The 71,291-nt window shown below is 37.6% G+C and overlaps 4 protein-coding genes and 1 pseudogene across 9 annotated transcripts; 2 read left to right on the top strand and 3 right to left on the bottom strand.

The window, feature by feature from the left end:
* Positions 1 to 39,688: 39,688 nt before the first annotated feature.
* Positions 39,689 to 46,705, bottom strand: LOC149889748 (uncharacterized). Of its 3 annotated transcripts, none has more exons than XR_016451604.1 (9): positions 45,857 to 46,256; positions 45,621 to 45,716; positions 45,362 to 45,521; positions 45,227 to 45,282; positions 44,922 to 45,094; positions 44,663 to 44,822; positions 44,315 to 44,470; positions 40,366 to 40,484; positions 39,689 to 40,023 (listed from the first exon to the last, which is right to left on the bottom strand). XR_016451604.1 is itself a non-coding variant. In XM_090084469.1 (9 exons), the coding sequence occupies exons 2-8, from the start codon at positions 46,068 to 46,070 to the stop codon at positions 44,361 to 44,363; spliced, it is 969 nt and encodes a 322-aa protein (XP_089940595.1). In that variant the 5' UTR covers positions 46,071 to 46,108; positions 46,602 to 46,705; the 3' UTR covers positions 39,692 to 40,023; positions 44,315 to 44,360. The 3 variants fall into 3 exon arrangements, 2 of the variants coding, with proteins under 2 accessions (XP_089940595.1, XP_089940594.1); XM_090084469.1 differs by lacking the exon at positions 40,366 to 40,484 and adding an exon at positions 46,602 to 46,705 and having other exon boundaries at positions 39,692 to 40,023; positions 45,857 to 46,108; XM_090084468.1 differs by lacking the exon at positions 40,366 to 40,484 and adding an exon at positions 46,292 to 46,369 and having other exon boundaries at positions 39,692 to 40,023; positions 45,857 to 46,108.
* LOC149889747 (uncharacterized) lies at positions 46,502 to 49,372 on the bottom strand. Of its 3 annotated transcripts, XM_090084466.1 has the most exons (3): positions 49,141 to 49,372; positions 48,784 to 48,833; positions 46,502 to 48,381 (listed from the first exon to the last, which is right to left on the bottom strand). In XM_090084466.1, the coding sequence occupies exons 2-3, from the start codon at positions 48,825 to 48,827 to the stop codon at positions 46,518 to 46,520; spliced, it is 1,908 nt and encodes a 635-aa protein (XP_089940592.1). In that variant the 5' UTR covers positions 48,828 to 48,833; positions 49,141 to 49,372; the 3' UTR covers positions 46,502 to 46,517. The 3 variants fall into 3 exon arrangements, with proteins under 3 accessions (XP_089940592.1, XP_089940593.1, XP_089940591.1); XM_090084467.1 differs by lacking the exon at positions 48,784 to 48,833; XM_090084465.1 differs by lacking the exons at positions 48,784 to 48,833; positions 49,141 to 49,372 and adding an exon at positions 48,488 to 48,762.
* A 2,786-nt stretch (positions 49,373 to 52,158) lies between these two features.
* Positions 52,159 to 56,429, top strand: LOC149889746 (uncharacterized; annotated as a pseudogene). Its single transcript, XR_016451605.1, has 2 exons — positions 52,159 to 53,941; positions 54,304 to 56,429. The product of XR_016451605.1 is annotated as an uncharacterized LOC149889746 (transcript).
* A 1,049-nt stretch (positions 56,430 to 57,478) lies between these two features.
* LOC149889745 (uncharacterized) lies at positions 57,479 to 59,737 on the top strand. Its single transcript, XM_090084470.1, has 5 exons — positions 57,479 to 57,668; positions 57,934 to 58,160; positions 58,318 to 58,535; positions 59,167 to 59,326; positions 59,565 to 59,737. The coding sequence occupies exons 2-5, from the start codon at positions 57,950 to 57,952 to the stop codon at positions 59,720 to 59,722; spliced, it is 747 nt and encodes a 248-aa protein (XP_089940596.1). The 5' UTR covers positions 57,479 to 57,668; positions 57,934 to 57,949; the 3' UTR covers positions 59,723 to 59,737.
* Positions 59,738 to 63,294: 3,557 nt separating this feature from the next.
* LOC149889744 (uncharacterized) lies at positions 63,295 to 64,098 on the bottom strand. The gene has a single exon (XM_090085173.1). The coding sequence runs from the start codon at positions 64,096 to 64,098 to the stop codon at positions 63,295 to 63,297; it is 804 nt and encodes a 267-aa protein (XP_089941299.1).
* Between the last annotated feature and the right edge of the window lie 7,193 nt (positions 64,099 to 71,291).

Raw genomic sequence — 71,291 nt, 5'->3', positions numbered from 1 at the left:
TTGCATTACATCATGCAACAGCAATTCACAACATGTCATAAACAACATTGCATTTTCTCTTTTAAAACAAATCTAAACAAATAATTGTCTACAACCGTAAAAAAATAGGCCTGCACAAAAAATTCCAGTTGCACGACGAATTTTTTGACAGGATACAACAAAATATGGCCAAGGGATCCAAGAGGAGTCGGTGAAAGCCTCCAATTTGGCCACATTTGGCCCAAATTTCGACGTTTTGTATGGAAACTGAGCCAAAAACGGGGTTTTGTCGCCAAATCCGGTACTTGCCAGCCTCTCTGTTGATTGTCTTTGTCATTTCCGTGCTCAGCCTGATAGGTTACAACAGAAAATGTCCAAAGGCTCCAAGAAATCTCGGTGAAAGGCTCCAATTTGACGAAATAATCACAGAATCGACATTACAAGCAAATTCTAAGCATTTCTGTGCATTTGTCGCAAAATTCGGTACTTACCACTGAATTGCTTGATGCCCTTGGCCATTTTTTTGCTCAGCCTGACAGGATACAACAAAATATGGCCAAGGGATCCAAGAGGAGTCGGTGAAAGCCTCCAATTTGGCCACATTTGGCCCAAATTTCGACGTTTTGTATGGAAACTGAGCCAAAAACGGGGTTTTGTCGCCAAATCCGGTACTTGCCAGCCTCTCTGTTGATTGTCTTTGTCATTTTCGTGCTCAGCCTGATAGGTTACAACAGAAAATGTCCAAAGGCTCCAAGAAATCTCGGTGAAAGGCTCCAATTTGACGAAATAATCACAGAATCGACATTACAAGCAAATTCTAAGCATTTCTGTGCATTTGTCGCAAAATTCGGTACTTACCACTGAATTGCTTGATGCCCTTGGCCATTTTTTTGCTCAGCCTGACAGGATACAACAAAATATGGCCAAGGGATCCAAGAGGAGTCGGTGAAAGCCTCCAATTTGGCCACATTTGGCCCAAATTTCGACGTTTTGTATGGAAACTGAGCCAAAAACGGGGTTTTGTCGCCAAATCCGGTACTTGCCAGCCTCTCTGTTGATTGTCTTTGTCATTTCCGTGCTCAGCCTGATAGGTTACAACAGAAAATGTCCAAAGGCTCCAAGAAATCTCGGTGAAAGGCTCCAATTTGACGAAATAATCACAGAATCGACATTACAAGCAAATTCTAAGCATTTCTGTGCATTTGTCGCAAAATTCGGTACTTACCACTGAATTGCTTGATGCCCTTGGCCATTTTTTTGCTCAGCCTGACAGGATACAACAAAATATGGCCAAGGGATCCAAGAGGAGTCGGTGAAAGCCTCCAATTTGGCCACATTTGGCCCAAATTTCGACGTTTTGTATGGAAACTGAGCCAAAAACGGGGTTTTGTTGCCAAATCCGGTACTTGCCAGCCTCTCTGTTGATTGTCTTTGTCATTTTCGTGCTCAGCCTGATAGGTTACAACAGAAAATGTCCAAAGGCTCCAAGAAATCTCGGTGAAAGGCTCCAATTTGACGAAATAATCACAGAATCGACATTACAAGCAAATTCTAAGCATTTCTGTGCATTTGTCGCAAAATTCGGTACTTACCACTGAATTGCTTGATGCCCTTGGCCATTTTTTTGCTCAGCCTGACAGGATACAACAAAATATGGCCAAGGGATCCAAGAGGAGTCGGTGAAAGCCTCCAATTCGGCCACATTTGGCCCAAATTTCGACGTTTTGTATGGAAACTGAGCCAAAAACGGGGTTTTGTCGCCAAATCCGGTACTTGCCAGCCTCTCTGTTGATTGTCTTTGTCATTTTCGTGCTCAGCCTGATAGGTTACAACAGAAAATGTCCAAAGGCTCCAAGAAATCTCGGTGAAAGGCTCCAATTTGACGAAATAATCACAGAATCGACATTACAAGCAAATTCTAAGCATTTCTGTGCATTTGTCGCAAAATTCGGTACTTACCACTGAATTGCTTGATGCCCTTGGCCATTTTTTTGCTCAGCCTGACAGGATACAACAAAATATGGCCAAGGGATCCAAGAGGAGTCGGTGAAAGCCTCCAATTCGGCCACATTTGGCCCAAATTTCGACGTTTTGTATGGAAACTGAGCCAAAAACGGGGTTTTGTCGCCAAATCCGGTACTTGCCAGCCTCTCTGTTGATTGTCTTTGTCATTTTCGTGCTCAGCCTGATAGGTTACAACAGAAAATGTCCAAAGGCTCCAAGAAATCTCGGTGAAAGGCTCCAATTTGACGAAATAATCACAGAATCGACATTACAAGCAAATTCTAAGCATTTCTGTGCATTTGTCGCAAAATTCGGTACTTACCACTGAATTGCTTGATGCCCTTGGCCATTTTTTTGCTCAGCCTGACAGGATACAACAAAATATGGCCAAGGGATCCAAGAGGAGTCGGTGAAAGCCTCCAATTTGGCCACATTTGGCCCAAATTTCGACGTTTTGTATGGAAACTGAGCCAAAAACGGGGTTTTGTCGCCAAATCCGGTACTTGCCAGCCTCTCTGTTGATTGTCTTTGTCATTTTCGTGCTCAGCCTGATAGGTTACAACAGAAAATGTCCAAAGGCTCCAAGAAATCTCGGTGAAAGGCTCCAATTTGACGAAATAATCACAGAATCGACATTACAAGCAAATTCTAAGCATTTCTGTGCATTTGTCGCAAAATTCGGTACTTACCACTGAATTGCTTGATGCCCTTGGCCATTTTTTTGCTCAGCCTGACAGGATACAACAAAATATGGCCAAGGGATCCAAGAGGAGTCGGTGAAAGCCTCCAATTTGGCCACATTTGGCCCAAATTTCGACGTTTTGTATGGAAACTGAGCCAAAAACGGGGTTTTGTCGCCAAATCCGGTACTTGCCAGCCTCTCTGTTGATTGTCTTTGTCATTTCCGTGCTCAGCCTGATAGGTTACAACAGAAAATGTGCAAAGGCTCCAAGAAATCTCGGTGAAAGGCTCCAATTTGACGAAATAATCACAGAATCGACATTACAAGCAAATTCTAAGCATTTCTGTGCATTTGTCGCAAAATTCGGTACTTACCACTGAATTGCTTGATGCCCTTGGCCATTTTTTTGCTCAGCCTGACAGGATACAACAAAATATGGCCAAGGGATCCAAGAGGAGTCGGTGAAAGCCTCCAATTTGGCCACATTTGGCCCAAATTTCGACGTTTTGTATTGAAACTGAGCCAAAAACGGGGTTTTGTCGCCAAATCCGGTACTTGCCAGCCTCTCTGTTGATTGTCTTTGTCATTTTCGTGCTCAGCCTGATAGGTTACAACAGAAAATGTCCAAAGGCTCCAAGAAATCTCGGTGAAAGGCTCCAATTTGACGAAATAATCACAGAATCGACATTACAAGCAAATTCTAAGCATTTCTGTGCATTTGTCGCAAAATTCGGTACTTACCACTGAATTGCTTGATGCCCTTGGCCATTTTTTTGCTCAGCCTGACAGGATACAACAAAATATGGCCAAGGGATCCAAGAGGAGTCGGTGAAAGCCTCCAATTTGGCCACATTTGGCCCAAATTTCGACGTTTTGTATTGAAACTGAGCCAAAAACGGGGTTTTGTCGCCAAATCCGGTACTTGCCAGCCTCTCTGTTGATTGTCTTTGTCATTTTCGTGCTCAGCCTGATAGGTTACAACAGAAAATGTCCAAAGGCTCCAAGAAATCTCGGTGAAAGGCTCCAATTTGACGAAATAATCACAGAATCGACATTACAAGCAAATTCTAAGCATTTCTGTGCATTTGTCGCAAAATTCGGTACTTACCACTGAATTGCTTGATGCCCTTGGCCATTTTTTTGCTCAGCCTGACAGGATACAACAAAATATGGCCAAGGGATCCAAGAGGAGTCGGTGAAAGCCTCCAATTTGGCCACATTTGGCCCAAATTTCGACGTTTTGTATGGAAACTGAGCCAAAAACGGGGTTTTGTCGCCAAATCCGGTACTTGCCAGCCTCTCTGTTGATTGTCTTTGTCATTTCCGTGCTCAGCCTGATAGGTTACAACAGAAAATGTCCAAAGGCTCCAAGAAATCTCGGTGAAAGGCTCCAATTTGACGAAATAATCACAGAATCGACATTACAAGCAAATTCTAAGCATTTCTGTGCATTTGTCGCAAAATTCGGTACTTACCACTGAATTGCTTGATGCCCTTGGCCATTTTTTTGCTCAGCCTGACAGGATACAACAAAATATGGCCAAGGGATCCAAGAGGAGTCGGTGAAAGCCTCCAATTTGGCCACATTTGGCCCAAATTTCGACGTTTTGTATGGAAACTGAGCCAAAAACGGGGTTTTGTCGCCAAATCCGGTACTTGCCAGCCTCTCTGTTGATTGTCTTTGTCATTTCCGTGCTCAGCCTGATAGGTTACAACAGAAAATGTCCAAAGGCTCCAAGAAATCTCGGTGAAAGGCTCCAATTTGACGAAATAATCACAGAATCGACATTACAAGCAAATTCTAAGCATTTCTGTGCATTTGTCGCAAAATTCGGTACTTACCACTGAATTGCTTGATGCCCTTGGCCATTTTTTTGCTCAGCCTGACAGGATACAACAAAATATGGCCAAGGGATCCAAGAGGAGTCGGTGAAAGCCTCCAATTTGGCCACATTTGGCCCAAATTTCGACGTTTTGTATGGAAACTGAGCCAAAAACGGGGTTTTGTCGCCAAATCCGGTACTTGCCAGCCTCTCTGTTGATTGTCTTTGTCATTTCCGTGCTCAGCCTGATAGGTTACAACAGAAAATGTCCAAAGGCTCCAAGAAATCTCGGTGAAAGGCTCCAATTTGACGAAATAATCACAGAATCGACATTACAAGCAAATTCTAAGCATTTCTGTGCATTTGTCGCAAAATTCGGTACTTACCACTGAATTGCTTGATGCCCTTGGCCATTTTTTTGCTCAGCCTGACAGGATACAACAAAATATGGCCAAGGGATCCAAGAGGAGTCGGTGAAAGCCTCCAATTTGGCCACATTTGGCCCAAATTTCGACGTTTTGTATGGAAACTGAGCCAAAAACGGGGTTTTGTCGCCAAATCCGGTACTTGCCAGCCTCTCTGTTGATTGTCTTTGTCATTTTCGTGCTCAGCCTGATAGGTTACAACAGAAAATGTCCAAAGGCTCCAAGAAATCTCGGTGAAAGGCTCCAATTTGACGAAATAATCACAGAATCGACATTACAAGCAAATTCTAAGCATTTCTGTGCATTTGTCGCAAAATTCGGTACTTACCACTGAATTGCTTGATGCCCTTGGCCATTTTTTTGCTCAGCCTGACAGGATACAACAAAATATGGCCAAGGGATCCAAGAGGAGTCGGTGAAAGCCTCCAATTTGGCCACATTTGGCCCAAATTTCGACGTTTTGTATGGAAACTGAGCCAAAAACGGGGTTTTGTCGCCAAATCCGGTACTTGCCAGCCTCTCTGTTGATTGTCTTTGTCATTTTCGTGCTCAGCCTGATAGGTTACAACAGAAAATGTCCAAAGGCTCCAAGAAATCTCGGTGAAAGGCTCCAATTTGACGAAATAATCACAGAATCGACATTACAAGCAAATTCTAAGCATTTCTGTGCATTTGTCGCAAAATTCGGTACTTACCACTGAATTGCTTGATGCCCTTGGCCATTTTTTTGCTCAGCCTGAAAGGATACAACAAAATATGGCCAAGGGATCCAAGAGGAGTCGGTGAAAGCCTCCAATTCGGCCACATTTGGCCCAAATTTCGACGTTTTGTATGGAAACTGAGCCAAAAACGGGGTTTTGTCGCCAAATCCGGTACTTGCCAGCCTCTCTGTTGATTGTCTTTGTCATTTTCGTGCTCAGCCTGATAGGTTACAACAGAAAATGTCCAAAGGCTCCAAGAAATCTCGGTGAAAGGCTCCAATTTGACGAAATAATCACAGAATCGACATTACAAGCAAATTCTAAGCATTTCTGTGCATTTGTCGCAAAATTCGGTACTTACCACTGAATTGCTTGATGCCCTTGGCCATTTTTTTGCTCAGCCTGACAGGATACAACAAAATATGGCCAAGGGATCCAAGAGGAGTCGGTGAAAGCCTCCAATTCGGCCACATTTGGCCCAAATTTCGACGTTTTGTATAGAAACTGAGCCAAAAACGGGGTTTTGTCGCCAAATCCGGTACTTGCCAGCCTCTCTGTTGATTGTCTTTGTCATTTCCGTGCTCAGCCTGATAGGTTACAACAGAAAATGTCCAAAGGCTCCAAGAAATCTCGGTGAAAGGCTCCAATTTGACGAAATAATCACAGAATCGACATTACAAGCAAATTCTAAGCATTTCTGTGCATTTGTCGCAAAATTCGGTACTTACCACTGAATTGCTTGATGCCCTTGGCCATTTTTTTGCTCAGCCTGACAGGATACAACAAAATATGGCCAAGGGATCCAAGAGGAGTCGGTGAAAGCCTCCAATTTGGCCACATTTGGCCCAAATTTCGACGTTTTGTATGGAAACTGAGCCAAAAACGGGGTTTTGTCGCCAAATCCGGTACTTGCCAGCCTCTCTGTTGATTGTCTTTGTCATTTTCGTGCTCAGCCTGATAGGTTACAACAGAAAATGTCCAAAGGCTCCAAGAAATCTCGGTGAAAGGCTCCAATTTGACGAAATAATCACAGAATCGACATTACAAGCAAATTCTAAGCATTTCTGTGCATTTGTCGCAAAATTCGGTACTTACCACTGAATTGCTTGATGCCCTTGGCCATTTTTTTGCTCAGCCTGACAGGATACAACAAAATATGGCCAAGGGATCCAAGAGGAGTCGGTGAAAGCCTCCAATTTGGCCACATTTGGCCCAAATTTCGACGTTTTGTATGGAAACTGAGCCAAAAACGGGGTTTTGTCGCCAAATCCGGTACTTGCCAGCCTCTCTGTTGATTGTCTTTGTCATTTTCGTGCTCAGCCTGATAGGTTACAACAGAAAATGTCCAAAGGCTCCAAGAAATCTCGGTGAAAGGCTCCAATTTGACGAAATAATCACAGAATCGACATTACAAGCAAATTCTAAGCATTTCTGTGCATTTGTCGCAAAATTCGGTACTTACCACTGAATTGCTTGATGCCCTTGGCCATTTTTTTGCTCAGCCTGACAGGATACAACAAAATATGGCCAAGGGATCCAAGAGGAGTCGGTGAAAGCCTCCAATTCGGCCACATTTTGCCCAAATTTCGACGTTTTGTATGGAAACTGAGCCAAAAACGGGGTTTTGTCGCCAAATCCGGTACTTGCCAGCCTCTCTGTTGATTGTCTTTGTCATTTTCGTGCTCAGCCTGATAGGTTACAACAGAAAATGTCCAAAGGCTCCAAGAAATCTCGGTGAAAGGCTCCAATTTGACGAAATAATCACAGAATCGACATTACAAGCAAATTCTAAGCATTTCTGTGCATTTGTCGCAAAATTCGGTACTTACCACTGAATTGCTTGATGCCCTTGGCCATTTTTTTGCTCAGCCTGACAGGATACAACAAAATATGGCCAAGGGATCCAAGAGGAGTCGGTGAAAGCCTCCAATTTGGCCACATTTGGCCCAAATTTCGACGTTTTGTATGGAAACTGAGCCAAAAACGGGGTTTTGTCGCCAAATCCGGTACTTGCCAGCCTCTCTGTTGATTGTCTTTGTCATTTTCGTGCTCAGCCTGATAGGTTACAACAGAAAATGTCCAAAGGCTCCAAGAAATCTCGGTGAAAGGCTCCAATTTGACGAAATAATCACAGAATCGACATTACAAGCAAATTCTAAGCATTTCTGTGCATTTGTCGCAAAATTCGGTACTTACCACTGAATTGCTTGATGCCCTTGGCCATTTTTTTGCTCAGCCTGACAGGATACAACAAAATATGGCCAAGGGATCCAAGAGGAGTCGGTGAAAGCCTCCAATTCGGCCACATTTGGCCCAAATTTCGACGTTTTGTATGGAAACTGAGCCAAAAACGGGGTTTTGTCGCCAAATCCGGTACTTGCCAGCCTCTCTGTTGATTGTCTTTGTCATTTCCGTGCTCAGCCTGATAGGTTACAACAGAAAATGTCCAAAGGCTCCAAGAAATCTCGGTGAAAGGCTCCAATTTGACGAAATAATCACAGAATCGACATTACAAGCAAATTCTAAGCATTTCTGTGCATTTGTCGCAAAATTCGGTACTTACCACTGAATTGCTTGATGCCCTTGGCCATTTTTTTGCTCAGCCTGACAGGATACAACAAAATATGGCCAAGGGATCCAAGAGGAGTCGGTGAAAGCCTCCAATTTGGCCACATTTGGCCCAAATTTCGACGTTTTGTATGGAAACTGAGCCAAAAACGGGGTTTTGTCGCCAAATCCGGTACTTGCCAGCCTCTCTGTTGATTGTCTTTGTCATTTTCGTGCTCAGCCTGATAGGTTACAACAGAAAATGTCCAAAGGCTCCAAGAAATCTCGGTGAAAGGCTCCAATTTGACGAAATAATCACAGAATCGACATTACAAGCAAATTCTAAGCATTTCTGTGCATTTGTCGCAAAATTCGGTACTTACCACTGAATTGCTTTGATGCCCTTGGCCATTTTTTTGCTCAGCCTGACAGGATACAATAAAATATGGCCAAGGGATCCAAGAGGAGTCGGTGAAAGCCTCCAATTTGGCCACATTTGGCCCAAATTTCGACGTTTTGTATGGAAACTGAGCCAAAAACGGGGTTTTGTCGCCAAATCCGGTACTTGCCAGCCTCTCTGTTGATTGTCTTTGTCATTTTCGTGCTCAGCCTGATAGGTTACAACAGAAAATGTCCAAAGGCTCCAAGAAATCTCGGTGAAAGGCTCCAATTTGACGAAATAATCACAGAATCGACATTACAAGCAAATTCTAAGCATTTCTGTGCATTTGTCGCAAAATTCGGTACTTACCACTGAATTGCTTGATGCCCTTGGCCATTTTTTTGCTCAGCCTGACAGGATACAACAAAATATGGCCAAGGGATCCAAGAGGAGTCGGTGAAAGCCTCCAATTTGGCCACATTTGGCCCAAATTTCGACGTTTTGTATGGAAACTGAGCCAAAAACGGGGTTTTGTCGCCAAATCCGGTACTTGCCAGCCTCTCTGTTGATTGTCTTTGTCATTTTCGTGCTCAGCCTGATAGGTTACAACAGAAAATGTCCAAAGGCTCCAAGAAATCTCGGTGAAAGGCTCCAATTTGACGAAATAATCACAGAATCGACATTACAAGCAAATTCTAAGCATTTCTGTGCATTTGTCGCAAAATTCGGTACTTACCACTGAATTGCTTGATGCCCTTGGCCATTTTTTTGCTCAGCCTGACAGGATACAACAAAATATGGCCAAGGGATCCAAGAGGAGTCGGTGAAAGCCTCCAATTTGGCCACATTTGGCCCAAATTTCGACGTTTTGTATGGAAACTGAGCCAAAAACGGGGTTTTGTCGCCAAATCCGGTACTTGCCAGCCTCTCTGTTGATTGTCTTTGTCATTTTCGTGCTCAGCCTGATAGGTTACAACAGAAAATGTCCAAAGGCTCCAAGAAATCTCGGTGAAAGGCTCCAATTTGACGAAATAATCACAGAATCGACATTACAAGCAAATTCTAAGCATTTCTGTGCATTTGTCGCAAAATTCGGTACTTACCACTGAATTGCTTGATGCCCTTGGCCATTTTTTTGCTCAGCCTGACAGGATACAACAAAATATGGCCAAGGGATCCAAGAGGAGTCGGTGAAAGCCTCCAATTTGGCCACATTTGGCCCAAATTTCGACGTTTTGTATGGAAACTGAGCCAAAAACGGGGTTTTGTCGCCAAATCCGGTACTTGCCAGCCTCTCTGTTGATTGTCTTTGTCATTTCCGTGCTCAGCCTGATAGGTTACAACAGAAAATGTCCAAAGGCTCCAAGAAATCTCGGTGAAAGGCTCCAATTTGACGAAATAATCACAGAATCGACATTACAAGCAAATTCTAAGCATTTCTGTGCATTTGTCGCAAAATTCGGTACTTACCACTGAATTGCTTGATGCCCTTGGCCATTTTTTTGCTCAGCCTGACAGGATACAACAAAATATGGCCAAGGGATCCAAGAGGAGTCGGTGAAAGCCTCCAATTTGGCCACATTTGGCCCAAATTTCGACGTTTTGTATGGAAACTGAGCCAAAAACGGGGTTTTGTCGCCAAATCCGGTACTTGCCAGCCTCTCTGTTGATTGTCTTTGTCATTTTCGTGCTCAGCCTGATAGGTTACAACAGAAAATGTCCAAAGGCTCCAAGAAATCTCGGTGAAAGGCTCCAATTTGACGAAATAATCACAGAATCGACATTACAAGCAAATTCTAAGCATTTCTGTGCATTTGTCGCAAAATTCGGTACTTACCACTGAATTGCTTGATGCCCTTGGCCATTTTTTTGCTCAGCCTGACAGGATACAACAAAATATGGCCAAGGGATCCAAGAGGAGTCGGTGAAAGCCTCCAATTTGGCCACATTTGGCCCAAATTTCGACGTTTTGTATGGAAACTGAGCCAAAAACGGGGTTTTGTCGCCAAATCCGGTACTTGCCAGCCTCTCTGTTGATTGTCTTTGTCATTTCCGTGCTCAGCCTGATAGGTTACAACAGAAAATGTCCAAAGGCTCCAAGAAATCTCGGTGAAAGGCTCCAATTTGACGAAATAATCACAGAATCGACATTACAAGCAAATTCTAAGCATTTCTGTGCATTTGTCGCAAAATTCGGTACTTACCACTGAATTGCTTGATGCCCTTGGCCATTTTTTTGCTCAGCCTGACAGGATACAACAAAATATGGCCAAGGGATCCAAGAGGAGTCGGTGAAAGCCTCCAATTTGGCCACATTTGGCCCAAATTTCGACGTTTTGTATGGAAACTGAGCCAAAAACGGGGTTTTGTCGCCAAATCCGGTACTTGCCAGCCTCTCTGTTGATTGTCTTTGTCATTTCCGTGCTCAGCCTGATAGGTTACAACAGAAAATGTCCAAAGGCTCCAAGAAATCTCGGTGAAAGGCTCCAATTTGACGAAATAATCACAGAATCGACATTACAAGCAAATTCTAAGCATTTCTGTGCATTTGTCGCAAAATTCGGTACTTACCACTGAATTGCTTGATGCCCTTGGCCATTTTTTTGCTCAGCCTGACAGGATACAACAAAATATGGCCAAGGGATCCAAGAGGAGTCGGTGAAAGCCTCCAATTTGGCCACATTTGGCCCAAATTTCGACGTTTTGTATGGAAACTGAGCCAAAAACGGGGTTTTGTCGCCAAATCCGGTACTTGCCAGCCTCTCTGTTGATTGTCTTTGTCATTTCCGTGCTCAGCCTGATAGGTTACAACAGAAAATGTCCAAAGGCTCCAAGAAATCTCGGTGAAAGGCTCCAATTTGACGAAATAATCACAGAATCGACATTACAAGCAAATTCTAAGCATTTCTGTGCATTTGTCGCAAAATTCGGTACTTACCACTGAATTGCTTGATGCCCTTGGCCATTTTTTTGCTCAGCCTGACAGGATACAACAAAATATGGCCAAGGGATCCAAGAGGAGTCGGTGAAAGCCTCCAATTTGGCCACATTTGGCCCAAATTTCGACGTTTTGTATGGAAACTGAGCCAAAAACGGGGTTTTGTCGCCAAATCCGGTACTTGCCAGCCTCTCTGTTGATTGTCTTTGTCATTTTCGTGCTCAGCCTGATAGGTTACAACAGATCTCTCTCAAAGGCTCCAAGAAATCTCGGTGAAAGGCTCCAATTTGACGAAATAATCACAGAATCGACATTACAAGCAAATTCTAAGCATTTCTGTGCATTTGTCGCAAAATTCGGTACTTACCACTGAATTGCTTGATGCCCTTGGCCATTTTTTTGCTCAGCCTGACAGGATACAACAAAATATGGCCAAGGGATCCAAGAGGAGTCGGTGAAAGCCTCCAATTTGGCCACATTTGGCCCAAATTTCGACGTTTTGTATGGAAACTGAGCCAAAAACGGGGTTTTGTCGCCAAATCCGGTACTTGCCAGCCTCTCTGTTGATTGTCTTTGTCATTTCCGTGCTCAGCCTGATAGGTTACAACAGAAAATGTCCAAAGGCTCCAAGAAATCTCGGTGAAAGGCTCCAATTTGACGAAATAATCACAGAATCGACATTACAAGCAAATTCTAAGCATTTCTGTGCATTTGTCGCAAAATTCGGTACTTACCACTGAATTGCTTGATGCCCTCGGCCATTTTTTTGCTCAGCCTGACAGGATACAACAAAATATGGCCAAGGGATCCAAGAGGAGTCGGTGAAAGCCTCCAATTTGGCCACATTTGGCCCAAATTTCGACGTTTTGTATGGAAACTGAGCCAAAAACGGGGTTTTGTCGCCAAATCCGGTACTTGCCAGCCTCTCTGTTGATTGTCTTTGTCATTTCCGTGCTCAGCCTGATAGGTTACAACAGAAAATGTCCAAAGGCTCCAAGAAATCTCGGTGAAAGGCTCCAATTTGACGAAATAATCACAGAATCGACATTACAAGCAAATTCTAAGCATTTCTGTGCATTTGTCGCAAAATTCGGTACTTACCACTGAATTGCTTGATGCCCTTGGCCATTTTTTTGCTCAGCCTGACAGGATACAACAAAATATGGCCAAGGGATCCAAGAGGAGTCGGTGAAAGCCTCCAATTTGGCCACATTTGGCCCAAATTTCGACGTTTTGTATGGAAACTGAGCCAAAAACGGGGTTTTGTCGCCAAATCCGGTACTTGCCAGCCTCTCTGTTGATTGTCTTTGTCATTTCCGTGCTCAGCCTGATAGGTTACAACAGAAAATGTCCAAAGGCTCCAAGAAATCTCGGTGAAAGGCTCCAATTTGACGAAATAATCACAGAATCGACATTACAAGCAAATTCTAAGCATTTCTGTGCATTTGTCGCAAAATTCGGTACTTACCACTGAATTGCTTGATGCCCTTGGCCATTTTTTTGCTCAGCCTGACAGGATACAACAAAATATGGCCAAGGGATCCAAGAGGAGTCGGTGAAAGCCTCCAATTTGGCCACATTTGGCCCAAATTTCGATGTTTTGTATGGAAACTGAGCCAAAAACGGGGTTTTGTCGCCAAATCCGGTACTTGCCAGCCTCTCTGTTGATTGTCTTTGTCATTTTCGTGCTCAGCCTGATAGGTTACAACAGAAAATGTCCAAAGGCTCCAAGAAATCTCGGTGAAAGGCTCCAATTTGACGAAATAATCACAGAATCGACATTACAAGCAAATTCTAAGCATTTCTGTGCATTTGTCGCAAAATTCGGTACTTACCACTGAATTGCTTGATGCCCTTGGCCATTTTTTTGCTCAGCCTGACAGGATACAACAAAATATGGCCAAGGGATCCAAGAGGAGTCGGTGAAAGCCTCCAATTTGGCCACATTTGGCCCAAATTTCGACGTTTTGTATGGAAACTGAGCCAAAAACGGGGTTTTGTCGCCAAATCCGGTACTTGCCAGCCTCTCTGTTGATTGTCTTTGTCATTTCCGTGCTCAGCCTGATAGGTTACAACAGAAAATGTCCAAAGGCTCCAAGAAATCTCGGTGAAAGGCTCCAATTTGACGAAATAATCACAGAATCGACATTACAAGCAAATTCTAAGCATTTCTGTGCATTTGTCGCAAAATTCGGTACTTACCACTGAATTGCTTGATGCCCTTGGCCATTTTTTTGCTCAGCCTGACAGGATACAACAAAATATGGCCAAGGGATCCAAGAGGAGTCGGTGAAAGCCTCCAATTTGGCCACATTTGGCCCAAATTTCGACGTTTTGTATGGAAACTGAGCCAAAAACGGGGTTTTGTCGCCAAATCCGGTACTTGCCAGCCTCTCTGTTGATTGTCTTTGTCATTTTCGTGCTCAGCCTGATAGGTTACAACAGAAAATGTCCAAAGGCTCCAAGAAATCTCGGTGAAAGGCTCCAATTTGACGAAATAATCACAGAATCGACATTACAAGCAAATTCTAAGCATTTCTGTGCATTTGTCGCAAAATTCGGTACTTACCACTGAATTGCTTGATGCCCTTGGCCATTTTTTTGCTCAGCCTGACAGGATACAACAAAATATGGCCAAGGGATCCAAGAGGAGTCGGTGAAAGCCTCCAATTTGGCCACATTTGGCCCAAATTTCGACGTTTTGTATGGAAACTGAGCCAAAAACGGGGTTTTGTCGCCAAATCCGGTACTTGCCAGCCTCTCTGTTGATTGTCTTTGTCATTTCCGTGCTCAGCCTGATAGGTTACAACAGAAAATGTCCAAAGGCTCCAAGAAATCTCGGTGAAAGGCTCCAATTTGACGAAATAATCACAGAATCGACATTACAAGCAAATTCTAAGCATTTCTGTGCATTTGTCGCAAAATTCGGTACTTACCACTGAATTGCTTGATGCCCTCGGCCATTTTTTTGCTCAGCCTGACAGGATACAACAAAATATGGCCAAGGGATCCAAGAGGAGTCGGTGAAAGCCTCCAATTTGGCCACATTTGGCCCAAATTTCGACGTTTTGTATGGAAACTGAGCCAAAAACGGGGTTTTGTCGCCAAATCCGGTACTTGCCAGCCTCTCTGTTGATTGTCTTTGTCATTTCCGTGCTCAGCCTGATAGGTTACAACAGAAAATGTCCAAAGGCTCCAAGAAATCTCGGTGAAAGGCTCCAATTTGACGAAATAATCACAGAATCGACATTACAAGCAAATTCTAAGCATTTCTGTGCATTTGTCGCAAAATTCGGTACTTACCACTGAATTGCTTGATGCCCTTGGCCATTTTTTTGCTCAGCCTGACAGGATACAACAAAATATGGCCAAGGGATCCAAGAGGAGTCGGTGAAAGCCTCCAATTTGGCCACATTTGGCCCAAATTTCGACGTTTTGTATGGAAACTGAGCCAAAAACGGGGTTTTGTCGCCAAATCCGGTACTTGCCAGCCTCTCTGTTGATTGTCTTTGTCATTTCCGTGCTCAGCCTGATAGGTTACAACAGAAAATGTCCAAAGGCTCCAAGAAATCTCGGTGAAAGGCTCCAATTTGACGAAATAATCACAGAATCGACATTACAAGCAAATTCTAAGCATTTCTGTGCATTTGTCGCAAAATTCGGTACTTACCACTGAATTGCTTGATGCCCTTGGCCATTTTTTTGCTCAGCCTGACAGGATACAACAAAATATGGCCAAGGGATCCAAGAGGAGTCGGTGAAAGCCTCCAATTTGGCCACATTTGGCCCAAATTTCGACGTTTTGTATGGAAACTGAGCCAAAAACGGGGTTTTGTCGCCAAATCCGGTACTTGCCAGCCTCTCTGTTGATTGTCTTTGTCATTTCCGTGCTCAGCCTGATAGGTTACAACAGAAAATGTCCAAAGGCTCCAAGAAATCTCGGTGAAAGGCTCCAATTTGACGAAATAATCACAGAATCGACATTACAAGCAAATTCTAAGCATTTCTGTGCATTTGTCGCAAAATTCGGTACTTACCACTGAATTGCTTGATGCCCTTGGCCATTTTTTTGCTCAGCCTGACAGGATACAACAAAATATGGCCAAGGGATCCAAGAGGAGTCGGTGAAAGCCTCCAATTTGGCCACATTTGGCCCAAATTTCGACGTTTTGTATGGAAACTGAGCCAAAAACGGGGTTTTGTCGCCAAATCCGGTACTTGCCAGCCTCTCTGTTGATTGTCTTTGTCATTTCCGTGCTCAGCCTGATAGGTTACAACAGAAAATGTCCAAAGGCTCCAAGAAATCTCGGTGAAAGGCTCCAATTTGACGAAATAATCACAGAATCGACATTACAAGCAAATTCTAAGCATTTCTGTGCATTTGTCGCAAAATTCGGTACTTACCACTGAATTGCTTGATGCCCTTGGCCATTTTTTTTGCTCAGCCTGACAGGATACAACAAAATATGGCCAAGGGATCCAAGAGGAGTCGGTGAAAGCCTCCAATTTGGCAACATTTGGCCCAAATTTCGACGTTTTGTATGGAAACTGAGCCAAAAACGGGGTTTTGTCGCCAAATCCGGTACTTGCCAGCCTCTCTGTTGATTGTCTTTGTCATTTCCGTGCTCAGCCTGATAGGTTACAACAGAAAATGTCCAAAGGCTCCAAGAAATCTCGGTGAAAGGCTCCATTTGACGAAATAATCACAGAATCGACATTACAAGCAAATTCTAAGCATTTCTGTGCATTTGTCGCAAAATTCGGTACTTACCACTGAATTGCTTGATGCCCTTGGCCATTTTTTTGCTCAGCCTGACAGGATACAACAAAATATGGCCAAGGGATCCAAGAGGAGTCGGTGAAAGCCTCCAATTTGGCCACATTTGGCCCAAATTTCGACGTTTTGTATGGAAACTGAGCCAAAAACGGGGTTTTGTCGCCAAATCCGGTACTTGCCAGCCTCTCTGTTGATTGTCTTTGTCATTTCCGTGCTCAGCCTGATAGGTTACAACAGAAAATGTCCAAAGGCTCCAAGAAATCTCGGTGAAAGGCTCCAATTTGACGAAATAATCACAGAATCGACATTACAAGCAAATTCTAAGCATTTCTGTGCATTTGTCGCAAAATTCGGTACTTACCACTGAATTGCTTGATGCCCTTGGCCATTTTTTTGCTCAGCCTGACAGGATACAACAAAATATGGCCAAGGGATCCAAGAGGAGTCGGTGAAAGCCTCCAATTTGGCCACATTTGGCCCAAATTTCGACGTTTTGTATGGAAACTGAGCCAAAAACGGGGTTTTGTCGCCAAATCCGGTACTTGCCAGCCTCTCTGTTGATTGTCTTTGTCATTTCCGTGCTCAGCCTGATAGGTTACAACAGAAAATGTCCAAAGGCTCCAAGAAATCTCGGTGAAAGGCTCCAATTTGACGAAATAATCACAGAATCGACATTACAAGCAAATTCTAAGCATTTCTGTGCATTTGTCGCAAAATTCGGTACTTACCACTGAATTGCTTGATGCCCTTGGCCATTTTTTTGCTCAGCCTGACAGGATACAACAAAATATGGCCAAGGGATCCAAGAGGAGTCGGTGAAAGCCTCCAATTTGGCCACATTTGGCCCAAATTTCGACGTTTTGTATGGAAACTGAGCCAAAAACGGGGTTTTGTCGCCAAATCCGGTACTTGCCAGCCTCTCTGTTGATTGTCTTTGTCATTTCCGTGCTCAGCCTGATAGGTTACAACAGAAAATGTCCAAAGGCTCCAAGAAATCTCGGTGAAAGGCTCCAATTTGACGAAATAATCACAGAATCGACATTACAAGCAAATTCTAAGCATTTCTGTGCATTTGTCGCAAAATTCGGTACTTACCACTGAATTGCTTGATGCCCTTGGCCATTTTTTTGCTCAGCCTGACAGGATACAACAAAATATGGCCAAGGGATCCAAGAGGAGTCGGTGAAAGCCTCCAATTTGGCCACATTTGGCCCAAATTTCGACGTTTTGTATGGAAACTGAGCCAAAAACGGGGTTTTGTCGCCAAATCCGGTACTTGCCAGCCTCTCTGTTGATTGTCTTTGTCATTTCCGTGCTCAGCCTGATAGGTTACAACAGAAAATGTCCAAAGGCTCCAAGAAATCTTGGTGAAAGGCTCCAATTTGACGAAATAATCACAGAATCGACATTACAAGCAAATTCTAAGCATTTCTGTGCATTTGTCGCAAAATTCGGTACTTACCACTGAATTGCTTGATGCCCTTGGCCATTTTTTTGCTCAGCCTGACAGGATACAACAAAATATGGCCAAGGGATCCAAGAGGAGTCGGTGAAAGCCTCCAATTTGGCCATATTTGGCCCAAATTTCGACGTTTTGTATGGAAACTGAGCCAAAAACGGGGTTTTGTCGCCAAATCCGGTACTTGCCAGCCTCTCTGTTGATTGTCTTTGTCATTTCCGTGCTCAGCCTGATAGGTTACAACAGAAAATGTCCAAAGGCTCCAAGAAATCTCGGTGAAAGGCTCCAATTTGACGAAATAATCACAGAATCGACATTACAAGCAAATTCTAAGCATTTCTGTGCATTTGTCGCAAAATTCGGTACTTACCACTGAATTGCTTGATGCCCTTGGCCATTTTTTTGCTCAGCCTGACAGGATACAACAAAATATGGCCAAGGGATCCAAGAGGAGTCGGTGAAAGCCTCCAATTTGGCCACATTTGGCCCAAATTTCGACGTTTTGTATGGAAACTGAGCCAAAAACGGGGTTTTGTCGCCAAATCCGGTACTTGCCAGCCTCTCTGTTGATTGTCTTTGTCATTTCCGTGCTCAGCCTGATAGGTTACAACAGAAAATGTCCAAAGGCTCCAAGAAATCTCGGTGAAAGGCTCCAATTTGACGAAATAATCACAGAATCGACATTACAAGCAAATTCTAAGCATTTCTGTGCATTTGTCGCAAAATTCGGTACTTACCACTGAATTGCTTGATGCCCTTGGCCATTTTTTTGCTCAGCCTGACAGGATACAACAAAATATGGCCAAGGGATCCAAGAGGAGTCGGTGAAAGCCTCCAATTTGGCCACATTTGGCCCAAATTTCGACGTTTTGTATGGAAACTGAGCCAAAAACGGGGTTTTGTCGCCAAATCCGGTACTTGCCAGCCTCTCTGTTGATTGTCTTTGTCATTTCCGTGCTCAGCCTGATAGGTTACAACAGAAAATGTCCAAAGGCTCCAAGAAATCTCGGTGAAAGGCTCCAATTTGACGAAATAATCACAGAATCGACATTACAAGCAAATTCTAAGCATTTCTGTGCATTTGTCGCAAAATTCGGTACTTACCACTGAATTGCTTGATGCCCTTGGCCATTTTTTTGCTCAGCCTGACAGGATACAACAAAATATGGCCAAGGGATCCAAGAGGAGTCGGTGAAAGCCTCCAATTTGGCCACATTTGGCCCAAATTTCGACGTTTTGTATGGAAACTGAGCCAAAAACGGGGTTTTGTCGCCAAATCCGGTACTTGCCAGCCTCTCTGTTGATTGTCTTTGTCATTTCCGTGCTCAGCCTGATAGGTTACAACAGAAAATGTCCAAAGGCTCCAAGAAATCTCGGTGAAAGGCTCCAATTTGACGAAATAATCACAGAATCGACATTACAAGCAAATTCTAAGCATTTCTGTGCATTTGTCGCAAAATTCGGTACTTACCACTGAATTGCTTGATGCCCTTGGCCATTTTTTTGCTCAGCCTGACAGGATACAACAAAATATGGCCAAGGGATCCAAGAGGAGTCGGTGAAAGCCTCCAATTTGGCCACATTTGGCCCAAATTTCGACGTTTTGTATGGAAACTGAGCCAAAAACGGGGTTTTGTCGCCAAATCCGGTACTTGCCAGCCTCTCTGTTGATTGTCTTTGTCATTTCCGTGCTCAGCCTGATAGGTTACAACAGAAAATGTCCAAAGGCTCCAAGAAATCTCGGTGAAAGGCTCCAATTTGACGAAATAATCACAGAATCGACATTACAAGCAAATTCTAAGCATTTCTGTGCATTTGTCGCAAAATTCGGTACTTACCACTGAATTGCTTGATGCCCTTGGCCATTTTTTTGCTCAGCCTGACAGGATACAACAAAATATGGCCAAGGGATCCAAGAGGAGTCGGTGAAAGCCTCCAATTTGGCCACATTTGGCCCAAATTTCGACGTTTTGTATGGAAACTGAGCCAAAAACGGGGTTTTGTCGCCAAATCCGGTACTTGCCAGCCTCTCTGTTGATTGTCTTTGTCATTTCCGTGCTCAGCCTGATAGGTTACAACAGAAAATGTCCAAAGGCTCCAAGAAATCTCGGTGAAAGGCTCCAATTTGACGAAATAATCACAGAATCGACATTACAAGCAAATTCTAAGCATTTCTGTGCATTTGTCGCAAAATTCGGTACTTACCACTGAATTGCTTGATGCCCTTGGCCATTTTTTTGCTCAGCCTGACAGGATACAACAAAATATGGCCAAGGGATCCAAGAGGAGTCGGTGAAAGCCTCCAATTTGGCCACATTTGGCCCAAATTTCGACGTTTTGTATGGAAACTGAGCCAAAAACGGGGTTTTGTCGCCAAATCCGGTACTTGCCAGCCTCTCTGTTGATTGTCTTTGTCATTTCCGTGCTCAGCCTGATAGGTTACAACAGAAAATGTCCAAAGGCTCCAAGAAATCTCGGTGAAAGGCTCCAATTTGACGAAATAATCACAGAATCGACATTACAAGCAAATTCTAAGCATTTCTGTGCATTTGTCGCAAAATTCGGTACTTACCACTGAATTGCTTGATGCCCTTGGCCATTTTTTTGCTCAGCCTGACAGGATACAACAAAATATGGCCAAGGGATCCAAGAGGAGTCGGTGAAAGCCTCCAATTTGGCCACATTTGGCCCAAATTTCGACGTTTTGTATGGAAACTGAGCCAAAAACGGGGTTTTGTCGCCAAATCCGGTACTTGCCAGCCTCTCTGTTGATTGTCTTTGTCATTTTCGTGCTCAGCCTGATAGGTTACAACAGAAAATGTCCAAAGGCTCCAAGAAATCTCGGTGAAAGGCTCCAATTTGACGAAATAATCACAGAATCGACATTACAAGCAAATTCTAAGCATTTCTGTGCATTTGTCGCAAAATTCGGTACTTACCACTGAATTGCTTGATGCCCTTGGCCATTTTTTTGCTCAGCCTGACAGGATACAACAAAATATGGCCAAGGGATCCAAGAGGAGTCGGTGAAAGCCTCCAATTTGGCCACATTTGGCCCAAATTTCGACGTTTTGTATGGAAACTGAGCCAAAAACGGGGTTTTGTCGCCAAATCCGGTACTTGCCAGCCTCTCTGTTGATTGTCTTTGTCATTTTCGTGCTCAGCCTGATAGGTTACAACAGAAAATGTCCAAAGGCTCCAAGAAATCTCGGTGAAAGGCTCCAATTTGACGAAATAATCACAGAATCGACATTACAAGCAAATTCTAAGCATTTCTGTGCATTTGTCGCAAAATTCGGTACTTACCACTGAATTGCTTGATGCCCTTGGCCATTTTTTTGCTCAGCCTGACAGGATACAACAAAATATGGCCAAGGGATCCAAGAGGAGTCGGTGAAAGCCTCCAATTTGGCCACATTTGGCCCAAATTTCGACGTTTTGTATGGAAACTGAGCCAAAAACGGGGTTTTGTCGCCAAATCCGGTACTTGCCAGCCTCTCTGTTGATTGTCTTTGTCATTTTCGTGCTCAGCCTGATAGGTTACAACAGAAAATGTCCAAAGGCTCCAAGAAATCTCGGTGAAAGGCTCCAATTTGACGAAATAATCACAGAATCGACATTACAAGCAAATTCTAAGCATTTCTGTGCATTTGTCGCAAAATTCGGTACTTACCACTGAATTGCTTGATGCCCTTGGCCATTTTTTTGCTCAGCCTGACAGGATACAACAAAATATGGCCAAGGGATCCAAGAGGAGTCGGTGAAAGCCTCCAATTTGGCCACATTTGGCCCAAATTTCGACGTTTTGTATGGAAACTGAGCCAAAAACGGGGTTTTGTCGCCAAATCCGGTACTTGCCAGCCTCTCTGTTGATTGTCTTTGTCATTTTCGTGCTCAGCCTGATAGGTTACAACAGAAAATGTCCAAAGGCTCCAAGAAATCTCGGTGAAAGGCTCCAATTTGACGAAATAATCACAGAATCGACATTACAAGCAAATTCTAAGCATTTCTGTGCATTTGTCGCAAAATTCGGTACTTACCACTGAATTGCTTGATGCCCTTGGCCATTTTTTTGCTCAGCCTGACAGGATACAACAAAATATGGCCAAGGGATCCAAGAGGAGTCGGTGAAAGCCTCCAATTCGGCCACATTTGGCCCAAATTTCGACGTTTTGTATGGAAACTGAGCCAAAAACGGGGTTTTGTCGCCAAATCCGGTACTTGCCAGCCTCTCTGTTGATTGTCTTTGTCATTTTCGTGCTCAGCCTGATAGGTTACAACAGAAAATGTCCAAAGGCTCCAAGAAATCTCGGTGAAAGGCTCCAATTTGACGAAATAATCACAGAATCGACATTACAAGCAAATTCTAAGCATTTCTGTGCATTTGTCGCAAAATTCGGTACTTACCACTGAATTGCTTGATGCCCTTGGCCATTTTTTTGCTCAGCCTGACAGGATACAACAAAATATGGCCAAGGGATCCAAGAGGAGTCGGTGAAAGCCTCCAATTCGGCCACATTTGGCCCAAATTTCGACGTTTTGTATGGAAACTGAGCCAAAAACGGGGTTTTGTCGCCAAATCCGGTACTTGCCAGCCTCTCTGTTGATTGTCTTTGTCATTTTCGTGCTCAGCCTGATAGGTTACAACAGAAAATGTCCAAAGGCTCCAAGAAATCTCGGTGAAAGGCTCCAATTTGACGAAATAATCACAGAATCGACATTACAAGCAAATTCTAAGCATTTCTGTGCATTTGTCGCAAAATTCGGTACTTACCACTGAATTGCTTGATGCCCTTGGCCATTTTTTTGCTCAGCCTGACAGGATACAACAAAATATGGCCAAGGGATCCAAGAGGAGTCGGTGAAAGCCTCCAATTTGGCCACATTTGGCCCAAATTTCGACGTTTTGTATGGAAACTGAGCCAAAAACGGGGTTTTGTCGCCAAATCCGGTACTTGCCAGCCTCTCTGTTGATTGTCTTTGTCATTTCCGTGCTCAGCCTGATAGGTTACAACAGAAAATGTCCAAAGGCTCCAAGAAATCTCGGTGAAAGGCTCCAATTTGACGAAATAATCACAGAATCGACATTACAAGCAAATTCTAAGCATTTCTGTGCATTTGTCGCAAAATTCGGTACTTACCACTGAATTGCTTGATGCCCTTGGCCATTTTTTTGCTCAGCCTGACAGGATACAACAAAATATGGCCAAGGGATCCAAGAGGAGTCGGTGAAAGCCTCCAATTTGGCCACATTTGGCCCAAATTTCGACGTTTTGTATGGAAACTGAGCCAAAAACGGGGTTTTGTCGCCAAATCCGGTACTTGCCAGCCTCTCTGTTGATTGTCTTTGTCATTTTCGTGCTCAGCCTGATAGGTTACAACAGAAAATGTCCAAAGGCTCCAAGAAATCTCGGTGAAAGGCTCCAATTTGACGAAATAATCACAGAATCGACATTACAAGCAAATTCTAAGCATTTCTGTGCATTTGTCGCAAAATTCGGTACTTACCACTGAATTGCTTGATGCCCTTGGCCATTTTTTTGCTCAGCCTGACAGGATACAACAAAATATGGCCAAGGGATCCAAGAGGAGTCGGTGAAAGCCTCCAATTTGGCCACATTTGGCCCAAATTTCGACGTTTTGTATGGAAACTGAGCCAAAAACGGGGTTTTGTCGCCAAATCCGGTACTTGCCAGCCTCTCTGTTGATTGTCTTTGTCATTTTCGTGCTCAGCCTGATAGGTTACAACAGAAAATGTCCAAAGGCTCCAAGAAATCTCGGTGAAAGGCTCCAATTTGACGAAATAATCACAGAATCGACATTACAAGCAAATTCTAAGCATTTCTGTGCATTTGTCGCAAAATTCGGTACTTACCACTGAATTGCTTGATGCCCTTGGCCATTTTTTTGCTCAGCCTGACAGGATACAACAAAATATGGCCAAGGGATCCAAGAGGAGTCGGTGAAAGCCTCCAATTCGGCCACATTTGGCCCAAATTTCGACGTTTTGTATGGAAACTGAGCCAAAAACGGGGTTTTGTCGCCAAATCCGGTACTTGCCAGCCTCTCTGTTGATTGTCTTTGTCATTTTCGTGCTCAGCCTGATAGGTTACAACAGAAAATGTCCAAAGGCTCCAAGAAATCTCGGTGAAAGGCTCCAATTTGACGAAATAATCACAGAATCGACATTACAAGCAAATTCTAAGCATTTCTGTGCATTTGTCGCAAAATTCGGTACTTACCACTGAATTGCTTGATGCCCTTGGCCATTTTTTTGCTCAGCCTGACAGGATACAACAAAATATGGCCAAGGGATCCAAGAGGAGTCGGTGAAAGCCTCCAATTTGGCCACATTTGGCCCAAATTTCGACGTTTTGTATGGAAACTGAGCCAAAAACGGGGTTTTGTCGCCAAATCCGGTACTTGCCAGCCTCTCTGTTGATTGTCTTTGTCATTTTCGTGCTCAGCCTGATAGGTTACAACAGAAAATGTCCAAAGGCTCCAAGAAATCTCGGTGAAAGGCTCCAATTTGACGAAATAATCACAGAATCGACATTACAAGCAAATTCTAAGCATTTCTGTGCATTTGTCGCAAAATTCGGTACTTACCACTGAATTGCTTGATGCCCTTGGCCATTTTTTTGCTCAGCCTGACAGGATACAACAAAATATGGCCAAGGGATCCAAGAGGAGTCGGTGAAAGCCTCCAATTTGGCCACATTTGGCCCAAATTTCGACGTTTTGTATGGAAACTGAGCCAAAAACGGGGTTTTGTCGCCAAATCCGGTACTTGCCAGCCTCTCTGTTGATTGTCTTTGTCATTTTCGTGCTCAGCCTGATAGGTTACAACAGAAAATGTCCAAAGGCTCCAAGAAATCTCGGTGAAAGGCTCCAATTTGACGAAATAATCACAGAATCGACATTACAAGCAAATTCTAAGCATTTCTGTGCATTTGTCGCAAAATTCGGTACTTACCACTGAATTGCTTGATGCCCTTGGCCATTTTTTTGCTCAGCCTGACAGGATACAACAAAATATGGCCAAGGGATCCAAGAGGAGTCGGTGAAAGCCTCCAATTTGGCCACATTTGGCCCAAATTTCGACGTTTTGTATGGAAACTGAGCCAAAAACGGGGTTTTGTCGCCAAATCCGGTACTTGCCAGCCTCTCTGTTGATTGTCTTTGTCATTTTCGTGCTCAGCCTGATAGGTTACAACAGAAAATGTCCAAAGGCTCCAAGAAATCTCGGTGAAAGGCTCCAATTTGACGAAATAATCACAGAATCGACATTACAAGCAAATTCTAAGCATTTCTGTGCATTTGTCGCAAAATTCGGTACTTACCACTGAATTGCTTGATGCCCTTGGCCATTTTTTTGCTCAGCCTGACAGGATACAACAAAATATGGCCAAGGGATCCAAGAGGAGTCGGTGAAAGCCTCCAATTTGGCCACATTTGGCCCAAATTTCGACGTTTTGTATGGAAACTGAGCCAAAAACGGGGTTTTGTCGCCAAATCCGGTACTTGCCAGCCTCTCTGTTGATTGTCTTTGTCATTTTCGTGCTCAGCCTGATAGGTTACAACAGAAAATGTCCAAAGGCTCCAAGAAATCTCGGTGAAAGGCTCCAATTTGACGAAATAATCACAGAATCGACATTACAAGCAAATTCTAAGCATTTCTGTGCATTTGTCGCAAAATTCGGTACTTACCACTGAATTGCTTGATGCCCTTGGCCATTTTTTTGCTCAGCCTGACAGGATACAACAAAATATGGCCAAGGGATCCAAGAGGAGTCGGTGAAAGCCTCCAATTTGGCCACATTTGGCCCAAATTTCGACGTTTTGTATGGAAACTGAGCCAAAAACGGGGTTTTGTCGCCAAATCCGGTACTTGCCAGCCTCTCTGTTGATTGTCTTTGTCATTTCCGTGCTCAGCCTGATAGGTTACAACAGAAAATGTCCAAAGGCTCCAAGAAATCTCGGTGAAAGGCTCCAATTTGACGAAATAATCACAGAATCGACATTACAAGCAAATTCTAAGCATTTCTGTGCATTTGTCGCAAAATTCGGTACTTACCACTGAATTGCTTGATGCCCTTGGCCATTTTTTTGCTCAGCCTGACAGGATACAACAAAATATGGCCAAGGGATCCAAGAGGAGTCGGTGAAAGCCTCCAATTTGGCCACATTTGGCCCAAATTTCGACGTTTTGTATGGAAACTGAGCCAAAAACGGGGTTTTGTCGCCAAATCCGGTACTTGCCAGCCTCTCTGTTGATTGTCTTTGTCATTTTCCGTGCTCAGCCTGATAGGTTACAACAGAAAATGTCCAAAGGCTCCAAGAAATCTCGGTGAAAGGCTCCAATTTGACGAAATAATCACAGAATCGACATTACAAGCAAATTCTAAGCATTTCTGTGCATTTGTCGCAAAATTCGGTACTTACCACTGAATTGCTTGATGCCCTTGGCCATTTTTTTGCTCAGCCTGACAGGATACAACAAAATATGGCCAAGGGATCCAAGAGGAGTCGGTGAAAGCCTCCAATTTGGCCACATTTGGCCCAAATTTCGACGTTTTGTATGGAAACTGAGCCAAAAACGGGGTTTTGTCGCCAAATCCGGTACTTGCCAGCCTCTCTGTTGATTGTCTTTGTCATTTCGTGCTCAGCCTGATAGGTTACAACAGAAAATGTCCAAAGGCTCCAAGAAATCTCGGTGAAAGGCTCCAATTTGACGAAATAATCACAGAATCGACATTACAAGCAAATTCTAAGCATTTCTGTGCATTTGTCGCAAAATTCGGTACTTACCACTGAATTGCTTGATGCCCTTGGCCATTTTTTTGCTCAGCCTGACAGGATACAACAAAATATGGCCAAGGGATCCAAGAGGAGTCGGTGAAAGCCTCCAATTTGGCCACATTTGGCCCAAATTTCGACGTTTTGTATGGAAACTGAGCCAAAAACGGGGTTTTGTCGCCAAATCCGGTACTTGCCAGCCTCTCTGTTGATTGTCTTTGTCATTTCCGTGCTCAGCCTGATAGGTTACAACAGAAAATGTCCAAAGGCTCCAAGAAATCTCGGTGAAAGGCTCCAATTTGACGAAATAATCACAGAATCGACATTACAAGCAAATTCTAAGCATTTCTGTGCATTTGTCGCAAAATTCGGTACTTACCACTGAATTGCTTGATGCCCTTGGCCATTTTTTTGCTCAGCCTGACAGGATACAACAAAATATGGCCAAGGGATCCAAGAGGAGTCGGTGAAAGCCTCCAATTTGGCCACATTTGGCCCAAATTTCGACGTTTTGTATGGAAACTGAGCCAAAAACGGGGTTTTGTCGCCAAATCCGGTACTTGCCAGCCTCTCTGTTGATTGTCTTTGTCATTTCCGTGCTCAGCCTGATAGGTTACAACAGAAAATGTCCAAAGGCTCCAAGAAATCTCGGTGAAAGGCTCCAATTTGACGAAATAATCACAGAATCGACATTACAAGCAAATTCTAAGCATTTCTGTGCATTTGTCGCAAAATTCGGTACTTACCACTGAATTGCTTGATGCCCTTGGCCATTTTTTTGCTCAGCCTGACAGGATACAACAAAATATGGCCAAGGGATCCAAGAGGAGTCGGTGAAAGCCTCCAATTTGGCCACATTTGGCCCAAATTTCGACGTTTTGTATGGAAACTGAGCCAAAAACGGGGTTTTGTCGCCAAATCCGGTACTTGCCAGCCTCTCTGTTGATTGTCTTTGTCATTTCCGTGCTCAGCCTGATAGGTTACAACAGAAAATGTCCAAAGGCTCCAAGAAATCTCGGTGAAAGGCTCCAATTTGACGAAATAATCACAGAATCGACATTACAAGCAAATTCTAAGCATTTCTGTGCATTTGTCGCAAAATTCGGTACTTACCACTGAATTGCTTGATGCCCTTGGCCATTTTTTTGCTCAGCCTGACAGGATACAACAAAATATGGCCAAGGGATCCAAGAGGAGTCGGTGAAAGCCTCCAATTTGGCCACATTTGGCCCAAATTTCGACGTTTTGTATGGAAACTGAGCCAAAAACGGGGTTTTGTCGCCAAATCCGGTACTTGCCAGCCTCTCTGTTGATTGTCTTTGTCATTTCCGTGCTCAGCCTGATAGGTTACAACAGAAAATGTCCAAAGGCTCCAAGAAATCTCGGTGAAAGGCTCCAATTTGACGAAATAATCACAGAATCGACATTACAAGCAAATTCTAAGCATTTCTGTGCATTTGTCGCAAAATTCGGTACTTACCACTGAATTGCTTGATGCCCTTGGCCATTTTTTTGCTCAGCCTGACAGGATACAACAAAATATGGCCAAGGGATCCAAGAGGAGTCGGTGAAAGCCTCCAATTTGGCCACATTTGGCCCAAATTTCGACGTTTTGTATGGAAACTGAGCCAAAAACGGGGTTTTGTCGCCAAATCCGGTACTTGCCAGCCTCTCTGTTGATTGTCTTTGTCATTTTCGTGCTCAGCCTGATAGGTTACAACAGAAAATGTCCAAAGGCTCCAAGAAATCTCGGTGAAAGGCTCCAATTTGACGAAATAATCACAGAATCGACATTACAAGCAAATTCTAAGCATTTCTGTGCATTTGTCGCAAAATTCGGTACTTACCACTGAATTGCTTGATGCCCTTGGCCATTTTTTTGCTCAGCCTGACAGGATACAACAAAATATGGCCAAGGGATCCAAGAGGAGTCGGTGAAAGCCTCCAATTTGGCCACATTTGGCCCAAATTTCGACGTTTTGTATGGAAACTGAGCCAAAAACGGGGTTTTGTCGCCAAATCCGGTACTTGCCAGCCTCTCTGTTGATTGTCTTTGTCATTTTCGTGCTCAGCCTGATAGGTTACAACAGAAAATGTCCAAAGGCTCCAAGAAATCTCGGTGAAAGGCTCCAATTTGACGAAATAATCACAGAATCGACATTACAAGCAAATTCTAAGCATTTCTGTGCATTTGTCGCAAAATTCGGTACTTACCACTGAATTGCTTGATGCCCTTGGCCATTTTTTTGCTCAGCCTGACAGGATACAACAAAATATGGCCAAGGGATCCAAGAGGAGTCGGTGAAAGCCTCCAATTTGGCCACATTTGGCCCAAATTTCGACGTTTTGTATGGAAACTGAGCCAAAAACGGGGTTTTGTCGCCAAATCCGGTACTTGCCAGCCTCTCTGTTGATTGTCTTTGTCATTTCCGTGCTCAGCCTGATAGGTTACAACAGAAAATGTCCAAAGGCTCCAAGAAATCTCGGTGAAAGGCTCCAATTTGACGAAATAATCACAGAATCGACATTACAAGCAAATTCTAAGCATTTCTGTGCATTTGTCGCAAAATTCGGTACTTACCACTGAATTGCTTGATGCCCTTGGCCATTTTTTTGCTCAGCCTGACAGGATACAACAAAATATGGCCAAGGGATCCAAGAGGAGTCGGTGAAAGCCTCCAATTTGGCCACATTTGGCCCAAATTTCGACGTTTTGTATGGAAACTGAGCCAAAAACGGGGTTTTGTCGCCAAATCCGGTACTTGCCAGCCTCTCTGTTGATTGTCTTTGTCATTTTCGTGCTCAGCCTGATAGGTTACAACAGAAAATGTCCAAAGGCTCCAAGAAATCTCGGTGAAAGGCTCCAATTTGACGAAATAATCACAGAATCGACATTACAAGCAAATTCTAAGCATTTCTGTGCATTTGTCGCAAAATTCGGTACTTACCACTGAATTGCTTGATGCCCTTGGCCATTTTTTTGCTCAGCCTGACAGGATACAACAAAATATGGCCAAGGGATCCAAGAGGAGTCGGTGAAAGCCTCCAATTTGGCCACATTTGGCCCAAATTTCGACGTTTTGTATGGAAACTGAGCCAAAAACGGGGTTTTGTCGCCAAATCCGGTACTTGCCAGCCTCTCTGTTGATTGTCTTTGTCATTTTCGTGCTCAGCCTGATAGGTTACAACAGAAAATGTCCAAAGGCTCCAAGAAATCTCGGTGAAAGGCTCCAATTTGACGAAATAATCACAGAATCGACATTACAAGCAAATTCTAAGCATTTCTGTGCATTTGTCGCAAAATTCGGTACTTACCACTGAATTGCTTGATGCCCTTGGCCATTTTTTTGCTCAGCCTGACAGGATACAACAAAATATGGCCAAGGGATCCAAGAGGAGTCGGTGAAAGCCTCCAATTTGGCCACATTTGGCCCAAATTTCGACGTTTTGTATGGAAACTGAGCCAAAAACGGGGTTTTGTCGCCAAATCCGGTACTTGCCAGCCTCTCTGTTGATTGTCTTTGTCATTTTCGTGCTCAGCCTGATAGGTTACAACAGAAAATGTCCAAAGGCTCCAAGAAATCTCGGTGAAAGGCTCCAATTTGACGAAATAATCACAGAATCGACATTACAAGCAAATTCTAAGCATTTCTGTGCATTTGTCGCAAAATTCGGTACTTACCACTGAATTGCTTGATGCCCTTGGCCATTTTTTTGCTCAGCCTGACAGGATACAACAAAATATGGCCAAGGGATCCAAGAGGAGTCGGTGAAAGCCTCCAATTTGGCCACATTTGGCCCAAATTTCGACGTTTTGTATGGAAACTGAGCCAAAAACGGGGTTTTGTCGCCAAATCCGGTACTTGCCAGCCTCTCTGTTGATTGTCTTTGTCATTTCCGTGCTCAGCCTGATAGGTTACAACAGAAAATGTCCAAAGGCTCCAAGAAATCTCGGTGAAAGGCTCCAATTTGACGAAATAATCACAGAATCGACATTACAAGCAAATTCTAAGCATTTCTGTGCATTTGTCGCAAAATTCGGTACTTACCACTGAATTGCTTGATGCCCTTGGCCATTTTTTTGCTCAGCCTGACAGGATACAACAAAATATGGCCAAGGGATCCAAGAGGAGTCGGTGAAAGCCTCCAATTTGGCCACATTTGGCCCAAATTTCGACGTTTTGTATGGAAACTGAGCCAAAAACGGGGTTTTGTCGCCAAATCCGGTACTTGCCAGCCTCTCTGTTGATTGTCTTTGTCATTTCCGTGCTCAGCCTGATAGGTTACAACAGAAAATGTCCAAAGGCTCCAAGAAATCTCGGTGAAAGGCTCCAATTTGACGAAATAATCACAGAATCGACATTACAAGCAAATTCTAAGCATTTCTGTGCATTTGTCGCAAAATTCGGTACTTACCACTGAATTGCTTGATGCCCTTGGCCATTTTTTTGCTCAGCCTGACAGGATACAACAAAATATGGCCAAGGGATCCAAGAGGAGTCGGTGAAAGCCTCCAATTTGGCCACATTTGGCCCAAATTTCGACGTTTTGTATGGAAACTGAGCCAAAAACGGGGTTTTGTCGCCAAATCCGGTACTTGCCAGCCTCTCTGTTGATTGTCTTTGTCATTTCGTGCTCAGCCTGATAGGTTACAACAGAAAATGTCCAAAGGCTCCAAGAAATCTCGGTGAAAGGCTCCAATTTGACGAAATAATCACAGAATCGACATTACAAGCAAATTCTAAGCATTTCTGTGCATTTGTCGCAAAATTCGGTACTTACCACTGAATTGCTTGATGCCCTTGGCCATTTTTTTGCTCAGCCTGACAGGATACAACAAAATATGGCCAAGGGATCCAAGAGGAGTCGGTGAAAGCCTCCAATTTGGCCACATTTGGCCCAAATTTCGACGTTTTGTATGGAAACTGAGCCAAAAACGGGGTTTTGTCGCCAAATCCGGTACTTGCCAGCCTCTCTGTTGATTGTCTTTGTCATTTCCGTGCTCAGCCTGATAGGTTACAACAGAAAATGTCCAAAGGCTCCAAGAAATCTCGGTGAAAGGCTCCAATTTGACGAAATAATCACAGAATCGACATTACAAGCAAATTCTAAGCATTTCTGTGCATTTGTCGCAAAATTCGGTACTTACCACTGAATTGCTTGATGCCCTTGGCCATTTTTTTGCTCAGCCTGACAGGATACAACAAAATATGGCCAAGGGATCCAAGAGGAGTCGGTGAAAGCCTCCAATTTGGCCACATTTGGCCCAAATTTCGACGTTTTGTATGGAAACTGAGCCAAAAACGGGGTTTTGTCGCCAAATCCGGTACTTGCCAGCCTCTCTGTTGATTGTCTTTGTCATTTCCGTGCTCAGCCTGATAGGTTACAACAGAAAATGTCCAAAGGCTCCAAGAAATCTCGGTGAAAGGCTCCAATTTGACGAAATAATCACAGAATCGACATTACAAGCAAATTCTAAGCATTTCTGTGCATTTGTCGCAAAATTCGGTACTTACCACTGAATTGCTTGATGCCCTTGGCCATTTTTTTGCTCAGCCTGACAGGATACAACAAAATATGGCCAAGGGATCCAAGAGGAGTCGGTGAAAGCCTCCAATTTGGCCACATTTGGCCCAAATTTCGACGTTTTGTATGGAAACTGAGCCAAAAACGGGGTTTTGTCGCCAAATCCGGTACTTGCCAGCCTCTCTGTTGATTGTCTTTGTCATTTTCGTGCTCAGCCTGATAGGTTACAACAGAAAATGTCCAAAGGCTCCAAGAAATCTCGGTGAAAGGCTCCAATTTGACGAAATAATCACAGAATCGACATTACAAGCAAATTCTAAGCATTTCTGTGCATTTGTCGCAAAATTCGGTACTTACCACTGAATTGCTTGATGCCCTTGGCCATTTTTTTGCTCAGCCTGACAGGATACAACAAAATATGGCCAAGGGATCCAAGAGGAGTCGGTGAAAGCATCCAATTTGGCCACATTTGGCCCAAATTTCGACGTTTTGTATGGAAACTGAGCCAAAAACGGGGTTTTGTCGCCAAATCCGGTACTTGCCAGCCTCTCTGTTGATTGTCTTTGTCATTTTCGTGCTCAGCCTGATAGGTTACAACAGAAAATGTCCAAAGGCTCCAAGAAATCTCGGTGAAAGGCTCCAATTTGACGAAATAATCACAGAATCGACATTACAAGCAAATTCTAAGCATTTCTGTGCATTTGTCGCAAAATTCGGTACTTACCACTGAATTGCTTGATGCCCTTGGCCATTTTTGTGCTCAGCCTGACAGGATACAACAAAATATGGCCAAGGGATCCAAGAGGAGTCGGTGAAAGCCTCCAATTTGGCCACATTTGGCCCAAATTTCGACGTTTTGTATGGAAACTGAGCCAAAAACGGGGTTTTGTCGCCAAATCCGGTACTTGCCAGCCTCTCTGTTGATTGTCTTTGTCATTTCCGTGCTCAGCCTGATAGGTTACAACAGAAAATGTCCAAAGGCTCCAAGAAATCTCGGTGAAAGGCTCCAATTTGACGAAATAATCACAGAATCGACATTACAAGCAAATTCTAAGCATTTCTGTGCATTTGTCGCAAAATTCGGTACTTACCACTGAATTGCTTGATGCCCTTGGCCATTTTTTTGCTCAGCCTGACAGGATACAATAAAATATGGCCAAGGGATCCAAGAGGAGTCGGTGAAAGCCTCCAATTTGGCCACATTTGGCCCAAATTTCGACGTTTTGTATGGAAACTGAGCCAAAAACGGGGTTTTGTCGCCAAATCCGGTACTTGCCAGCCTCTCTGTTGATTGTCTTTGTCATTTTCGTGCTCAGCCTGATAGGTTACAACAGAAAATGTCCAAAGGCTCCAAGAAATCTCGGTGAAAGGCTCCAATTTGACGAAATAATCACAGAATCGACATTACAAGCAAATTCTAAGCATTTCTGTGCATTTGTCGCAAAATTCGGTACTTACCACTGAATTGCTTGATGCCCTTGGCCATTTTTTTGCTCAGCCTGACAGGATACAACAAAATATGGCCAAGGGATCCAAGAGGAGTCGGTGAAAGCCTCCAATTTGGCCACATTTGGCCCAAATTTCGACGTTTTGTATGGAAACTGAGCCAAAAACGGGGTTTTGTCGCCAAATCCGGTACTTGCCAGCCTCTCTGTTGATTGTCTTTGTCATTTTCGTGCTCAGCCTGATAGGTTACAACAGAAAATGTCCAAAGGCTCCAAGAAATCTCGGTGAAAGGCTCCAATTTGACGAAATAATCACAGAATCGACATTACCAGCAAATTCTAAGCATTTCTGTGCATTTGTCGCAAAATTCGGTACTTACCACTGAATTGCTTGATGCCCTTGGCCATTTTTTTGCTCAGCCTGACAGGATACAACAAAATATGGCCAAGGGATCCAAGAGGAGTCGGTGAAAGCCTCCAATTTGGCCACATTTGGCCCAAATTTCGACGTTTTGTATGGAAACTGAGCCAAAAACGGGGTTTTGTCGCCAAATCCGGTACTTGCCAGCCTCTCTGTTGATTGTCTTTGTCATTTCCGTGCTCAGCCTGATAGGTTACAACAGAAAATGTCCAAAGGCTCCAAGAAATCTCGGTGAAAGGCTCCAATTTGACGAAATAATCACAGAATCGACATTACAAGCAAATTCTAAGCATTTCTGTGCATTTGTCGCAAAATTCGGTACTTACCACTGAATTGCTTGATGCCCTTGGCCATTTTTTTGCTCAGCCTGACAGGATACAACAAAATATGGCCAAGGGATCCAAGAGGAGTCGGTGAAAGCCTCCAATTTGGCCACATTTGGCCCAAATTTCGACGTTTTGTATGGAAACTGAGCCAAAAACGGGGTTTTGTCGCCAAATCCGGTACTTGCCAGCCTCTCTGTTGATTGTCTTTGTCATTTCCGTGCTCAGCCTGATAGGTTACAACAGAAAATGTCCAAAGGCTCCAAGAAATCTCGGTGAAAGGCTCCAATTTGACGAAATAATCACAGAATCGACATTACAAGCAAATTCTAAGCATTTCTGTGCATTTGTCGCAAAATTCGGTACTTACCACTGAATTGCTTGATGCCCTTGGCCATTTTTTTGCTCAGCCTGACAGGATACAACAAAATATGGCCAAGGGATCCAAGAGGAGTCGGTGAAAGCCTCCAATTTGGCCACATTTGGCCCAAATTTCGACGTTTTGTATGGAAACTGAGCCAAAAACGGGGTTTTGTCGCCAAATCCGGTACTTGCCAGCCTCTCTGTTGATTGTCTTTGTCATTTTCGTGCTCAGCCTGATAGGTTACAACAGAAAATGTCCAAAGGCTCCAAGAAATCTCGGTGAAAGGCTCCAATTTGACGAAATAATCACAGAATCGACATTACAAGCAAATTCTAAGCATTTCTGTGCATTTGTCGCAAAATTCGGTACTTACCACTGAATTGCTTGATGCCCTTGGCCATTTTTTTGCTCAGCCTGACAGGATACAACAAAATATGGCCAAGGGATCCAAGAGGAGTCGGTGAAAGCCTCCAATTTGGCCACATTTGGCCCAAATTTCGACGTTTTGTATGGAAACTGAGCCAAAAACGGGGTTTTGTCGCCAAATCCGGTACTTGCCAGCCTCTCTGTTGATTGTCTTTGTCATTTTCGTGCTCAGCCTGATAGGTTACAACAGAAAATGTCCAAAGGCTCCAAGAAATCTCGGTGAAAGGCTCCAATTTGACGAAATAATCACAGAATCGACATTACAAGCAAATTCTAAGCATTTCTGTGCATTTGTCGCAAAATTCGGTACTTACCACTGAATTGCTTGATGCCCTTGGCCATTTTTTTGCTCAGCCTGACAGGATACAACAAAATATGGCCAAGGGATCCAAGAGGAGTCGGTGAAAGCCTCCAATTTGGCCACATTTGGCCCAAATTTCGACGTTTTGTATGGAAACTGAGCCAAAAACGGGGTTTTGTCGCCAAATCCGGTACTTGCCAGCCTCTCTGTTGATTGTCTTTGTCATTTCCGTGCTCAGCCTGATAGGTTACAACAGAAAATGTCCAAAGGCTCCAAGAAATCTCGGTGAAAGGCTCCAATTTGACGAAATAATCACAGAATCGACATTACAAGCAAATTCTAAGCATTTCTGTGCATTTGTCGCAAAATTCGGTACTTACCACTGAATTGCTTAATGCCCTTGGCCATTTTTTTGCTCAGCCTGACAGGATACAACAAAATATGGCCAAGGGATCCAAGAGGAGTCGGTGAAAGCCTCCAATTCGGCCACATTTGGCCCAAATTTCGACGTTTTGTATGGAAACTGAGCCAAAAACGGGGTTTTGTCGCCAAATCCGGTACTTGCCAGCCTCTCTGTTGATTGTCTTTGTCATTTCCGTGCTCAGCCTGATAGGTTACAACAGAAAATGTCCAAAGGCTCCAAGAAATCTCGGTGAAAGGCTCCAATTTGACGAAATAATCACAGAATCGACATTACAAGCAAATTCTAAGCATTTCTGTGCATTTGTCGCAAAATTCGGTACTTACCACTGAATTGCTTGATGCCCTTGGCCATTTTTTTGCTCAGCCTGACAGGATACAACAAAATATGGCCAAGGGATCCAAGAGGAGTCGGTGAAAGCCTCCAATTTGGCCACATTTGGCCCAAATTTCGACGTTTTGTATGGAAACTGAGCCAAAAACGGGGTTTTGTCGCCAAATCCGGTACTTGCCAGCCTCTCTGTTGATTGTCTTTGTCATTTCCGTGCTCAGCCTGATAGGTTACAACAGAAAATGTCCAAAGGCTCCAAGAAATCTCGGTGAAAGGCTCCAATTTGACGAAATAATCACAGAATCGACATTACAAGCAAATTCTAAGCATTTCTGTGCATTTGTCGCAAAATTCGGTACTTACCACTGAATTGCTTGATGCCCTTGGCCATTTTTTTGCTCAGCCTGACAGGATACAACAAAATATGGCCAAGGGATCCAAGAGGAGTCGGTGAAAGCCTCCAATTTGGCCACATTTGGCCCAAATTTCGACGTTTTGTATGGAAACTGAGCCAAAAACGGGGTTTTGTCGCCAAATCCGGTACTTGCCAGCCTCTCTGTTGATTGTCTTTGTCATTTCCGTGCTCAGCCTGATAGGTTACAACAGAAAATGTCCAAAGGCTCCAAGAAATCTCGCTGAAAGGCTCCAATTTGACGAAATAATCACAGAATCGACATTACAAGCAAATTCTAAGCATTTCTGTGCATTTGTCGCAAAATTCGGTACTTACCACTGAATTGCTTGATGCCCTTGGCCATTTTTTTGCTCAGCCTGACAGGATACAACAAAATATGGCCAAGGGATCCAAGAGGAGTCGGTGAAAGCCTCCAATTTGGCCACATTTGGCCCAAATTTCGACGTTTTGTATGGAAACTGAGCCAAAAACGGGGTTTTGTCGCCAAATCCGGTACTTGCCAGCCTCTCTGTTGATTGTCTTTGTCATTTTCGTGCTCAGCCTGATAGGTTACAACAGAAAATGTCCAAAGGCTCCAAGAAATCTCGGTGAAAGGCTCCAATTTGACGAAATAATCACAGAATCGACATTACAAGCAAATTCTAAGCATTTCTGTGCATTTGTCGCAAAATTCGGTACTTACCACTGAATTGCTTGATGCCCTTGGCCATTTTTTTGCTCAGCCTGACAGGATACAACAAAATATGGCCAAGGGATCCAAGAGGAGTCGGTGAAAGCCTCCAATTTGGCCACATTTGGCCCAAATTTCGACGTTTTGTATGGAAACTGAGCCAAAAACGGGGTTTTGTCGCCAAATCCGGTACTTGCCAGCCTCTCTGTTGATTGTCTTTGTCATTTCCGTGCTCAGCCTGATAGGTTACAACAGAAAATGTCCAAAGGCTCCAAGAAATCTCGGTGAAAGGCTCCAATTTGACGAAATAATCACAGAATCGACATTACAAGCAAATTCTAAGCATTTCTGTGCATTTGTCGCAAAATTCGGTACTTACCACTGAATTGCTTGATGCCCTTGGCCATTTTTTTGCTCAGCCTGACAGGATACAACAAAATATGGCCAAGGGATCCAAGAGGAGTCGGTGAAAGCCTCCAATTTGGCCACATTTGGCCCAAATTTCGACGTTTTGTATGGAAACTGAGCCAAAAACGGGGTTTTGTCGCCAAATCCGGTACTTGCCAGCCTCTCTGTTGATTGTCTTTGTCATTTCCGTGCTCAGCCTGATAGGTTACAACAGAAAATGTCCAAAGGCTCCAAGAAATCTCGGTGAAAGGCTCCAATTTGACGAAATAATCACAGAATCGACATTACAAGCAAATTCTAAGCATTTCTGTGCATTTGTCGCAAAATTCGGTACTTACCACTGAATTGCTTGATGCCCTTGGCCATTTTTTTGCTCAGCCTGACAGGATACAACAAAATATGGCCAAGGGATCCAAGAGGAGTCGGTGAAAGCCTCCAATTTGGCCACATTTGGCCCAAATTTCGACGTTTTGTATGGAAACTGAGCCAAAAACGGGGTTTTGTCGCCAAATCCGGTACTTGCCAGCCTCTCTGTTGATTGTCTTTGTCATTTCCGTGCTCAGCCTGATAGGTTACAACAGAAAATGTCCAAAGGCTCCAAGAAATCTCGGTGAAAGGCTCCAATTTGACGAAATAATCACAGAATCGACATTACAAGCAAATTCTAAGCATTTCTGTGCATTTGTCGCAAAATTCGGTACTTACCACTGAATTGCTTGATGCCCTTGGCCATTTTTTTGCTCAGCCTGACAGGATACAACAAAATATGGCCAAGGGATCCAAGAGGAGTCGGTGAAAGCCTCCAATTTGGCCACATTTGGCCCAAATTTCGACGTTTTGTATGGAATAGAGCCAAAAACGGGGTTTTGTCGCCAAATCCGGTACTTGCCAGCCTCTCTGTTGATTGTCTTTGTCATTTCCGTGCTCAGCCTGATAGGTTACAACAGAAAATGTCCAAAGGCTCCAAGAAATCTCGGTGAAAGGCTCCAATTTGACGAAATAATCACAGAATCGACATTACAAGCAAATTCTAAGCATTTCTGTGCATTTGTCGCAAAATTCGGTACTTACCACTGAATTGCTTGATGCCCTTGGCCATTTTTTTGCTCAGCCTGACAGGATACAACAAAATATGGCCAAGGGATCCAAGAGGAGTCGGTGAAAGCCTCCAATTTGGCCACATTTGGCCCAAATTTCGACGTTTTGTATGGAAACTGAGCCGAAAACGGGGTTTTGTCGCCAAATCCGGTACTTGCCAGCCTCTCTGTTGATTGTCTTTGTCATTTTCGTGCTCAGCCTGATAGGTTACAACAGAAAATGTCCAAAGGCTCCAAGAAATCTCGGTGAAAGGCTCCAATTTGACGAAATAATCACAGAATCGACATTACAAGCAAATTCTAAGCATTTCTGTGCATTTGTCGCAAAATTCGGTACTTACCACTGAATTGCTTGATGCCCTTGGCCATTTTTTTGCTCAGCCTGACAGGATACAACAAAATATGGCCAAGGGATCCAAGAGGAGTCGGTGAAAGCCTCCAATTTGGCCACATTTGGCCCAAATTTCGACGTTTTGTATGGAAACTGAGCCAAAAACGGGGTTTTGTCGCCAAATCCGGTACTTGCCAGCCTCTCTCCCAGCCGGCACAAAGACGTTTAAAAGATGTTTTTTATAGGCATATTTTTGGTTTTGAAATCGTCTCCGTAGACGTCTAAAACGTGACACGATAAGACGCTTACGGAAAGTTTTCTTAAAGAGGTCTTGATATTGCGTCTTTTAGAGCTCTTTTTCTTAGCTTGCCTGTAACCTTTTTCTTCATGATCTCTTTTCATAACTATTATTAACTCAATATTACGGAAAGGAATTTTATAATAAATTTTATAATTAAATGTCCTTCAATAATATCAAGTTAATAATAGTTAATGCATAGGAATATTTCATAAAATACATTCTTTGTAAATGTTATCATCTATTTGGAAAATAATAGTAAAACGCATATTTATTCATGTCATACATATTTATTTTTCAAATGCAAATAGTTTACAACCGTAATACATACTAAAATTCAAAGAGAAATGTGTTATTTTAACTATTCATTATTAGTAGAAAAATAGGACTAACACGGAACTTTATTTGTTCTTATATCAGTTAGATTATAGAGTTTCTTAAATAAAACTTTTAAATGGAAATGCAAAAGCACAAATATCAAGCATACTTATTTAAAACATTAACAAGAAATATTACTTCTATCCTACAAATACAGTGGCTGAAAAATATAAGTACGAATTGTTAAAATTTTAGGAGTTTCTACTTGTTCGAACCACATTCGTATTAAACTCCTCAAAGTAATGCGTTCAAATACAGTTCATAACATCTTTTTGGATTGATAAATTCTTTAGCTTAACTAATGCTCGAACGTGCAATAACGACTCTTTTAATAACGGAAACTTTTACAGCATCTGCAAAAATACGTAAACATTTTTAGTAAGTAAGAACAATTTAAACCTATAATAAAAAAAAAACTAAACAACTATATTTAAAGATAGTTAATAGTTACAAGATTGAATAATAAAAAGCATTTTTAAACACAATAAAAACACCCAACAACAACAACACTAATACAAAGAATTTAAAAAGTTTAACAAAAGCAATAAACAATAAAAGTAATAATCAATTACAAAAATGATAAGGGATAAAAGGAATTTTTTATTATAACAACATTAACTTAAAAGTGTAACAAAGATAATAAACAGCAACAATAGTTAAAGTTGTTGCAAAATATAATAGAAATCTTAACTAACCTCATCAACAACAACAGCAACAGCAACAACAACAACCACAACACCAACAACCATAACAACAACAACAACAACAACAACCACAGCAATAACAACAACAACAACTACAATAAAAACCCTGCCTGAAAAAAAAAAAAAAAACATAAAAGAAAATAAATAAATAAATGAAGTTTTAAAAACTGAAACAGATTATGAAAATAATACAGAAGAAAAACTAAAAATTATAGAGAAAAATTTAAAGCTTGATGAAATTATTAACAATAATAAAAGATAAATGGTAAAAAAAAAAAGTTAAAACAATAATAATGATAACAAAAAAATGTAAGAATGTTGTGGATCTCGTGTCCATAGAATGAAAATAAATGTATCTTTCCAGCCTTACATGAAGGCAGAGATGGAGGAGAGGGATTAATCTGGATGAGAGGGATTATTGATTTGATTTAGGAGTTGAGACTAGCATCTAGGTGATTGAAAAAAAAAAAAAAAAAAAAAAAAAAGCATAGCACTTGCCTATGTGAATAAAGGAACAGAAATTTTAAAAAAATGACACTTTAAAAACTTAAACAGATGATGAAAATAATATAGAAGAACAACTAAAAAAAAAAAATTTAAGCTTGATAAAAACATTAGCAATGAGAAGTGATAAGTAATAAAAGATAGAAAACAAAAAAACAAAAAAACTTTAAGATAAAACAATAATTAAGATAATAAAAAAGTGTCAGAATGTTGTGGATCTTGCTCCATAGGAGAAAAATAAATGTATCATTCTGGCCTCATTTTTGGCAAGGAGGCAGGGGAGGAGGAGAGAGGATAATCTGGATGAAAGGGATTGTTGATTTGAATGAGGAGTTGAAAACAGCGCTTTGTTGCTACAAAAATAAAAAAATTGCAGCAGCTCTATGTATTAACAAAATAACGGAACAATCAAGTGTAGCTTATAAATATAAATCAAAACTATACAAATATAATTAAACTAACAAACAACAGCAACTATAAATAATAGCAAGAGCTTTAAAATGTGATAAAAGTAATAAACAATAATAATTATCACAAAAAAGCATCACAAAAATGATAAACAATGACAATAATAAACAGCAAGAAAGGTTTTTACAATAAAAAAAAAATCTCAAATATTAGCAATATAAAGTAGTCAAAATTTATTTTTAAATTCAATAAGAGTTATTAAAGAGTAAATACAATAAGCAATAAATATTAAAAAAACATAGAAATATAATAAAAAGAACAACAACAATAATTAATAAAGAAGTAGTTAAAAAAAACTTTAAAACTTAACAATAATGATTAAAAACAAAAACATTGATACAAAGATTTTAAAATTATATCAAAAGCAATAAAAAATGAAGTTAACAAGCAATAGCAATAATAAGTAAGAAAAAGAACTTAAAAATATAAACTAGTTAATTTTAAAATGTGATAAAAATACCAAACAATAACAATTATAAACAAAACTTAACTTCTTTGAGAGTACAGATAATAAATAACAACAACAACTACACAAGAAAATAAAATTGCAACAAAAGCAATAAACAATTAAAACAATAAACAATAGCAAATGAAGTGCTGCCAGCAAAAACTCCTTAAGTCCATTAAAAAAACAAAAACAAAAAACAAAAAACAGAGATAACTATGTCACTTCAATAATGAACTAATAAACTTTCATGTGTACCAGCTATTTTGAACAAAAAAAATATCTGAGCTGCATAAAAAATAGAATCAATTTCAATAAGGGATTTTACAAGTGACAAATAGATCTAATATTTTTGCCGAATACAAACAAGCTATCATGGCATCCAAAAGAAGAAAAAGAGTTGAAGAAAACTGGTGCAGAAATACAAATAAAAAGATAAAAAAAAAATGTGAAGAAAATCTGTTCTACAATTATAATGATTAACAGTTATTATAATGGAAACTCTTAATTGGTAAAAGGAACAATACTACTGTATTAATAAGTTTAAACAAAGGATCAACACTTGTGATAATTGTAGCATGCTATTGATTAATCTTTCATTATTAATCTTTAGTGTTTGTAATGCCTATACATTTGTTTTGTTGAAGTTGTAACTACCATTAGCAGTCATTATAACTATATGATATTTCATGGTATTATTGTTTATTTTATTAAATTACAAACTATTTCATCCCTTACTTGAAATATGTTTAATAAAATAAATATGTAAAATAAAAAAGATTAACATTTTAGCATAGAAATACTATTTACTGTTTAATTTACTTATAGATACATTATAAATGACTTTAACTTAAGTAAATAAGTAAAATATAATAGTTCATAGATATATAATAAAATTTCAATTTAGGAATTCAGTTTGTTCATCTATTTTTAAGGACATATTTTCAATTAAAAAAATATTGAATGTATGTTTACATGTAATGATTATAAAACTAAAGTAATATTTTAAGTTACCTCAAAGAAATCATTAATTAATAATGTTTCAGTTTAGTCTAGTCTAGCTTTTTAAATTTAGTCTCTAAGTTGTAATAAAGTTGCATTTTAAATTCTTTTTAATGTATAAGTTAATAGCAAATTTGTTATAAATTAATGATAACTTTATCAAATTTATATTTAGATTACTCTTTTTAATGCTAACTTTTGAAAGGAGGTATACTTCTAGCAAAAAACTTCACACTCCAACATGATATGCATATCTGAAAAGCACAGGTTTTCTATGATGAAACAAAAAAATATGAGTTGGACAAACAAGTCTTGTATTATGTACGAATTATCAAAAAGTAACAGCAGTCTTGTATTATGTACGAATTATCAAAAAGTAACTAACTACAAGTAAGCAACTAATGTTAGTGGAGTATATTACAAAAGACACATGGGTACACAATTTTGGTATCATTAACCTTGTTTCTTAAAAAACAACCTTCTATTATAATGTAGAAAATGCTGCAGATAAAGGACCCAATGAAGTAATAACATTTTTAGATGATTATATTAAAGAAAACAAGAATGATAGAAACGAGAAGATAACTCTGTTTGCCTAGAAGTGCTACAGTCAAAACAAAATATATCTTTTGTATTGTTTGGTTAACCTTTGTACAATGGAGCTTTTCAAAGAATAATAATTAATTACCCTATTTCATAACACTTATTAACTGATGCTTTGCAAGAATTGAAAAAAGAAGAAAAAATTGGAGAAATAAGCAAACCATATGAATGGGTTAATATAATGAAATCTTGTAACAAAAAGAATCCATGCAAAGTTATCCTTGTTTTGTTCTTTAAAAATAAACTGTGAGATATTTTCTTTTTTCTTTTTAATTCAACATTTTGAAAGTTTTAATACTTAAAATATAGAAATGATATTTTGGTGCTTATCCTTTCTTTTTTTTGAACAAAAGAATATTTGAAAAAACATATTTGTTTAATAATTTATTTTTTAAAATAAACAATCAATACTATTGGTTCTTGCAACGAAATTCTGCATATTAAAAAATGCATGATGGATTTTATAGTTATTAAATTCATCAACCATTTATTTTATATATTTAAACAATAAAATTTAAGTTATTTTCTCTTTTTATATCTTTTTTACTATCTTTAGAAAAACAAAACAGACTTGTGAATTTCTTGACAAGAAAGTTTAAAAAATAAACAAAGCAGTGAACTTATTTTAGTTTATTACAAGTAATCTTAAAATGGTTACATCTCAAAATGAAAATAGTGTGACTAATGCAGTTTGTGCAGGCAGCATTTCAATTATAAATACAAAAAAGAGTTTAAAATAAACAGTAAAAATGATAAACAATTAAAAAAAAATCCAATAATAAAAAAAACAAAATTAAAAACAATTTTAAAAGAACAACTAATTCAGTTCATTATTTCTTTGGTAAAAACATTACAAACTATGCATGGCATTAGCTACCATTTCAGTTGTTTCTTAGTCTTAAATAAAAGTATAATTACCAATTACAATTCTCCCAACATCAGACCGTTGATCGGAGTAAACCTTTTATTGGTTTTTTGTACCATCTTTTCGACCTGGCGCATTCTTTAGCTTAACCATTACACGTTCTCTCATACTGGACTCTTTCATAGCAGGAAATGTTATTTTCACAGCATCTTTAAGTAAATTAGATAAACAATTAAAGAAAGCAAAATATCTAAACTAGTTTCAGTTCCTCTTAACTTCTGTAAAGAATTTACCCACAAAATACTGCATTAGCTAATTTTCTAGATGTTTCTCACAAACACACACACACACACACACACACACACACACACACACACACACACACACAAAAGCATATTTACCAATTACAACTCTCCATAACCCAGACTTTTCTAATGCTAACTTTCCGCCACTCCCTTTCATGTTCATTTTACATTGCAGTTTCACAGAAAACATTCTGTCAATGATTTTTGAAGTTGCATCTTTGACATCTACACCCCCAATTTGAGAGAGCTGTTCTACCTGTATACAAAGACCAACTGCAAATTAGGAACTATCTTTAAAAAAAAAAGTAGATTTTCTGTCCAATAATTGTTAAAAAAACAACAGTGGTGAAATTACCAAATTTTTTCTGTAGTTTTCATCCTTCAGTTGCTCTTCTACTGTCTCAAACTCTTCTATGCTCAAAAGAGCTGAGATTTGTTTGGTGTCATTATGGACAGCTCTCCTTTCGCGTAGCTCATTCATGAATACTGCAATCTCTCCCAAATTGTTAAGAACAGCTTTTTGAAACTCTGTTAGAATAAATTGAAAAATATTGAGTAGAAGTCACCTGAACAGAACATGTTCCAAACAATTCTTTATTGCAACTCTCAAGCTCAATCATATTTAAAATAAACCGCTTTAGTCAAAACAATTTTCCTTACGTGCAGTTTCAAGAGGAAAACCTTGGGAGGAGCTGCATGCAACAGGTTGAGGTGTCCTTAACATGAAATAAAATATCACATCACTGCATTGTTTAATCATGCAGAGTTCAATGTGATAAAACTCAGTTAAATTACCTGTTAGTCACAGGGGATCTAGACCGAGAGCGTGTTGCTTCTCTGAAACTTTGCGATGATTGACTGACTTTTGAGGACGAAGGGACAAAAGAAGATGGTGGAGTTGGAAATGCTGTTAATTTGGTTTTGTGAGGAGCAGAAGCTGGTATCAATGGAATGTCTGAAAAAAACAAACAAAAAAACCATGTATTTGTATTAAATGACATGCATTTGATGTAAACCTATTATAAAAAATCCAACAAAGGGTGCAGTTTCTAACCTGATGTTTCATTTGAGGTCAATGTATTGTCAACAACAAAACCATGCTCATCTTCTGAAGCAGACAAGTCTGATAGTTTACACACTTCAATGTCATCTTTAACAAAAGTAGACATTTACTTTTTAAAAAAAAAAACAAAAACAAAAAAAAATAACAAACACATAGCTGATTTAAAATCTTACTCACACAAATACAATAAAAGTAATAGCAACTTGAAAAAATGAAAAAAGACCTACCATCCTCACATTTCATTTTTATAAGTCTAAACTGCTTCCAGTGTGAACTTGGTGAAAGATTGTATCTCTCAGCCCGTAATACATCTACACCACTTGGCCAATAAACAACCTTTTTTTCTGTATCAATCCATTTTCTTAAAACTACTCCTATTTCTGTTTTGCTCTTCTCTTGCCATACTGCACAAGCCCACTTTTTCATTGGTACTGGTTCCATCTTTCGTCAAACCTTTTTACTAAGTATTGTTAATCAATCTAAAGAAAACAATTTTAAGATGAGAACAGCTCCAAACAAAGGACAATATTAAATTGATTATTATGATCACAAGTAATGCAACTGTTAATGTAATTCAGAAATACTATAAATCTATTCTAAAACATTTTTGAAATACTAAAATGATCAATAAACTGTTGTTATGAAAAACATTTCAATGTGACCTAATTCTTAAATTCCCATATTGAAGAAGAATAAAAATTGAGCAAGTTGAAATTGGTTAAGGATGTTGCATTGTGCTAAAATAAGCAAATTGATTTTGAAAAACTTTAATTCTGCAGTTAAAAACTAAATAAAAAAAAAAAAAAACTAAACTAATAAAAAACAAAGAAAACTAAACAAATAAAAAACAAACAAAGTAACAACAACAACTAATGCACAAAAAAAAAATTATTTTTGCTCTGATTCATGCAAAAGAGGAAAATATACAAAACCATTATTGAAAGGCAATACTGAAACCTTCTTTACTCTTACAAGTTCAGTCTTGAGAACCAGAACCCTTTTGGATGTAAATGCCACTTCGTCAAACTTCTCAACAAAACCAATGTCAAAGACTTTAGAATCCACTGGGCTGGTATAAAAGCTTTTAGTATATTTCACCTTTAAACGATTGCACAAGTAGTTATCATCTGCAAGATTTTCAACAATCACAAAAAAATAGTTCTGATGTAGAAAACAAGAATCTCGAAAACTTACAGACAGGTTTGTACGCTTTGAAGTTTTAAATACAGTTCTGACATTTTGCAATTCAAACTGACGCTTTGCAACTTGTGATATTGGGTTGTTGCAGTTTCGAACTTGTTTCTTCAATGTTTGCAGAAAATTTTCAAAAGGGAAAGCGGACATTTCATTGAGTGAACAGTCTTGATTTTCAACATCGTCTGAGAGATGAACCAAACTGTGAATGTTATAAACCACAAAGGTTTCACCATAAAAAGTTGCAGCGTTTTCTACAAAACAGTTAAGCAAGTCCCTAGCATAAGATAAGTAATGACGCCTGAACTCACTATTAGAACTCAACAAAATAGAAATAGAAACATGCAGCAAAAGAAAATGTTGATACATGTCGCTTTGAAGCACAGCTTTCAACACCAGAGGACCAGTATAAAGTAAAAACTGCCTGAATTCTATGGCTTTCCATCTGTCTAGCTCAGACAATGAACGTGGTTGGCGAGAAAAGTCAGAAGGTAACTTGCCATTTAAAGATAACAGTCTGTTAGAAACATCGCTTATTAAAAAGTTTGACAGCCTGCATACTCTTGGACCCTGAACTAAAAAAGTCAAAATTCTTTTTGTTGCTCCTAGACAAACTAAATGCATGTAATCTAAAACAAAGTCATTGATCAAAGATGCACCTAAACTTGAGAGAGGGGATACACCAACTTGATGACCATTTAAATACAACAGCTGATCAAAACAAGCATTAGACCTTAACAGATATGAACTTTGGGGCTTGAACACCACGCGATGAGCAACATACTCACCAACAATCTCACAACGCTCACAAGCGTGCTTTGAGGTGTGTACAACAACTTGTTTCAAAAATGCTCTAGCTGGAGCATCACAGATAAAAACACCAAGACCAAACTTTAAGTTTGTTTTGTTGAAGGTTATACCAGCTACACAGAGGTGCTTGACTTCTAGAACAAAGTCCTTCAAAAAATCATCTACAGGATGGGGCTTAGATTTCCCACAGTATAGTGCAACAATGAAAACATTAGAGTGAAACATGCCCAAAATAGGCCACATTTGTACAAGCGATGATTTAAACAAAGGCAAACCGTCTATGCTGACATTTAACTTAATCTCAGTAACATCAATCACATCCATTTCTTTTAAACGTTGAATCAAACCTTCCTGAATTCCAAAGTAAGTATAGGAGCCACCGCAGATTTCTTGAGTACAGATTCGTCTGGGAGTCTTTAACAACGTTCTAGCATCCTTTTGTAAATGCTCATAACCATGTCTATTGAGAACTGAAAGCAGATCATTGAAGGACTCACGAGATACATTGTGCTTAACTGCCCACCTAGCTAATTCGATGTTTAGAGGTGATGTCTTCGATCGATCAGCACTGCTAACATCGCTAACAATTTCGCTGCAAGCTAAAACGTCATCAACGTGAAGATCATGTTTGTCTGGTACTGCAACATCACCACTAGAAGGTTCAGTCGAAGTTAGCATCTTGGTAATCTCGGACTGGATTCTCCTATACTTTTTACTGTATACTCTTGCTCTTTCGTTCATTTCAGCGCTATAAACATAACGATGATAGTAAAAGTAAAAAAACAACAACAAACAAACAAACTTGTATCAAAATCTTGTATACATTGCGTCCGCAAGACAAACTTTAAACTTACAAAAAAGCCGGGGAGGAAGAGATGGTAAAAGCTCTAGACCTGCAGAAGGCATTCTTATTCGTTATATTTAAAAACTCTCTTTCATTAAATACGCAACACAACATTACCGAATCATTTTCATAAAATAAACACGAACATCATGAGAAAATTGATAAACCGTAAATAACATAAATTTTGCAAAGAGATGCCAGCATGTCTAATAACAATTTTGTCCCCCGGTCATTCAAGCTAGCTAAAGCAACTCTGTAAAACAGCCAAACAAAAACTTACTCAAAAAAGCAAAACAAAAAACTTACACAGTTTCCTCCTGATACTTGCAGATTTTGAAACTTTTTTTCATTCAAGACTAAAAAAAAACAACAACTATATAAGAAACCGGGGAGGGAGAAGGCAAAAGCTCAAGATCTGCAGGAAGCATTCTTATTTATCAACTTTAAAAATTCTATCTTATTAAATAGTAACACAACATTTCCAAATCGCCTTCATAAAACAAACACAAACACCGTGAGAAAATCGATAAAACGTAAAAAAATAAAATTTTGCAAAGTAAAACTAGCACGTCAAAGAAAATTATTGTCCCCCGGTTATTCAACCTAGCTAAAGTAACTCTGTAAAACAGCCAAACAACTCGAAAAATCAAAACAAAAACTTACTCAGTTTACTCCTGGCATTTGCAGATTTTGAAACTTGTATCACAGAAGCCCTTTTTATGTCTATTTTCAAAACCTATTAACGTAGGTGTATTTCCCATCATTGGCTCATTAGGACAAACCTCTTGTGGGAGGATAGACATTTGTGGCAGAGGCGAACTTCCAAGCTCATTGTTTGCCTTAACCAATAACACACCAGGAAACGGCCCACGTGAATGTACCAATTTCATTCTATAGACGCTGGATCCGCACAAACCTAGCAATTTTCGACATTCACGTGACCAAAGGGGAGGGGGTTTTATCTTGCAAAAATTTTACTATCTCTCTCTCTCTTTCTTTACCCCTCTCGCTCCCCCTCACCCCTCTTACTACAGGCCTATTCGTCGTGCAACTGGAATTTTTTGTGCAGGCCTATTTTTTTACGGTTGTAGACAATTATTTGTTTAGATTTGTTTTAAAAGAGAAAATGCAATGTTGTTTATGACATGTTGTGAATTGCTGTTGCATGATGTAATGCAAACGAACTTGGATAATTTTAGCGTGGAGTTTTAGAATTCGTTTAAAGCAAGTGATATACATATATTTTTAATTTCAGATGAAGTTTTTATATCGTGCCAAAAAAACTGTTGTGTGTATGCCTGTCACAATAATTATCAAAATGAACAAAATAGATGTATCGAGTGAAGCTAGTAAAGTGTATCAGTGCATCATATTTTAAATTACAATGTTGAGCGTGAAAAACGGATAAAAGCCATTCCAATCTCTAATTCAGTTGTTAACAATAGCACTGTTATCTGTGAGTTACACTGGCCTCCAAAATTTGAAACAGTTACAGTATGTGGAGGAAAAAATCGACCAAAAAAAGCTCCATTTCCTTGGCTGGGAGTACCCTTATCTCAGATTCCAACTGCTGGTCCAACTCAAAGAACTAACATAATATCTTTAAGTGGCATTAGAAATACATAATATGATGAGTGTATGAAAATCTTCACTTTGAGACATTTCATAATGGAGTTAAGCGTAATGTTTCTATTTTAACAATCAATCTAATGATAACTGTTGAAACCTGGTCAAAGTTTGATAAGATACTTGACTTTTATGTTCCTTGAAAATGGACAATAAAAAAAAAAAGAGGTAATTTTGCAACATATTTTGGTTATTGGACAAAAAATAATTGGAGATAAAATTTAAAATTCAGACATAGTTATGTGCTTATTTGGCATATTTTTCATCATCAAGAGATATAAGGCCGAGATCCACAAGATTCTGACATTTTCTTAGTATCTTCATTATTGTTATATCTTAAAGTTCTTTTTATTTTTGTTATTTGTTACTTACTATTTCTAATATTTTTATCAAGTTTTAAATTTTCTGTTTTTGATATTTTTACTTGTTCTTCTGTATTATTTTCATCATCTGTTTCAGTATTTAAAATTTCATTTATTATTAGATTTTTTTTTTTTTTTTTCCTTCTTCAAATATACAGTTACTATGCTTTTTTTTGTTGTTACAGGGCTTTTGTTGCTGTTGTTCTTAGTTAAGGTTTCTATTTCACTTTGATATATTTTTAATTATTGTTGTTGTTTATTATCTTTGTTATACTTTTAAATTAACATGGTTATAATATCAATTTTCTTTATCCTTTTTATCTTATCATTTTTGTAACTGTAAATTTGTAAATTATTTTTGTAATTGTAAAAATAATCACTTACCATTTTTGTAATTGATTATTACTTTTATGGTTATTGCTTTTGTTAAACTTTTAAAATTGTTTGTGTTTTAGAATGCTTTTTTATTATTCAATGTTGTAATTATTGATTATCTTTAAATATAGTTGTTTTTGCTTTGTTTTGTTTGTTTCTTTTTGTTTTTGTTTGGATTAGGGTGGATTAAATTTCCATCAGCTAATTCTTGCCAATTTCTTTGTTCTAACTTTTCAAATAGTTAAAGATCATGTTTGCAGAAAAACTTTAAGTAATTATGATGAAATCAGACTATTATTTAATGGATATGGTTGAACATAATTGTATAATACTGTGCAATATTTTTTAAAAAAATTTATGTACCACTGTTGCAACATCATCTGGCAAAGAATCTGCATTAAATGATCTAGTTGTAAATATATTTTATAGTTTAAAAAAAGTTTCATTTCGTTGTGTTGTTGTTTTCTGATTTTTTTCTTATTTTGAAATAAAATTTAAATGGAATTATTTGTTTGGTTTAGTAACATTTTCTCATCATTATAAGAAAATAACAATTATGTGTTTCAGACTGTAAAGCAGGTGAAATGATAATTATAGGTAATATAACTAACAGGTGAAATTATAATTTTGTAAACATACGATGCTTTGAATTAAAAAATATTTCAGTGAGTTTTATTTATGTTGTTCATTAATTTAGGTTAATATTTTTGTTTATCTCATATAAAAAAAATTACTACTGCTCATCCTTATCCCCTTCCTCTCCCTCCCCTCCCCCTGCCCCTCCTTTCCTCTTTGCTATATAAAAGATCCCAAAGGCTAAGTTTACTTCAAATTTATAGACGCTAAATCAAAAACATTCTCACGAGTGAATATACAAGATTAATTTCACTTTCAATCGCCCCTAAGAACTTTTGCGCTGTGATTAAGTTGTATTCTTTGGTTCCAACTAATTATTCTCTATTTATAATACAAAATCAACAGCAATGATATCCATTTCATTATTACATAAAGAGTTGTTTGCTAAACCTACCTAATGCTTATGCAAACGAAAAATATCGTAGGTTAAAAAAATATAAAACTAATGAGAAGATAAAACAGAAAAGATATACAAAATAAATGAACTTATAAATAAAGAAAAAAAACCAAGCCCAAGTATAGCATCATTTAAAGCAATTAAGCTCATATCATTCTCAGAGCCAAAAACAAGATATCATAAAAACGTATACAAAACGCAAATTAAAAACCAGTCTTCACGGAGACCAAATGGAGACCTCTATAAGAAGTCTAAAATGCGCTTGTGCCGGCAGGGCACCGACTCCTCTTGGATCCCTTGGCCATATTTTGTTGTATCCTGTCAGGCTGAGCAAAAAAATGGCCAAGGGCATCAAGCAATTCAGTGGTAAGTACCGAATTTTGCGACAAATGCACAGAAATGCTTAGAATTTGCTTGTAATGTCGATTCTGTGATTATTTCGTCAAATTGGAGCCTTTCACCGAGATTTCTTGGAGCCTTTGGACATTTTCTGTTGTAACCTATCAGGCTGAGCACGGAAATGACAAAGACAATCAACAGAGAGGCTGGCAAGTACCGGATTTGGCGACAAAACCCCGTTTTTGGCTCAGTTTCCATACAAAACGTCGAAATTTGGGCCAAATGTGGCCAAATTGGAGGCTTTCACCGACTCCTCTTGGATCCCTTGGCCATATTTTGTTGTATCCTGTCAGGCTGAGCAAAAAAATGGCCAAGGGCATCAAGCAATTCAGTGGTAAGTACCGAATTTTGCGACAAATGCACAGAAATGCTTAGAATTTGCTTGTAATGTCGATTCTGTGATTATTTCGTCAAATTGGAGCCTTTCACCGAGATTTCTTGGAGCCTTTGGACATTTTCTGTTGTAACCTATCAGGCTGAGCACGAAAATGACAAAGACAATCAACAGAGAGGCTGGCAAGTACCTAATTTGGCGACAAAACCCCGTTTTTGGCTCAGTTTCCATACAAAACGTCGAAATTTGGGCCAAATGTGGCCAAATTGGAGGCTTTCACCGACTCCTCTTGGATCCCTTGGCCATATTTTGTTGTATCCTGTCAGGCTGAGCAAAAAAATGGCCAAGGGCATCAAGCAATTCAGTGGTAAGTACCGAATTTTGCGACAAATGCACAGAAATGCTTAGAATTTGCTTGTAATGTCGATTCTGTGATTATTTCGTCAAATTGGAGCCTTTCACCGAGATTTCTTGGAGCCTTTGGACATTTTCTGTTGTAACCTATCAGGCTGAGCACGAAAATGACAAAGACAATCAACAGAGAGGCTGGCAAGTACCGGATTTGGCGACAAAACCCCGTTTTTGGCTCAATTTCCATACAAAACGTCGAAATTTGGGCCAAATGTGGCCAAATCGGAGGCTTTCACCAACTCCTCTTGGATCCCTTGGCCTTATTTTGTTGTATCCTGTTAGGCTGAGCAAAAAAATGGCCAAGGGCATCAAGCAATTCAGTGGTAAGTACGGAATTTTGCGACAAATGCACAGAAATGGTTAGAATTTGCTTGTATTGTTGATTCTGTGATTACTTCGTCAAATTGGATACTTCCCAGCAAACCACGACACTCGGGTCCCGCGCCGTAAATGTCTTGGCTGGTGTGGGTTGCCCAGCCTGGGTTCAGTGAGGTTTTTATTTGGGTTTTAATGCGGGTCCCGTGTTGATATCCCAAACCATAATGTATTATTTTGCAAATAAACAACAACTTCATTTCATTTTTCTGAAACAATTATGAGCGACTGAAAGCAATTTTAAATGTTGTGAATTAGTTTGTGTACTTTTATATAGATTTATTTATAGGAAGTTTTTTATAATACTTTCTAGTTTTGTATAAATTATGTACTCACTATAATAATCATAGTATACGAATTAAATTCTTTTTAGAATCTGTCAGATAATCTGATAAAAGATGTTTACAATTTGTAATCGAACTTTCTTGTTTCACCAAATATATCTGATTATAATCTGTTGTATGTGTCATCAGATAACCATAATCATCTAATGAAACATGCAACAGATTATCTGATGCAACACAAATGAATAATGTTTGATCAATTCAGGTATGAAACAGAAATGTATATATATATATATATATATATATATATATATATATATATATATATATATATATATATATATATATATATAAATATTAGTTAAGACATGTCATTAATGTCTCAATTAGTGTAATTTGTCAAACATTTGGAATATGTTGACCTTATTGTAAGCCCTTACATAATAAATTCTTTAGAAGTGTTAGTTTCTGTATTTTTATATTTTTAATGGGAATGTTATTATTTTATAGGTTTTTTTGTTTTTATTGTTTTTCCAAAAAAACTTTTTTGTCTATATTTAGATATTAATTCCGATTTTTTATTTAATAAACATTCTTGGATTTGCTTGTATCAATATTTTCTTTCAGGCATAGTATACATCTTTTGGAAATATCATTATATGCAGGTGCTGTTTTAAGAATACACCAGTTCAATATAAAATCATTAATTTCTTAATCTTTCAATTCCTGTATGTATTTTGATAGCATAGTATGTTTTAAATACTTTTGTTTTTAAAAAAAATGTGGGGTGTTCTTTTGTTTTTTATTTATGCTATATTTTTTTAAACAGCAGTTCTAATCAGAAAATATTAAGTTAAGTTAAACTTCGAAATGGCAACATCTAATGATGATTTCAAGTTGTGTTCAGATAGAACAAAACAAAGAAGAATTAATTCAAAGGTTTCAATAATACTTACAGAGCTATGTATGAAAAATGAGAATTTTGCTAGTATTTCCATGTTAGATAGAACTGTGGATGATATAAGTTTTAGTAAATCAAGAAAAAAATTTGATCAGAATGCAAATGTTCATGAAAAGCAAAATGAATCTATAACTATTTTTGATAGGTTATATTCTCAAAGCGAGTGGAGAATATTATTACTTTGGGGTGCAGTATTGGTTGCTTAATATTTTAAAATTAAATCAGCCTGATTCTATAGTTGACCTTTTGCATATTCATATTAATATTGATGGTATACCACTGTTTAATAGCAATTCAGTTTCTCTTTGGCCAATTCTTGGTTCACTGAAAGAGTGTCCATTAAGTGGACCTTTTCCCATTGCAATTTACAGTAGTACGAAAAAACCTACACCTCTTGATGAATATCTGAATGATTTTGTTTCAGAAATGAAGAGTTTAAAGCAACATGGTTTTCTATTTAATGGTAAAACTTACATAGTGAAGATTGATGCTGTAATATATGATGCACCAGCAAGGGCTTTTATTAAATGTATTAGGCCTCACTCTGCTTATAACTCATGTGAGAGATGCATGCAGCGTGGCAAATGGTGTAACAAATTAACACTGCCCAATTTAGAAGCACCACCAATTACAGACCTAACCTTTACTGAGCGTCATTATTCTGACCATCATGTAGGTTCTTCACCATTGGAGCAGTTAGGTTGTGGTATGGTTACAGAATTTCCTTTGGAATATATGCATCTTGTGTGTTTAGGTGTGATGCGCAGGCTTTTATTTCAATGGATTCATGGACCATGTGGGGATTGTAAGCTATCTCAGTTACAATTATCTATGATATCTAACAACTTAGCAATTATACGTAAACACATCCCCAGAGAGTTTTCAAGAAAACCACGATCTCTTTTAGAATATAAAAAATGGAAAGCTACTGAATTAAGACAATTTTTATTGTACACTGGGCCTGTTGTCTTAAAAACTATTTTAAAAGACACAATATATTCAAACTTCCTTGATTTGTCTGTTGCCATATGGATATTGCTGAGCCCAAATTTATTGTCAAAAAATATTGCCTATGCTGAACAACTCTTAAAATACTTTGTGTTTTCATTTTCTAAGTTGTATGGTGAAAATCAACTTGTATATAATATTCACTCTTTAATACATTTGCCCAGTGATGCTAAACATTATGGTGTTCTTGATAATGTATCTGCGTTTCAATATGAAAGTTACCTTGGGAGATTAAAAAAATTAGTTCATAAGCCTCAAAATCCAACTGGTCAAATAGTACGCTGAATTATTTAAGGGCACTGCAACATCAATGACAACACTTCCAATAAGAAAGAGCCAATATTGAAGAGAATTCATTTAGATGGTCCTATACCTGTTGATTATCGTTCTTATTTTCAGTTCAAACATTACCATGGACCTAGGTATTTTATCTCCACATCCATTGGAGACAATTGCTTTCAGATTGAAAGTAAGTTAGGAATTGTAAAGAATATTTTGCACAATTCTACCTTTGCTGAACCCAATAATGCTTAAGTTGTGTTTGAAGAATTTGAAGATGCTGAACTATTTTTTTCAGATCCAGTTAGTTCAATTTCACTTTTAATATATTTTGTGACCAAGCTTACTGGAATTAGACGAACCTTTCCTGTTGCTAGTTTCCTGACAAAGTATCTTTTACTTCCATTTAAACAAGAATTTGTTGCTTTACCACAGTTGCATTTATCTTAACTTTTAAAATATTTTTTTAAGTCAATTTAAAATTTCTATTGTCTAAAAAAGAAAATAATTTATTACTTATATAACTTTAATATTACACTTTCTTTTGGTGGTGCTTTGAGTGATTTTTTTTGTTTAGAATTTGTGAATGTACAAGTTGTTACTCCATAGATAAATAAATATTAAAAAAATTTTACTTTGATAAGTTTAGTTGCAATATTAATTTGTAATATTTTTATTTGATTATAAAAAATTTAAAGAATGGTGAGTATTATGACTACATGACTATTAATATTGATTACTAAATTTTAGCTGATGCAGTTTTGATTTTACTACACTAAAATGTATGCAATTGTTGAATATGTTGAGACTAAAGAGATTGATTTTTTTGCCAATGAAGTGGATGGTTGATGGAAATAAACAGAATGTTAAAAGTTTAATTAAAGATAAAACTGCATTAAATTTTTACTATCCACCAGTAAAAGCAGCAAGTAAAGTGTCAAATGCCAAAAAAATATGCAGTAACCCTGAAGAACACTGGCTTTTATACAAAGTGCGAATTCTTGGAATTGCAAGTTACTACTATTGTTGTTTTTAGAGATCCTTCTCTGAAATCCTGTCTTTCTCTCTTAATAAGATTTTTAGAGCTCCTTAAGGGGACTCTGAATTAGTCATTAATAAAATGGTTTTGCAATGGTAGAAAGGAGAGCACTCTTTTCTCCCATTTCTAAAACATATAGAGCACTCATGTATGCAAAGAAAAAATAATTGTTTAGAGCATAGCACTTAGCTATTGATGTGTAAAATATTTCACAGACATTGCATGTAATCAATGAAATGTACACAAAATATAATTTGTTCTAGACACTCTTAAAAGCGCAAATGAAAAAAAAAAACAGGCTGAAGACACATCTAATGTTGACTATGACACAGATGATTATAATAACTGTAGAAATTTGGAAACACAAAAAATTAGGTTAGAGAATTCCAGTATAATTTGTTTCACTCATGTTCAGAGTTAAAATAAATGTAAATATATATTAATTTTTTAAATTTAATTTTAACTGTAGAAAAATTGTTTTCTGATTTACAGATCATTTTAGGATTTTTCATTCAAATTATTTTTAGCTTGCTGTCTATTGTTTCAATAATAAAATCAATTAATAAAATTTTTTAGTTTAATTTATAATATTTAAAAATAATAGTTGTCTCTTTTGTTTAGAAAAAGAAAACATTCTTTTGACTATGAAAATGATGTTGCTGATGATGAAATTGAAGACTCTTATCAAGAAAACAGATTGTTTATGTAAAAAAATTTAATCTATAAAGTTCTAAATTGTTTATCTAAGATCATGAGACACCAAAAAATTATAAATAAATAAAATAGTATTAATAGAATGGTTTTTGTTATTTTTATCACTTCATATTTTCAGATATGAAGGTTTTTTAATAGATGGCAGGTGTGGTTCTTGGTTCTTTAATAGATGGATTGCCGTAGTAATAGTTTTAAATGTGAATATAGTTGGTAAATCTAGTACATTTATACCTATTTTGTTATCTTGTTGTTTCAGAAATACAAGCATCTCTATGGTTACAAAACCAACACCACCTCAACACTTAAGGGCACTACAATCAAGCTCACGCTCATCTTTGTCTCAAAATGTGCCTGTATTAAAACACCTACCACAATCCAGTACCTCTGATCACCAGCCTAATGTAATACAACCTGATATGTTACCCAGTCATTCAAAAAATATAATGGAAACATCAGCTCAGGTGTTAAATTCAATAAACTCAAGTAAGCTTGTTTTTTAAAGTTGCTGAGTTCCATGATTATTAATTTTAAAAAAAAAATTGAAGTAATTCAAATTATTGAAATAGTGAGATTATAACGTTTTTGACTGTATTGTATAGTAAATTGTAGAGTAAAAACCAAATTTTTAAATATGATTTAGCTGTTCTTATGCAGAAGTTATTAACAACTCTTGAAGAAATAAAAGAAACTCAAAAGACTCATTCTGTAATGCTACAATCTATTATGAGACAAATAAATACACCTCAGTTGGAAAATGATAATGAGTTGCCAAATGACATTCACTTTCCCCTTTCTAATATCAAAGATATTAATGATTTGGAGGAGCATCTAAAAGATCAATCAATAAAGAGAACACTGGTGAGTATTTTATTTTCCATGTTTAACAATATTATTTTTCATAACTTCATGGTTTATTTTATGTTTTATGAAATAAATAAGTGATGTGTAAACTAAATGTTTTATAATTATACCCTAACCCATGTCCTGGTCATGATGTTAAACTGATCCTATATTGGCCCAGGTGAGGTTCTTTAGCTGTGGTAAGGTACTTAGTTAATTTTGCTGTGGTAAGGTATCAAAGTTTTCCATCTCCTAGGAGATGGAAAGCTTTGAGGTTAAACCCCCAATTTTAATGAGGAGTTTGTAAATCTAGGCTGGAGGGCCACTCTAGTTATGGGGGCCACTCATTTTTTATTAACAGTCTCTCAACTCTTAATTTTGACACCCAAGCCTTGTCACAAAATTGCTGCATGGAGAAACAAAATGAGTGTGGTTCTTCCTGAGGTGGAGAGTGGTGGGATTGAACCGCAAATCTTGTATTTACAAGGTGGATGCTCTACCACTACTCCACCTATACTTAAAAGCCTAATCATATGTGTTACCTCAAAGTCTTTGAAAAATGTTACATTAGCAAATGTAATTGGCTGTAAAAGAGTTCATACATAATTCAATCATTTACTAATTTAATTCAACTTGATACTTTTTTCAGACTTGTATTGTATCCAATATTGGTGGAAGCTCATTAAATGATGCCATTAAAAGAATGATGAAATTCATTGTCTCTAATAACCTTGGAAGACTGTGTAATCTTTCTGGGCAATCTGGAAAAGTTTGTTTTTCCAAACTGGAAATATTTGAAGTAGTCTGTGGTATGTTATGCTATTCATATAATAATCTTGAGACATGTAATTTAAAAAATGTTTTTTCTGTGAGTTTTGTCTTGTGAAATTTTTTTAATAAAGTTTGTGTATGAATACACAAACTTTATTTAAAAAATTTCATATCAGCAACTGCGGTATGGAAATTTTCAGCACTTAATCTAAATGGTCAAATCAAAACGTGTGTGTGTGTGTGTATATATATGTAATTCTTCTTTTGTGCGTTTAGGTGCAGTTAAAAGAAATGCATTAACGACTAATGCAGCCCAAAAGGAGATCGAAGGTAAATTGCGCAGGTGGTTCGCTAACGCCCGAGACAGGGGCCAAGACAGCCGAAAAAAAAAAGTATCTGTAACATCTCCAAATTCTTTATTATCAGAAATATAGTTAGAATTCAATATATATTCGACTATTAATTAAAGTATAAAGTATGCGAGGTTTACTAAGTTTCAAATACATTTGAGGATTGCCATGCGGTGATACTCATGCGTGTGGTCATACAGGTCGTAGATTGGTCCCAAGATGCACAAGTTAAGCTTAACAAACGGTCTCTGTGGGTCACATCCCAAGAAGTTCCCATGCGGGCCCCTTTCAAAAATAATCCCTTGCGGTTCCCGTGCGGGCCCCCTGGACAAAACCTTGTGGGTCCCGACTGGGATTCCAGTGCGGGACCCATACTTTAACTAGCGTGGGACCCGTGCGGGTCCCGACTTGTTTGGCTGGCTGGGTTACACCAAGATTTCTTGGAGCCTTTGGACATTTTCTGTTAAAACCTATCAGGCTGAGCACGAAAATGGCAAAGACAATCAACAGAGAGGCTGGCAAGTACCGGATTTGGCGACAAAACCCCGTTTTTGGCTCAATATCCATACAAAACGTCGAAATTTGGGCCAAATGTGGCCAAATTGGAGGCTTTCACCGACTCCTCTTGGATCCCTTGTCCATATTTTGTTGTATCCTGTCAGGCTGAGCACGAAAATGACAAAGACAATCAACAGAGAGGCTGGCAAGTAGCGGATTTGGCGACAAAACCCTGTTTTTGGACCAATTTCCATATAAAACGTCGAAATTTGGGCCAAATGTGGCCATATTCGAGGCTTTCATCAACTCCTCTTGGATCCCTTGTCCATATTTTGTTGTATCCTGTCAGGCTGAGCAAAAAAATGGCCAAGGGCATCAAGCAATTCAGTGATAAGTACCGAATTTTGCGACAAATGAACAGAAATGCTTAGAATTTGCTTGTAATGTCAATTCTGTGATTATTTCGTCAAATTGGAGCCTTTCACCGAGATTTCTTGGAGCCTTTGCACATTTTCTATTGTAACCTATCAGGCTGAGCACGAAAATGACAAAGGCAATCAACAGAGAGGCTGGCAAGTAGCGGATTTGGCGACAAAACCCTGTTTTTGGACCAATTTCCATATAAAACGTCGAAATTTGGGCCAAATGTGGCCATATTCGAGGCTTTCATCAACTCCTCTTGGATCCCTTGTCCATATTTTGTTGTATCCTGTCAGGCTGAGCAAAAAAATGGCCAAGGGCATCAAGCAATTCAGTGATAAGTACCGAATTTTGCGACAAATGAACAGAAATGCTTAGAATTTGCTTGTAATGTCAATTCTGTGATTATTTCGTCAAATTGGAGCCTTTCACCGAGATTTCTTGGAGCCTTTGCACATTTTCTATTGTAACCTATCAGGCTGAGCACGAAAATGACAAAGGCAATCAACAGAGAGGCTGGCAAGTACCGGATTTGGCGACAAAACCCCGTTTTTATCTCAATTTCCATACAAAACGTCGAAATTTGGGCAAAATGTGGCCAAATTCGAGGTTTTCACCTACTCCTCTTGGATCCCTTGGCCATATTTTGTTGTATCCTGTCAGGCTGAGCAAAAAAATGGCCAAGGGCATCAAGCAATTCATTAGTAAGTACTGAATTTTGCGATAAATGCTCAGAAATGCTTAGAATTTGCTTGTAATGTCAATTCTGTGATTATTTCGTCAAATTGGAGCCTTTCACCGAGTTTTCTTGGAGCCTTTGGATGTTTTCTGTTGTAACCTATCAGGCTGAGCACGAAAATGACAAAGACAATCAACAGAGAGTCTGGCAAGTATCGGATTTGGCGACAGCCTGATAGGATACAACAAAAAATGAGCAAGGGATCCAAGAGGAGTTGGTGAAAGTCTCGAATTTGGCCACATTTGTCCCAAATTTTGACGTTTTGTATGGAAATTGACCAAAAAACGGACTTTTGTCGCAGATTCCGGTACTTGCCAGCTTCTCTGTTGATTGTCTTTGTCATTTTTATGCTCAGCCTGATAGGGTACAACAGAAAATGTCCTGAGGCTCCAAGAAATCTCGGTGAAAAGGTCCAATTTGACGAAATAATCACAGTATTGACATTACAAGCAAATTGCAAGCGTTTCTGTGCATTTGTCGCCACTTTCGGTACTTATCACTGAATTGCTTGATGCCCATTGCCATTTTTTTGCTCAGCCTGATAGGATGCATCAAAAAATGAGCAAGGGATTCAAGAGGAGTTGGTGAAAGTTTCGAATATGGCCACATTTGGCCCAAATTTTGACGTTTTGTATGGAACTTGATCTAAAGATCCGATTTTTTTACTATCTCTTTTCATAGCCTTTAGCATTTTGTCGTTAGTGATTTTTTTAAAATTCTTTTGTTGTTGTTTTGAAGAGTGTTGTCATTTTGCTCATGTTTTTTTTAAGGTGGTTTGTTTGTTTCGTACTTTAAGAATTATTTTATTTTATATCTACTTTCTTTATATATCCTTGCTGTCTCAATTTTTTAATATATGTTTTTTATTGATTTAGTTTTGTTTTTGAAAACGTTTTAGTTGACGTGTAGATCGTAAGAACAATTCAAATGTATAAAAAAAAAAAAAAAGGCAGCAACAACTATGTTTAAAGATAATCAATAATTACAACATTGAATAAAAAAACGTATTCTAAAACACAATAAAAACAATAAATAACAACAACACTAATACAAAGAATTTAAAAAGTTTAACAAAAGCATTAAATAATAAAAGTAATAATCAATTACAAAAATGATAAGTGATAAAAGGAATCTAATAATATAACCTCATTAACCTAAGACTAACAAATAAACAATAACAATAATTAAAAATATTGCAAAATATAATATAAATCTTAACTAACATTAACAGCAGCAACAACAACAAGGAAACCCTGCCTGAAAAACAGAATAGATAGACAACATAGAGACATAGAAAACATAACAAAAAAAAAAACACAAAAAAAACTTAGAGCCCAGCCAGGCCCTTTCAGAGACTGAGTGTGGCCCGGGCCATTTACAAATTTTGAGACCCTTACCATAAAATAACTGCCATTGCATAATAAATAAAAAAACAGCAAATTAGTAATAATTTTTATTTTAAAAATGCTTTTCTTGCTTTTGCTTTTGCAAATACACTAACAACTGTTGAAAAATTGAGTTTTCTTGCAATATCACAGTTAATATTCAACATTGCAAGTCCATTCAAGCGTTCTTGTCCCATGGTTGAACGGTGATAGTTCTTTACTTGTTTCAACACATTGAAAGACCTTTCTCCTGAAGCCACTGAGACAGGCAAACTGATAAAAATTCGCAAAGCAATTGATATGTTAGGAAAAACACCAGACAGTCCAAGTTCTAATATTTCTTGAAACAATTCTTTTGGTTTGCAATCTGATGTAAAGTTTGTGGAGTAAATTTGTTTCAGAAAGATTATCTCATCAGAAATATCAGACAGTATTTCCTTGTGGTACTTTTTTTGAAAGTTTGTTGTGGCACTGAGTAGTTCTTCATTGCTCATCTTGTTGAAGTGCCAAAGAAATCCAAAAATACTACAAATTTGTTGTTGTGACTCAAATCGACGTTTAAGACCTGCTAGAATAGAGCCGATTATTACATAAAATACATTGATTTTATAGTGCTATTCTGAATCAAATTGTGTTTTCAACTTTCGAGTGGTAGAAAATTCTGATGAAATGTCAATATTCATTGCAATTAATTTTGACTTATTCAGAACAGCATCCCATTTTTCACGAATCTGTTGAATGCTGTCCATGAGATTTTTAATGTTTTCCATTTCAACATCTAGAGTTGCATTTCTTGCCTCAATTATAAGATTGGTTTGGTGAATCATTGTGAGGAGCTTCATCCATAAAGATGACATTACAATGCATTCAAATTTTGACAAATACTTTTGAATGGACTGAAGTTCTGACTGAGCTGATACTGTGAGATTGAGAGATTGCAGCTCTTTTAAAGCTGTTCTCAGTGAATTCAAGTGACGGGCAACTGGTTTTACTGCTTCAATCCTTGCTGACCATCGGGTCTTGGAAATACCATGTAGTGAAGCAGGTACATGTTGCTTGAGATTTTCCCACCTTTGTGGACTACTGCTGAAGAAATTGTACATTTGCTGCACAATTCCAAAGTAAAGAATTGCTTCTTTGCATGATTCAGCACAGTCAACACCAACAAGGTTTAAAGTGTGATTTCCACAGCTGGCAAACATACAGTTTGGGTTTTCTTCTAGCAAAACTGCTTGCATACCTTTGTATTTTCCAGCCATGTTTGGACCATTGTCGTATGCCTGACCAGTACACAGTTTAAAATCTATGTTCAACAAAGTTAGAACGTGAAGAATCCTTGCTGCAATTTCTTTTCCAGTTTTTTTTTGAGTAATCGTCAAAATAGAGAAACCGTTCTTCAATGGAAAATTTAGATCCATCAATTTTTATATAACGGATAATGAAAGTTGTTTGCTCCTTGTGAGAGCATTCTGGTGTTGCATCAACAACAATTGAAAAATATTTGGTGTTTTGAATCTCTTCAATAATTTTGGTTTGAACAAAAGATCCACAGAGTTCAATAAATTCATTTTGAATCCGGGTGGACAGATAATGAACTTGTAAGCGCTTTTTGTTCAGTTGAGATTCATGGACCTTTTTCACATGCTCTGATAAAATTGGATCATATTTGCTGAGGAGCTCAATTATTCCGAGAAAGTTTCCATTGTCAGGGTCATAAATGTGTTGACTGGAACCAAGTAAAGCAAGCCCACGTTCAGAAAGAAAAAGAATGACGTTCAAAAGGCGCTCAAGAAGTTTTGTCCAATTACTGGTTTCAGTTGACTATCTGTTATTAGTAAATTATCAATAGAACTTTTTCTGATGGCTGCTCTACTGGCTGATTTCCATTTGACATTTCATGTGCTGGTATTCGGTCTTTCAACTTTCTCCAACCCCTGATGATATTCCAACCTAACTGTTCTGAAAAGGTGGATACTTTGGAATCACTTTTGTTCAAAAGAAAGCAGGGTGCACAATTGAATGACTGTTGCACATCACTCCAGCAAAGCCAATCTCTTGTGCATATCACACCATTGGGAAGAATTTTTGATCTCAGACGAGTAGGAAAGGCGTGATTATAAGAATCTCGTGGAATATTGTTTGGAATTAAAAAGTTTGTTTGGAAACTTTCTTGCATTTGAGTAATATTTCGTTTGTCAACAGTGCAAATGTCAGACACAATCAATTTTGATATATTAGAACAATCTGATTCACATTTTTGGTCCAAAGTTTCTGAATATGAAATTTCAGAATCAGAGATGCAATTATCATTTGAGATGGCTTGCAAATTTGTTTCCCTCTGCTGACTGTTGCTTTGGTGAATCAATGAATTTTCACAATTTGATTCCAAGCTTTCTAAATTTGTAATTCCAGATTCAGAGACACAAGTTGTATTTGAGATGTCTTGCACATTTGTATCTATCTGGGGATTTTTGTTTTGTTGTAACATTGATTTTTCAGAAGATGTAGTTCGGGATATTTCAATATCTGATTTACCGTGTGTTGGGTTGGCTTGATTTTCCAGTGGTCTTAGAAATGATGTTATTGACTTTAGGCTCTTTGTTTCTTCTTCAATTTTTTGTCTTTTTCGCCTTTTGGATGCACCACTTTCAAATTTTCTCTTCATGTTTAAATTTAGCAATGACATTAGTTTTATAAGTTTTCGATCTTGCTGCAAACAACAATTATTAATGACTGAATTAAAATAAATATCAGAACAAACTTAATACAACACAAATAATTTAATTAAAATAATAATTATGTGTATTAATAATCAACTAATTAAGTATATTAAAATATTGTCTCAACATTGATTAAAATTTTATGTAATTGCTCATGTTATCACAATTTAATAAAAATATATTAAATTTCCGAAAAAATTTGGAGGCCCCTATTTAGGTCGAGGCCTAGGCCAAATGGCCCGTGTGGCCCACCTCTGATAGGGCCTGAGCCCAGCTATAATGTCTTGTTTCAATAAATGAACTAGCTCTCGGTTGCGTTGGCATCCGCAAGGAACTTTAAACTTACAAAAATCAACTAAAAGCCAGGGAGGAAGGTGGTAAAAGCTCTAGACATTCAAAAGGCATCCTTATTTATTACTTTCAAAAATTCTCTTTAATTAAATACGTAGCTCAATATTACTGAATCATTTTCATAAATTCAACACAAACACCGAGAGAAAATTGATAAACCATAAACAACATAAACTTTGCAAAGAAATACTATCACGTCAAAGACAGATTTTCTCCCCCGGTCATTCAAGCTAGCTGAAGCAACTCGAAACAGCCAAACAAAAACTCATAAAAGCAAAACCAAAACTTACTCAGTTTACTCCTGGTATTTGCAGATTTTGAAACTTATATCACAGAAGCCCTTTTTATGTTTATTTTCAAAGGCTGCTAACCAAGGTGTATTTCCCATAAGTAGCTCATTAGGGCAGACCTCTTGTGGAAGGAAACGGCCCACATGAATGTACCAATTTCATTCTATGCACGCTGGATCCACACAAACTTAGGAATTTTCGACATTCACGTGACCAAAGGGGAGGGGGTTTTATCTTGCAAAAATTTAACTCTCCTCTCTCTCTCTCTCTCTACCCCTCTCGCTCCCCCTCACCCCTCTTACTACGTCGTGCAACCGGAATTTTTTATGCAGGCCTTTTTTTTAACGGTTGAATTATTCGTTTAGACTTGTTTTTAAAAGAGAAAATGCAATGTTGTTTATGATATATTGTGAATTATTCTTACATGATGTAATGAAAACAAACTTTTATAATTTAAACGTGGATTTTTAGAATTCATTTAAAGCAAAAAGAAAATATTTTCTATTTTAAAATAAAGTTTCTATATCGTGCCAAAAAAATGTTGTGTATGCTTGTCACAATAATTATCAAAATGAAAATATACGTGTATACATATGTATGTATGTATGTATGTATGTATGTATGTATGTATGTATGTATGTATGTATGTATGTATGTATGTATGTATGTATGTATGTATGTATGTATGTATGTATGTATTTATGTATGTATGTATGTATGTATGTATATATATATATATATATATATATATATATATATATATATATATATATATATATATATATATATATATATATATATATATATATATATATATATATATCTAGTGAAGAGTGAAGCTAGTAAAGTATCAGTGCATCAATTTCCTAGTGATAATGTTGAACGTGAAAGATAGATAAAAGCCATTCCAATCTCTAATTTAGTTGTTACCAATAATACTGTTATCTGTGAGTTACACTTTCCTCCAAGTTTTGAAACTTTTACAGTACATGGAGGAAAACGTCGATTAAAAAATGGTCCCTCTGTTTGGCTGAAAGTACCCTTATCTCAAGTTCCAACTGCTGGTCCAACTGAAAGAACTACCATAATATCTTTAAGTGGAATTAAAAATATATTATATGATGAGTTTATGAAAATCTTAGCTTTGAAACATTTCATAATGGAGTTAAGCGTAATCTTTCTATTTTAACAATCAATCTAATAATAACTGTTTGACACCTAGTCTAAGTTTGATAAGAAAATGGACAATAAAAAAGAAGTAATTATGCAACATATTTTAATAATGGGACAAAAAAAAAAATCGGAGATAAAATTTATACATCAAACATAGTTATATGCTCATTTTGCATATTTTTAATGATAAGGCCAGAAGGAAACATTAGTTTTCATTCTATGGACGTGAGATCCACAACATTCTGACATTTTTTTAATATTGTCATTATTGTTATATTTTAAAGTTTTTTTTTTATTTTTAGTATTTATCACTTACTGTTGTTAATAGTTTTAACAAGCTTTAAGTTTTTTTTTGTTATTTTTACTTGTTCTTCTGTATTATTTTTTTCATCTGTTTCAGTTTTTAAAATTTCTTTTTTTTTTTTCACATGCACATTTACTATGCTTTTTTTGTTGTTACAGGGCTTTTTGTTGCTGTTAGTGTAGTTAAGGTTTCTATTTTACTTTGTAATACTTTTAATTGTTGTTGTTGTTTATTATCTTTGTTATACATTTAAGTTAATGTGGTTATGTCATTAAATTCCTCTTATCACTTATCATTTTTGTAATTGATTATTATTTTTATTGTTTATTGCTTTTGTTAAGCTTTTTAAATTTGTTGTATTAGTGTTGCTGTTATTTTTTGTTTTTATTGTGTTTTAGAATGCTTTTTTCTTATTCAATTTTGTAATTATTATCTTTAAATATAGTTGTTTGTTGTTGTTGTTTGTTTTTTTTTTTGTTTGGATTGTGGTGGATTAAAAATTCCAACGGATAACTCTTGCCAATAGATGTTTTAAAGTTATTTTGTTAACATTTTTAAATTAAGCTTGCTTTTTTTTTTAATTTTTTATTCAAGTTTGGTTATTTTTCATCATAATTATAACTATCATAATAAAATCTATTTTATTGTTTTTGCTTAACATTCTTAAACAGTAATATATTATTTTAATAATAATATGCTATCATTTAATGGTTAATTTTATATTTTAATTTATTGATAATTTATTATGAAAAGTTTTTACAATTGTTATGAGTGAATTAGGTATCAAATGGTGTGCATTACATAATGGATCATGTTGTCATTTTTTTTTTAAGAAAAAAAAACTTTAGCATGTAAATAATATTTATGTTATGACAAAATTGCTTATAATTATTATCAAATAATATTTATGTGCACTTTTTTCATCTTATCAACCAGTTTATGTGTTGATGTTTGAAACAGAAATAAGTGAATTATTTTAAAAAAAAAGAAATTAAAGTAAATAACATTCTCATAAAGTTTTTATTCATTTTAAAAATAATTGCATTTAGCGTTTTAAGGTATCATGGGGCCCAAAAGAATATTTGTGTGTTTTGTGGTGCAGCAAAAAAATATCTAGCATCAAACTTTACATAGCGTTCACAAATAGACATAGACTGTAGAAATGGACATATACTTTTTATATTCATTAACAATGATGAATCACAAAAAACAACTATCAAACAATTCAATAAGCTTTATGGCTTCAAGATTTATAGAAGTCATATTAAACTTCTTGTTAGAGAATCAAAAAATAGGCTTGCAATTTTTTAAGAGAGTCTAAACATTTTATTGACTTTTACTATGAGCTTTTCTTGTGCCAAATAACAGTATTGCCAGCAACACATTCATTTCAGTCAAGTCCAAATTCAAGTAACACTATTTTATCTATGTCAGTTAACTCATCTCCTAAACATATATGTGTTTTATCTTTATCTGATTCAAGACCATTATTCAGATTAAGAGCTGACCAGTTGTCTCCTAGAACAAAAGTCCTAAAATGATGGTTTAGTATTTTGGCGAATGATATTACTACCAAAATATGAAAGCATAGAGAGGTTGTGAAGGTGTTAAGGGAAAATGTTAAACTAAGGGCAAGATTTAAACATCTCATGAGACTATTGCTCACAAAGACAAGATAATTAAAAGTTTGAGGAATAAAAAAAAACTGCAATGTTTAAAGTTAGTTGTAAAAACACAGTATGCTGACAATTATTTTTCTTATTCTTATTGTTGTTAATGTTTTTATACTTCCTTATTATAATATTATTATCATTTTTATAACTTTAGTTATACTTGTTGCTCTGTTTTTTTTTTGTTTTTTTTTTGTTACTTTTTTATATATGTATATTTTTATCATTATTTTTAGTTATCGTCATTATCATTATTATTATAGTTATTTTTTTTACATTATGTATATTTTTAATATTTTTTTGTTATTTTTATTATTATTCTTATTTTTTTTCTTATTCTTATTTTTGGTAATAATATTCTTATTATTTTTATTCTTGCTGTTATTATTATTCTGTTTTTCTATTTTTAAAATTCTTCTCATTATTTATTGTTATAGTTATTTTTCTTTTAACTTATTTTATTATTTATATTTATTTTTTCATTTAAACTATTCCTATTATTATAATAATTTTTCTTATCATTTTTGTTCATGTTTTTATATTTAACATTGTAATTTTTATTCTTTTTATTATTGTATTGTTATTTGTAATACTGTTCCTTTTATTATTATTGTTATTTTTGTTAATAATGATTTTATATTGTTTTTATTCCTAATTTTTTTTTAATTATCATTTTAATTAAATTCTCTTTTTATTTTTGTTATTATTGCAATTATAGTTATTACTTTTATTGTTGCTATTAGTTTTATTATATCATTATTTTTTGAAAATTAAATTTGCTCTTCATATTGTTATTCTTTTTTTTTTTTTTGCTCTTCCTCTTATTATTCTCATTATTGTTATTATACTTATTGTTATTATTCTTCCTCATTTTTTTGTCATGTTTTGTAACTGTTATATTTTCTTTTTGTTGTTATTATGATTATTATTGTTATGATTATGTTCCCTTTTGGTTACAATTATTTCTCACTTTATTTTCTTTTTATTAAATATATTCTTATTAATGTTCTTTTTTTTGTCCTGTTATTTATGTTCCTCTTTATGTTAATATACTTATTGTTATTGTTGTTCCTCTTTTTTTGTTGTATGTTTTTTAATTGTTTTTCTTTTTATGGTTATTATAATTATTATTGTTATGGCTGTTATTTTATATATTATCATTATTTTTGTTATCATTTATCCTGTTATTTTTGTTTTTCTTATTTTCATTATTATTATAACTATTTATATTTTTATCAATATTTTTGTTATTATTCATTTCGTTATTTTTTATTATCATTATTATTCTTATTAATACTGTTACTATCCTTATTATCTTTTCTTTTCTTTTTTTTAACTTTTTTAATAATATTTTTATATTTGTTTTTTGTTTTATTATAATCATTGTTTTTATAATTTTTGTTATACTTATTTCTCCTTTTATTTTTGTTATTGTTTTAATTTTTTTGTTACATTTTGTATATTTTTGTTTTTATTTTTGGTGACAGCTAGTTCATTATCTGATTCCTATTTTTAGGTGATTTTTGATGACTTTTTTTCTTTTTTCTAATAGTCCATTACAATAAGTCTGTTTCATTATGGTTTAGTATGCAAGTAGTTTGCTTATAAAAAATTTGTTTTTATCATAAATTAGGGTTTGAGTTATTTTTATATCATAATTTTAATTTCTTATCTTTCAGGTAGTTCATCAAATAAGTAATGTTTATAATCAAGTACTGAATGTGCTAATTTTCCCATGGCTTACAATAACATTGGAGATCAAAATAAATTTTAATTTACGCAAATTTCTTTCTGGTAAGTCAATTTTGAAATATCATGTATTGCTTTTGATTTTGTTTTTCAGTCCATACTTAATTGAAAATTATTCAAGTTGCTGTAATAAAAAGCTTATTAATTTTCTTTGCAACAATAATACAGGTACTCTGTAAAGTTATTTTCTTCCATTTCAAATTAGTTACCTCTTTAAAGAAAATTCCAATTCAATTTCTTTAAAGAAACTTTCAATTCAATTTCTTTAAAGAAACTTTCAATTCAATTTCTTTAAAGAAAATTTCAATTCAATTTCTTTAAAGAAAATTTCAAATTAGCTACTTCTTTAAAGAA

This window comes from Hydra viridissima, unplaced genomic scaffold (genome assembly GCF_058129835.1).
Source record: "Hydra viridissima isolate aposymbiotic clone 2 unplaced genomic scaffold, HvirCarnegie_v1 scaffold_4, whole genome shotgun sequence".
NCBI lineage: Eukaryota > Metazoa > Cnidaria > Hydrozoa > Anthoathecata > Hydridae > Hydra > Hydra viridissima.
This window is presented reverse-complemented; position numbering and strand designations above follow the sequence as displayed.

Excerpts from the sequence above, each read along its gene's own strand:
- LOC149889748 (XM_090084469.1), bottom strand. The coding sequence starts at position 46,070 with ATGGAACCAGTACCAATGAAAAAGTGGGCTTGTGCAGTATGGCAAGAG. Across the intron at positions 45,095-45,226 it reads TTTTCCTCTTGAAACTGCAC|AGTTTCAAAAAGCTGTTCTT; the intron begins GTAAGGAAAATT and ends TTATTCTAACAG. Across the intron at positions 44,823-44,921 it reads AAAACTACAGAAAAAATTTG|GTAGAACAGCTCTCTCAAAT; the intron begins GTAATTTCACCA and ends CTTTGTATACAG.
- LOC149889747 (XM_090084465.1), bottom strand. The coding sequence starts at position 48,591 with ATGTTGTGTTGCGTATTTAATGAAAGAGAGTTTTTAAATATAACGAAT. Across the intron at positions 48,382-48,487 it reads TCTTCCTCCCCGGCTTTTTT|CGCTGAAATGAACGAAAGAG; the intron begins GTAAGTTTAAAG and ends TTATGTTTATAG.
- LOC149889745 (XM_090084470.1), top strand. The coding sequence starts at position 57,950 with ATGGTTACAAAACCAACACCACCTCAACACTTAAGGGCACTACAATCA. Across the intron at positions 58,161-58,317 it reads GTTAAATTCAATAAACTCAA|CTGTTCTTATGCAGAAGTTA; the intron begins GTAAGCTTGTTT and ends AATATGATTTAG. Across the intron at positions 59,327-59,564 it reads AATATTTGAAGTAGTCTGTG|GTGCAGTTAAAAGAAATGCA; the intron begins GTATGTTATGCT and ends TTGTGCGTTTAG.
- LOC149889744 (XM_090085173.1), bottom strand. The coding sequence starts at position 64,098 with ATGGATCTAAATTTTCCATTGAAGAACGGTTTCTCTATTTTGACGATT.